Here is a 72,089-nt window from a genome sequence, read left to right on the forward strand (position 1 = left end):
TGAAAGCGGTTCGGACGCGGCGATGCCCTGGACCCCATTTTTCTGAGAAACTCTTCCGGCGTGTGCCGACCAAGAGACGCGGTTGTCGAAGGGGACCATCGTCCCAGCTGCGCCGCAGTGGCGTCTCCTTCCCCCCGTGGCGTATGCGCTGGTCGCTGTCGGGCGCCAGGTCCTTCGGACGACCTTTCTGTATACTTTCCACTCTTCACTTATAGCGTTGTCTAAACTGCTTTCTTTACACCCATGGTTCTCCAAGCGCGCGTTTTCGGGTTCGGCCTTGTGTCTGTGTTTGATTTTTCCTTTTCACTTTGGCGGGAACATGGCTGATTGGAGCTAAGAAGCGTCTCCCCGACTAGCTACAGAAAGCCTTGTTCCATTGCGTCCGCACACTCCAGGATGCACTTCTTCCCCCAATAGGTCCCCACCGGACCGCTTTAAGTGAATATAACGCGGCTCCTCCGGCTATTGAGGGCGGCGGGCGGCGGGCAACCTGCACCGACTCACTTCAGAAACTCTGCCGCCCGTCGTCGTGCCCTCCCGCCGGGAGACCGAGATACAGTCAGCCATGTCCCACTAAGTACTCTTGATCTATTGACTGTCTTTCTCATTTATGTAACAAATGTATTCGTTCTGATTCTTATGTGCTAAATGTCATCAATGTTATCAGTAAATTAAATCAGTTAACTTTAAAACTTCTTCAACGCCTTGACTGCTTCGCTCCGATCGGCATGCTACCGTAGCGGCAGATATGTGACCAAATTACGCCGTTACAAAACGTTATGCACCCAAATATAAAACGTGTATGCAGTACATGAAATGTGATTAAAACTACAGTTTAGTACCTATCAGACCTAGCAAAACATGTTTTTAATACAATGTGTACGAAACAGGCCGCACAGAAAGTGTGTCCCAAGACCGGCCCGTCTATGGCCGCTTTCTCGCATGTCCGGTTAGCATCCAGGTTCTGGCATCCACTGATCATACGATGAACGGCCAACATTCGGCAACCAGCGCTTCGGTATTTCTCTGGCCGCCCGTGTTCAGACGCACAACGGCAGCTTCCCGGCTGCCAGATATTCAGTTGCCTTTCGGCTGCCGATGTTGTGAAAGCAATCGGCCGGAGTACGGCTTTAGGGCATCCGTTTTTCCTTCGGAAAGCGGTGTTCAGCCGAAGCACGGCAAGCGACCGGCCACAGGATATCCGTAATCTTGTGGCAGTTGGTGTTCGAAAAAAAACCGGCCGTAGCGCGGCTGCCGCGCATCCGCTCTTTCAACGGTGAACCGCGCGTCCAGCGGCAGAATATTCGTTTTCTTCGGGCAGCCGGTGTTATAAAGGAGACCGGCGGACGTACGGCCTCAGAATGTACGTTTATCACTTGGTTAGCGGTCCTCGGCCGAATAACGGCAAGCGAACGGCAGCAGGATTTTTGGCAACCGGTGTTCAGGAGGAGACCGGCCTTCGTGAGGTATCAGGTTATACGTCATTATGCGAACAACGGCGCGCGTCTGGGAGCAGAGAATTCATGCCCCGACGTGCTTGGAAGAAGACCCGCCGATGTAGGACCGGTTTTTTCCCTGGGTGAAGAAAGAGCCGTTAGGGAGTGAAATGGCGCAAACACGTTTTTCATCCGCTCGGTGTTTCTACGTTTTAAATGAACGAACTACGTTTGTCAAACAGTAATGAGTGTTCTAGATGAACGGGCAAGGTGAAAGGACTCACTAGACATTACCAGGGAAACGTTTAGGCCATCGAAATGCCATTTATTGCCACAAGAAGAGTGTGCCACACCGACGGGTGAGCCAAGCTTCGCCAGTCATAGCCGCTACAACGCCTCGCCCGTCGGCTTCGTCGACGCATCAGATCGAGGCTATTCGCCCCCTCAAGAAATGGAGACCATTGGAGACCCGGCAGCGATGTCCGACCCGAGCTGGCGGTGGTTCACCAAAATAAGTGGCCTTAAAGGATGTCGAGCAAGTGGCCACCACGCAGGAGCTCAACCGGCGCCATGTCAAGGACTCCCCACCAAAGAAAGGCAAGGGCACGCAAAAGCACAAGTTTCCGGCTATTCTCACAGCACCGCGAAAAACAATGTGCACTATATTGTCTGTGATAAACGTAGAAGAGGCTAAGCTTGTGCATTGGTAGGCTCAACTTCGTGCCCTGCACTATGTTACTTTATGGGATTTTATGACTGCCTATTTAAAAACAAGTGTTATTTTGAATTTGCCTAACAACAGAGCCTTGTGAATGACGAAGCCTGGATGTTAATTTAGTTGCGTTGTTTGAAGATCAGCTACACTTGGGATATGACTCATTTGGTTAAACATAATCGCCAGCATCCTAGCAAACACGGATTTCGTCGGGTTTTTCTTGCTCAACGCAGCTTGTTGAGTTCACGCGCGATTTGGCTCTAGCAATAGATAAGCTTAAAGTAGCTGACTATTTTCTTGTGCGGCAAAAAAGCATTTGACGGTGTTTCATATCACCTTCCTGTTAGTACATTGCGGCCAATAAACTGAGTGAATCGGTTATTGCATGAATAGCCGAGTATACCTCTCTAAGACAGCAGTTGGTCGCTCTGAATGGTTGTTCGTAAGGATATGTTCCCACGACCTCAGCAATGCCCCAAGGCTCAGTTGCGGGCCCTCTTTTGTTTGTGTGGCCTCAAATCTTTGTTAAAAATGTTCGCAAATGACGGTGTAATTTATAGGATTATAGCGAATTAACCTGATTCCGAATACTTGCAGCATGATTCAAATTAATAACATCCTGGTGTGCTGATTCAGAAAAGTCGTTGAATCTTAAAAAGTGTGTTAACGTCAACTTTACAAGAAAAACTTCATTCCAATTGAATGTGTACACAGTAAATTACACTGCTTTAAGAACCGCTGGGGAATATAAATAACGAGGAGTTCATTTAAAGAGTTGTTAGAGAAATAGGCACGTTCACAACATAATAGGCACGTTCACAACATAAAAGTTACGGCTGCACGTGTTTTTGGCTTTCCGGGATAAAATTTCAGCGAACCTCCACCTAACTTAAAAGAACAACCGTATTTCACTCATGTGCGCTCAGTGTAGGAGTGCGCATGTTTTCTGACATCCCTACAGCAAAGAGCTGGTTGATACGCTCGAAAACATACAGAATAGGGCAGTGCGATTCGTATTAGGTATTGGCACTGTCAACTTAGGATGAGGGAAAGTAAAAGTAAACTTAAATGATAAGACGGGAAAGATCATAGATGGAACCTGAGGTTGAAATTTTTTCGTCATATCTATCATTCGAAAACTGGAATAAAAGGGGAGAAGTATATCGAAGCGCCATTCTACATATCCCAAAGTTGGATCGGTAGCTTGAAGCAAATTATCAACTTTCCTTTAAGGTGACGCCTTGCCCGATTCATTTTATTTTAGATCAAGATGAGAGTGTAATTATCTTCCACGTATGGTTGTATCCACTGTTTATAATGACCATTTTCACCTCACTTTGCAGAATTATTTTGTTATTTGGTCTCAAATTTGATGCTTGGTGTTATGTATCTCCCTGCTGTGACGCATGCAAGGGCAAGCAGGTATCAAATAAAAAAATAAATAAATAACTGAACAAATCAATAAATAAACAAGCAAAGAAATAAACAAATAAATAAATGAATAAATAAATAAATAAACTTTCGGAGCCGCAAGTTCGCCTCCGACGGGTTGAGAACCCTACGCATTCAAACTTTACCAATGAAATATTTATTGCTTTATTCGTTGCAGTATGCAAGGTTTACTGTATGAATACTACAATTGCTAAGTTATTTGTTTGAAAGAAAATATGAAACTCTTGTCTTACACCTTTCCTTGCTTGAACACAGGGGGATACAACTGCAGCCATTTGAAGAAGGGCATCATTCGCAACACGTCTAGAATTTTCTTAACGTAGTACGACTTTAGAGGAAATTTAAATTCTTTTGGACTATTAAGGAGTGTGCACGTAACTCATGAAAACGACATAAAAATACATTGAAACCGAAAGTACTAAGTACTTCTTTGATCTCTTCTAGGATCAGCCCTGTGAAAGATCAGCAGAAACTTTGATCGAGTAGAAAATTTATTTGCAAGAAAAGTGGGCAAATACTGGACATACTTTTTGTGTGAAGTAAATTATATTGAATTTTCCTGAGTGTTTTGTGGAGTACCCAACCGCTTCGTAAAGGCATTCGCACCGGTTTTATATACAAAAAAACTGGTCAAGCAGCTGTTGTAAAATAGTTGATTTAGTCCGAGCAAGAAAGTATTGTCTTAACAGAAATTGCCTAAAAGCGGCACTTTCATATTTGCGAAATTCAGCTCACTAAAGTATGCGCCCTCCACCCCCCCCCCCACACACACACATCCTTCCTTGTTTATTACAGGTAAGCCGCCCCACAGAAGATATCAGGACCTGGACAATACATCTATTCCAGCTCTGCAAAGAAATGAATATTTGCTGTATTCGACAGTAAAAGAGGCACAGCAATTAACGGAACGACCATTTGTGATTTTGTTGTAAACTGACGCTGATAATTAAAGGAGCCATGAAGAGAAAACAAAATGGTTTTATTCGAAAGATTAGGTGTTTCATAGTACCCCAAGCGCTTTCCCGGAAACAAATGAAGCTTTATTCACTGAGAAGTAAGGCAATTTAAGCCAAAATTTTAAATGTCCCGCTAAAACTGCACATTTGGTCACGTGAACAATGGCGTCATACGAGCCGGTCCATAAAACAGATACTTAGTATGTCGACTCCATATAGCACCCACACGCGGGAGTCGACAGAGACGGCGGCCATTTTAAAAATACTAGTAAAACCTAGTGCACCCGCAGCCCTAGTCATGGAATCGCCTGATCCGGAGAACAAAACTCCCGCCGAGGAGCTCCGGCTTGCATTTAACAACCTCACACCACTTGAACGCTCAATGCTTCGAAGTGCACGAGCGGCAAGAGTTGTGGGATACGCGGTGGACGACAAAGCGACCATTCCGCGATAGCCACAACAGACGAACGCCCAGCCGTCGGCACCGCTGCCTCGTCATCCCCGTCGCGACGGACGAATACAGACTGGCACGTATGTGCCGTATTTTCAATTTCAGTAGCAGTATCGCTTATGCCAGTTGGCCGGTGTCGTGTATGGAAAGCCGTTCGCTCGAGCTCTCTGCTCCGACAAGAAAGATTCGAGCGCCAATGCGCGGTGTGTACGGCACTTTTTTCCCCCAAGGTCAGAGCGCTTTGACGACGTCGGCGACGAGCGCCAGCATGTCCGGGTCCCTGCCGTAATCACTTCCTCGGAAATGAAGCGAGCACACTCGTACTTCCTTTAGCTCTCTTTCTCCTCCGTTTGCAAAGTTCACAAAACGTAGCCACTTGCTTCGCCGAGGTTCGTCGTTGGGCAGCACATGAAAGGAGATCTCACTGGCGGGGATGTCGCACTCCCTCGACGATTTGCCCGTACTACATGGGCATTTCAAAACACAGCAACGAAATTTCTTTGTAAAGTACTCGAACAAACTGAAGTTTTCAGTGGTTGTAAACTGTAAACGAGCTCGTAACGACAGCAGCAAGCCAACACGACCTCCATACCGAAACCTGTGTGACGCGTGGCACTATCTCGTTGCTGCTTTGTGTTCCTTACTCCCCCTGTTTATATTTTTACCTTTGCTGGTTGGCGATATGACGGCCAACCTCCTGTGGAGGGATTACGATACCAAGCAAGGTCGCGGCTGTGCGTGCTGGGATGGTTCGTTGGCCCCGAGGAGCCCTGAACCCGAAAATTCGTCTGCGCTACGGTGGCGACGGCGAGATGTTCAGTTCGGCTGGCGGTAGTTTCGTACGCATTGGCATACACGCTTGCGTGTTCGTTCGGAACTTCAACCGTTTACTACACCGTTCTTTGTCATAAAAAGAATGTGCAGTATGTTTCACGGGCATTTAGCTCACTATGCAAACTGTAAGCTCTGCCTAACATGCGTTTGCTTTTGCCGGCCTCCGCCAATCGCAGAGCATTCTCGAGTGACATCATAGGTTCTGTTGCGGAAAATAAGCTGGTGGGTCGCATGGTCATTTCCTTTTTTCCTAATTATGTAGCTTATTTGAGCGAAGTTTACGTTTTAAGTGGTGTCGTTATGGTTCTAACGAGGCAATCTTTCGAATGAACCAAAGTTGTGTTTTCTCTTCATGGCTCCTTTAAGCCAGGCTGCGCTGAAGGCTGGATGGCTGGTGGTTGCGCACGGGCTCACTTTGATGTGGGTGCAGTGGACCCAAAATGGTGGGTTTTGTGCTGCTAGACAGCGCGATTGAGTCATCTGCTTGCACTGCATGCGGTGGTCATCCACCGGCCTCAGTACAGTTAACGTACTGTGGCTGAACTACAATGCCCGTTGCACGGCCAAATTTCCGGCAGCTTTAGTCCGGCTTGAGTCCGACGACCCCATCTCGGCTGTCCTCCGGTGGCCGTACTTCGGCCGCACACGGGTGGCTTTGGGAAGGCCGGAGCCCTACGGCTGGAATCTCGCCGTAAGAATGTACGCCGGTCGACTGGCCGACGGACACTGACCGTTGGACAGTGATGGGAGTACCGCCGTATACGGCCAAAAGGCCCACATTTGGACACGGGCCGAACATGGTTGCCGGAGGAAGGCCGGGCAGAAAATCACCGTCCAAAGTACACCAGCTTGAGTAAGGCCGAACAGTCCTGTGCTGCCTGGGAACTAACATCAAGAAGCGCGTAAAAGTAAACTCAGAATATTCAATTTTATGCTCTTTTCTACACTTCACGTCGGAACTATTAATGGCCGGGGCTATGAATTCAAGCCCGAGCCCGGCCCGGGCCCATGGCGTCGAGCCCGGGCCCGGCACGGGCCACCCAATAATCGACTTCGGACGGCTCGGCCCGGCCCGTGGGCCGGCTCGGGCCCGGGTTTTCGGGCCAGCCCGGGCCCGTGCATTGCTCTAGACCACACCAACTTCAGATATAACGATGCAGAGATCTTCCACGCTACCACCTTCCATAGGCCTATCAGGCCCAGGGAAGTCGCCGTCGCCGCCGGCGGCGCAACATCTGCAAGCGGCCGCACGAGCCAATACCCGGGATGGAAAGCATCGTGGAAGGGGAGGACATCGACCCCGAGGAGCTACAGCAGCCCGCTTGGGCTACGATTCGCCACCGGCAACACGCCTTGCGCGATCAAGCACGTGCGCCGACTGGAGGCACGAACACCCTGAGCTCTGCACGTGCGCCAAAGCAAAACAAGAAACGTTTCGCCTCTCCCACCTTCGGATGTAAAAATCGTCCTGTGCCCTCGAGGAGGACTTGCACTCTCTCCCGTAGCGCAAGCCACGTTAGCCGACGCCATCCTCGCCCAAAGCGGGAGTGGCGCCGCACGCTGAGGACCAAATCAAGATACACCATGTGGCTAATTACCTGTTATTAGCGCACCTTCCGAAGACGGTGACACAAGATACGCCGGGAATAAATTCCTCATGCTTCGCGGCCAGCGATATTGAATAGCCGCTCACGTGTCCGCTCCAGCAAATACCAGTATGGGAATCATCTTGAATATTCCAGAGGAAGACACCCTGGAACAAGTGCTCGACAGAATTTGTGATTACAACCCAGACTTACCAATCCTTGATGCCAACGCAGGAACAGTTCCAACATGGCACAAATCTTGTTCGACATCCACCGGGTACCCATCTGGGTGAGACACAGGGCAGCGATGTACCGCTGCAAGCAGTTTCGCCGCAAGACGGAGGCATGCACGGTGTTCTGGCAAGCCGGACACCGGCAAGATGTGTGCCCGAGCATCAGAGACCCTAAGCGATGCTCCAGCTGCGCCATAACGAATCCTTCTGATGACCACCCGTGCACTCCCGGTGTATAGTTTGCGGGGGCCCTCACCCCACGGGCTCCACAGACTACCCAAGACGCTTTCAACAACGCAAGCGATCCCCCTCGTATGCCGAGGTAGTCTCAGAGCAAGGAAAATTGCTCAAGGCCATGTACGACAGGCCCGCCGATTTCCCTGGACTCGATTTCGCAACCCGCACCGACCCCCTCCAGCGCCAGGCCCGGAGCGCGAAGGACCGAAACAAGCTTCCAGAGGGCAACGAGCGCAAGGCGGGGCAGCACCCACCCCGAAACCAGCACGGCACGGAACTCAATACCAGCTACAAAGTCGCCCTCCCAAAAGACGGCAGACCACCACGGCAACAGGTGAGTGGCTCCAACGCCTCTACTCACTTGGTCAGGCCCCCACGTGCACTCCATCATCCCCCCTCTCATCACTCAACTCCATCCAACCCACCCCTTCAATCTCATCTGACTAAGCACGCGAAAGAAAGAGTGCTAGCGAAGGAGAAGCTTGAATACAGCCAGACGGTACACAGGATCCTGAGCCCCCAGGCAGAAATGCAGGCCCGATTTGAGAACATTACTCGGGAGATGCTATGAAGTTTCAGAGACCTGGCTGCACAAATAATTCCCCAAAACGACACAATTAATGGTATCACTGATGGAGCCCTCTAAGGGACTCGCGGTCTGGCAGTGGAACTGCCGGGCCTTTGCTCGGAAACGAGCGGAACTGCAGCTACTGCTGGAGGAGGTAGACATAATTTCGCTGCATAATTATGTCCGGACCCCTGGACATACCGTAAAAACCCGCGTATAATACGAACCCGCGTATAATACGAGGTGTAATTCGGGGGCAGCAAAATCAGAAAAAAAGTTTTCATCCGCATATAATGCGAGGTTAAGAGCACCGAACACATTTATTTGCACTGCAGTTACCGTTCAGCCATTGTCAGTTTTCACTCGCACTGTCTCCCGACGTCCGTTCAAACATCGTCAGGTTCGCTGCCGCTGTCTCCTGAAGTCGCCTTGTCGGAAATGTCTTCCCACAGAAAGTGGTCCTCAGTGCCATCAAGGGTGTTCGAGATGCCGCATTTCTTAAAAGAGCGACTGACGAGCTCCTCTGGGATGCTGGCCCACGCATCCGCGATCCAGCCACAAAGCACCGCTGGAGAAGCCCGCGTCAGCCATCCGGTAGCTGTCACGTACGGGTCTCCTGACCTCTCCACTCTTGGTAGCAGGACCTGATGCAGTCTTTGAAAGGCTTGTTGATGCAAACGTCTAGCGGTTGCAGCTGCGATGTCATTCCTCCTGGAATGACAGAGTTCGGTGTGGGGTTCGCGCAACAACTTCTTCGCAGAATGGGACAGGTGGCAGCGAAAGGCGTCGAACACGAGCACTGACGGGAACCCCCAACAGTGCTCCAGGCCACCGATACCACACAGACTTTATCCAGTCAAGCACCAGTTGCTTTCTCCACCCGCGAATGGTGCCTTCGGTGACGCCGAACTGCCGTCCTGCAGATCAATTCCTGATGGTCTCGGCACATAAAATAACTTTTATTTTAATTGCAACCACATACTGCCTTCGTGCATCCGACATCGTGACAGACTTGCCGTGAACGTGCCGATCCTCTGCGTGGTCAAAACAATCAAAATGGCGACGGCTGAGAGGAGTAGCAGGTAGCAGCCAGCTAACGCCACCGAAAGATGGCGCACCCTCCGCTGAAACCGAAACCGAAAGTGCAAATTTGCGCCTGAAAACTTTGGGATCCACATATAATACGAGGCACAAATCTTACATAGTAAAAGTTTGGAAAAAACCTCGTATTATACGCGGGTTTTTACGGTAATTTCGCTGCAGGAGTCCGGAAAGTGTGTCAAATGTCTAGGATATCAGTCCTTGCAAACACAACACGACACTGCAGTCCTAGTACAGCGAAACATATCACCACAACAAACGCACTTTGATAGCTGCTGCATCCCCCATGACTTTCTAACGGTCTACCTGAAGCGTAGGACAGAACAGGTGATTCATTTACTAAACATTTACAGTAGCCCCAAGAACACACACATAATTTTCGGTCCTTCATCCTAGCCGCTAAACAAGCCTCTTCAGGCTCCCCCCTCATCATTACTGGATCATTACCACACACTGCATAGGGTTATCCTAAGGACAGCAAAAAGGGCAGGCTGCTCTGGGATCTGATTTAATCTCAGATGCTCACAATCGAAACTCCACCTGACCTACCTACTAGGAAGGGAACGAGTGTACAGCGGGACACCACCCCGAACCTCACCCTTACCTACGGAGTGGGCCATACAGAATGGAGTAGGCTAGGCTACACCCTCGGCAGTAATCATTGCATAATATAGCTATACATGACACTCAAATACTCCACACCACCACAGCGCATACAGACTGTCATCACGCTTTCCTGGAGGCACGACAAGCTGAGAACCTGCCTTCCTCCCCAACGCTTGGCCTAGCTCAATGGACGGAGCTGCTCCTGGGGGATGTACGGAATCATCAACAAAGACTTAGATCCAGAAATACCGACGCCAGACGTCGACTCTAAATTGCAGCCTTTGTGCGAAGCTCTCAAAGGCCTTTAAAGGCGATGGCGCATTTAAAAGCATAACAGGCGACTAAGAAAGCGAATAGCCACCCTAGCCAAAGAAATCGAACGTTATGCAAACAAACTAATGAGGTGAGGGTGGGAAGAGCTGTGCAGTCGGTTGCAAGGCGCTATAACCATGAAGAGGACTTGGTCCCTTCTAAGACACCTACTCGATCCATCCCGTTCTAACAAGGAGCAGGCGAACCAAATTACCCGACTTACCCGACAGCTTGCGACTGATCCGCACCAGGCAATTAGACAACTCATCAACAGACATGTACCAGATGGGGAATAGCAACAGCAGCCGGACTACTCGGGGCCGCCTAACCCCTCCTTGGACGAGGATATCACAGAGGCAGAGGTCAGGGCAGCGCTGGAGGACGTGCGGACGTCTTCCGCCCCAGGGCAAGCCCGAGTCCCGAATAAGTTGCCCAGAAACCTATACGATGGCTCGATATCTTATGTCACCAAGTTCTTTAACAAGCATTAGACTGAGGGCACTCTTCCTCGAGAGTTCCGTCATGCGAATGTTACCCAAATACCTAAGCCAGGCAAACAGCTTTCGATAGAAAATCTCAGGCCGCTATCGCTAACGTCATGTATAGGCAAAATAATGAAACGAACAATTATGGCACGAATAAACAGGCTAATAGAAGAAAAAGAATTATTGTCACCTAACATGTATGGCTTAAGGGCAGGACTTGCGACAAACGATGTCCTCCTGAGGTTATACTGGTATTTACTGAAGGACCCTCCCTCACGTGACTCAGCCGCCATTCTAGCCTTGGACCTGATAAAAGCATTCGACAAGGCATCTCACTCAGCCATCCTGGCAGCGTAGAGCGCATAGGGCCAGGCGTGCGGACGTACAACTATGTTCGCGCCTTCCTATCACACAGAACAGCCACGCTGACACTGGGTCACTTACAATCTCCTGAAATACAGCTACCATCATGCGGCACTACTCAGGGGTCGGTCATATCTCCCCTACTGTTTAACCACGCTGTGTCACACGTAGCCTATGCTCTGGATGGAGTGCCCGGTCATCAATACAGCATGCAATATAACCCTATGGCTCACTCGAGGAAGTGATGCATACACAGAAGAAACCCTTCAAGAATGCGCTACAGCCGTCGTGCAAGGGGGCCGAATAGCGGGCCTGCAGTGCTCTCCCACCAAATCAGAGATGCTTGTATTGCCAGCAAAAAGATGTGGACCTTCGCGAATGGCTTTCATCCATGTCCTAGTTGATGGGAAGCCTGTACCGCGGGTCACGAGCCTCAAACTTTTATGATTTATGCTACAGAGTAATTGGCGCAATACGGAGGTCATCAAAAAGTTCTCGGCGCATGTTACCCAAATAATTGGCCTGCTCCGTAGGATCGTTACCCGAGGGCACGGACTGAAAAAGCAAGACCGCTTGAATCTCATGCAAGCGTTTGTTACGAACCGACTCACATATGCTCTTCTCAATCTTCCCCTCAACGACAGCGAAATGAGTTAAGTAGATGGTCTCATCCACAAAGCATACCGAGCCACCTTGCAGTTACCCCCGAATGCCTCCACTGCCTGTTTGTAGGCAACAGGGACATACAATACTGCCGCAGAACTAATCGAAGGCCACCGCACTGGCCAAGTCAACCACCTAGGACACTGCTCCGCGGGCAGACTCCTCTTGGAGAGACTTTGGATTGCCACAGCTCAAAGCCCTGAGTCTGTGTGCTGCATGAAATCATCAATCAGAAATAATATCATCGTTCGACGGATTCCAGAAAGCATGCACCCAAAATTTCATATTGAAAGGCGGATTCATCGAGCCACCCACTAGATAAAACATTTCCACCTTCCCGAGCGACCTTCTATGTCGATTCCGCCGAATATCGGCCTAAAGATGCATACGCCACTGCAGTAATTCACTCCACGTCATATTCGCCTCTTGCAACCCTCACTATTCACATCCGTCACCCGCATGTCGCGGAAGAGGCGGCAATCGCACTGGCATTAACCCAAAGGCCCACTCCTGAAATTATATTTTGGGATTCGAAAACGGCCATTAAAAATTTACCAAAGGGCTTATTTCCGCCCCGGCACACAAAAGTCGCTTTCCAAATTCGCCATCCGACACGGTCGAACTCCAATGTTTCCCGGCTCACACGGGCATTGGAGGGATAGAGACGGCCCACATGGCATCCCGAGCACTTGTCGCCCGGGCATAAATATGTGGACTCTTCAGTCCACGGAGCAAAATCGACCAGGGACAGTCTCCTCACATTCAGAGAGGTCACGCAGCATTACCGCCTTTCTCGCCGCAACCTTCCCCCCGCTCACTCATCCCTCACTCTGGAGGAGGAACGCCTCTGGCGTCAACTCCAAACATAATCTCTACCCTGCAGCCGTCCTTAATCACATCCACCCCTCCCTCTACCCATCCTCACTCTACCCCCGCTGCGGTAAAAAGCCACGGTCCAGAACCAAAGGTGGGCTTGCGCAGAGGACCCATTCCCTCCAAATAATTCTTCTGACAAGTGGATGGAGGCGTTGGGCCGCTCGGACCCCCAGCTCCAGAAGGAGCTTGTGACTCGAGCGGCTGAAGTCGTCGCGACCCTCCGGGTCGTGCCCACCGCGCCCTAACCCTTTATGTAGATAAAAGTTATTTCTCTCTCTCTTCAACCGGGAGGGATTCGCAGCTACGGGGCGAAGTGGAATTTGATCGGAAACAGCGACGGAGGGTTACGGTCGTTTTAGGGGGCAGCCTTTTGGCAGCTGTTACCTGGACCTCGAGGGAGCGGTGTCTGTTTATGACCGCGTAAGCGAGTGAGCTAGCAGTGACGAAAGAAAGAAAATTGGGAGGAGCATCTCGCGAAGAAGGAGGTGGAGTACGCCACCTCTTTTTAACAGCCGTTCCCTCACACATGTCTCTCTCGTCGCCACCAAGGAGCGCCCTCCCTCTGACACTTTCCCCAGACGCTGTTTCATTCTCTGCTAATTCAAACCACGTGACATATTCGCGGGACATTCAAACACGATATGCAACTACATGCTCGCTGTTGCCTTGTGCGGGGCTAATCGGAACCACGTAACATTTGCGGGGGAGGTTCAAACACTATTTGCCACATGCTGGCCGGTGGCAGCGGCGGCGCTCTGCGTGGTACCAGCAGAGTAGCGCACGTCGCCGTGCGTTTGCTGATCACGTGAACGCTTCGGGAGACGCCCCAGAAATGCGCTGTTACCGCGGAGACTGCAGCTCGCACTGCGCACAAATGTTATATTAGGCAGTATTGTAATCGTCAGTGCATTATAGCGCCCATCCATGTGTCTGTTTATTTTTAGCAATATTCTGATAACCGCCCTACCGCTTCCGCTGCCGACTGCGCAACTTGCCAAATGTGGATCGGTGGATGTGAGGGGGAAAATAGTTGTGAAAGACGTGTCAGCGGTGGTGAGGAGGAGCCCCGAAGCTGTGCCGAGTATATTGATGATACCGGAACGAAAACTATTGGGGTGAGACATAAACTGCGTTGCAGTAATGAAATAATACGTCTTTCACTTTTACTAGCCATATTTATCAATAAACAACTTCCTCTATTGAAGGTGCATCAAATGCTCCGTATCAGTCATTTTCGTGGATGTTTTTGTTAAGCCGTATAAGTTCGTCCCTCACCTGTTTAACCTAGGTAATTTTTTGCGCATAGGAACACGCGAAGCACGCATGGTTCCTTGTAGGTAGGCAGATTGGACCTGTAATCACGCTGCTGTTGTCGCCATAGGAAAGTACACCTAATTGTTGATGGGTGGACCCTGCCGTGGGGCCTGCGGAGCGTAGCTTGCCGAGAATGTGCTGCGTGAAAGCCCTGCCCACGACGTCTGAAGTATGCCAGCTAGCGTCCGACACTTTTTGGCGGCTAACGCCCCTCGCGGCTTCAATGAACGCCAGGGGTGCGCTAACAAAAGAAACATACTGGCTTCCTCCTGGAGTTGTAAGCGATCATTGCGGGGATGGCACATGAGGCGAACAAACCGAATGATGACGTAGGTGGCGATGGCTTGTGACTTGTTCTCTTTTTTGGTTGGTTTGTTCGTTGTAACTGGCATTCGAGAAAACGTCAAGTGTGACAACTTGTGCACACAGCTAATGATTGGAATAAATTTGGAATAATTCACTGGCCCATTCCACCCTTACTTGTTGTCCATGTTATAAACAAACTTGAAGCAAACTTGTAAATAGCACGAAAGCAAAAAATTCGTTTTGTGAGTTGCAAGTGCACTATCGAGTGTAGGGTCACCGAGCGCACCGGCTACACCATTCTGCGCTTGGACTAGACATTCAAACTGAGCTGACACTGAATGTATCTCGTTGTTTGAGGTCGTGGGGGTAACCCCGCGAAGAGACCCATTACAGCTGCGCAGAATGGCCGGCGGTGACGGCCACTTGAAAGGTTCGTCTTTAGTGCTTGTGAAGATGTTAGGCTCACGAAGTTTTTGCGTTCAGTCAATGGAAAACCGACCACTCCCGCATTGTTCTGTATAGGCGACAATTAGAGTAGACCAAGTTCGTGTTTACGGTACTTTACTTTTGCATTCTCTTGGTTAGGTAACGCAGAGTGCTAATTTAAAGAACTTTTCTTACCATGCCAACCAGCGTTCTGTTGTTGGTCTGCTTTTCGTACGGAGAACCCCCGGTGATAGTACAAACTATCTTCCCCATCAAAGGCGGTAGGAACTCGTACTCAGGAAAATGTGTCAGCACCACGTATGTCGGCACGACCTTGAAATTCGTTCCCCTGGAATGTGAGAACAGCATGTATGGCTTGAAAACGGTCGCACCGGTTGTAGCTTCAGGAAAGGCATCTATATATACTGCGATGATTTATATTTATTATTTATTATTTATTTATTCATTTATTTATTTACAGGTTACTCCTAGCCTGGATGCCAGACTTTGTGCAGGTGTGGGCGATGATACAAGAGAGAAAAAAAAACGGGATAACATACAAGCATAAAAATACACTTCTGAGGATACAACACTTTGAACTGAAAAAAAAACTGTACAAGTGCAATCGGTAGGATAACAACTACACAAGAAGACTAAATCATGCCAAATTCAACAGGGCACGAAGAAATTATGAGACATCAGGACATTGCACAACATCAGAAGGTAACAGATTCCACTCATGGCACGTACGGGGAAAAAGGAATTTTTAAAGATGTTCGTTTTACTGCTTCCTGCGGCCAGCTGACATGCCCACTGAAGTAATCTTGGGCACGCTGGGTCTTTATATCGGTTGATGTAGTAGGGGGTGGTGTCCAGTTGAATTCGACGTGGGGTGTTGCATCCGTTGCGCAGTCTCCGTGTTCCGTGGCGATAAAGTACGGCGGTGAAAAGTCGCTGGCCGTCCGTGACGTTGCCAACAGAAGTATCGGCATTAAGACGACGAAAGGGTTTGACATCGCTGCATCCTGTGGCCTGCTGACATGCCCACAGGCCAGCTGACACACCCTTCTTTCAAAGATCTGCGCTATGCACTGGTGATACAATCTACACCCGCCCAATTTTTTACACACATCACGGGAGCGTGGACTGTTCGCTCGATCAGCGCCGCGTTATGGAGTGATTCGGCAAACTCTGCGAGAATAGCCGCATGCGCGCTAAGCAAAGGCCGCTGCTGCCTGCGTCTGCTAGGCTGTTTCAAGAGCAGACGGCCACCCCCGATTTTTGTTAGTATCTTCTTACACGGTCTGCCATACTCTAAATTCTTCTTCAAGACCTTTCACGTAGCGCCAACGAAAAACAGAGTAATCATCGTTGCCGAACGCAAGGTTCGTTCAGCGCAAGATTCGTTCAGCGCAATGTTCGTTCAGCGCAAGTTTCATTCGGCAACGCTGATTACTCTGTTTTCAGTTGGCGCCACGTGCCACGTCTTGAAGAAAAAATTCCCCCGCATTTCCCCGAGGGGGAGAATGTGAAAGTGCGAATGCACGGTTGTCGGCCCGCTTACGGCGCTTGCGCTCGGCCCCCGCAGCCCACCGCCTCGCCGCCTTCTCTTCCATCTTTTCCATCGGGTTTGTAGTATCACGTGTACACCACGCAGTTATCAAGCCGCTATAACGCCGCTGAGTCGCCAACGCACGCCGCTGACGACGTAGTTTGAATGCGTTAAAGATATAAGGCGCGTCAACACTTATATCACCGTCGCGTCCGTGGCTTGATCGGTAGAGCGTCGCGCTGCGGCCGCAAAGCCCGCGGATCGAAACCTGGCGCCGGATGCTGTTTCTTTATAGAGGAGCATTGCGGACGCCGACGCCGCCGCCGGCGGTGGATGGTTTGGGGTCGCTTATAAAGTGTATTCACACTTTATAAGCGACCCAAAGCGACCAATTCACACTTAAAATTTCTGGTATGGCAGGTAGTGTGGTAAGCGAATAACGAAAACCGGGGGTGGCCGTCTGCTATTGAAACAGCCTAGCAGACAAGGGCAGCAGCGGCCTTTGCTTAGCGCGCATCCGGCTACTCTCGCCAGATTTGCCGTATCACTCCATCATGCAGCGCTGATCGACCGAACGGTCGACGCTCCCGTGATATTGCTAAAAATTGGGTGGGTGTACAGTCAGGAAAAGGCTTGTCTATAACGCTCGAGCAGCGTGCTTCGCACTGCGTGGGAGACACCTAATGATAACGCTTGGTTTGAGATAGTTAGAATGTGAGCATGCGCGGCCCGTATCAGCGCGGCGGCTGTGTCCATCATCGCTGTACCAGTCGCCTTGGCTTCCGTACCTTTTCTTGGCCGTAATAAGCGCTCCATGCCTGCGCTGCCGGGCCGGGAAACAAAAGCGGAGATTACCCACATTAGCGCGCGCTGTGCTAGTTTTTCGTCTGCATTAGCTTGAGCGCACAGCTGTTCAATGCGTCATCGCTATGCCAATGCGCTGCGTCAGTACCGCGTGCACCACTATCCGGTTTCTGTGCTCGGGCTAACGGCACCATACTTATTGCGCTGTGCAAGCGGTCACGGACCCATATCGAGTCACTGTAGAACACCGGCAGCGATGCGTTTTCATTGATCGCTGTTCGTTTTATCGCCCACAGAAAGAAAACTCCCGACGAAATTGCGTAGGGTGCTACAAAAATGAAGTGTTGCACGTAATTATGCACAGCCAATGCTGTACTTACAATAGCTAATTCCCGCTATTTTTTCCCGGCCCGGCAGCGCAGGCAGCGCTTCTCTTGGCGAAAGAAGGTACGGAAGCCAAGGGGACGGGCACAGCGACAAGGGAACCAGACATTGCGCTGATGCGGGTCGCGCATGCTCACATTCTACTGGTCTCAAACCAGGCGTTATCACTAGATGTCTCTCTCGCAGTCCGGAGCACACCGCTCACGCGTTATAGAGAAGCCCTTTGCCGACGGTACGGCTATGCAATGGGAGTACAACAGCTACCAATGACAAAGCACAGCAGGGTGTTGGGCCCCAGAATATTGCAATGAACCGGTATCTTAAAGTGACAGTGGGTAGACCCTGGGCATTAGGAGATGGGGGCGCAGATACATGAATTCTTTTTGTATTTATTATAACAAACTTGCTAGATCTCGCTTACGGCGCGTCATGAAGAGCTAGGGTGTGATCCGGCACAACTCCAACTACAATCTAAGAAAAAAGGGTGTGGTAGTCTCTCCCTTAAGGGTGAAACAGGAATGTATCATTAATTGCTCCCTAAGAGGTAGAAAGATTCTCCCTTTAAGAGGGAGGTGCGCGTTTCTACCCCTAAGAGTTGAGGAAGATTTCCCCCTTTCGTGAGCAAGTGGAGGAGCTTTCCTCCCCTGGCACCGTCACCCAAGCAAGGCTTGTCATGTAAAGGCCCAGCGAGCTGATCAGTTTGAGGATCAAGGAAGTAGAAATACGTAGGTTACTGTGGTTGTGTGCGCTTAACATGCGCTAAAATAACCAAGAAATTACCTACCGAGCACCACAACTGCGGTTAGCAAGCGATGTCGCCAAGCGTATATGCGCGACTTCTTGCATTCTTCTCGCTGCGCGCCCCGCCTACGCGTTCAGAGCGAACGCGCCGCCGTAAACATAGTAGAAGTCATACCGATTGCTTTCAAAATGCTGCCTTTATTTCCGAAAGGCTCGTAACCCCGCCGTTCACCGCACGCGAGATCACAAGCATCCAATGCGGCCGTTTGAGAACAACCAGTTGTTGTTAGTCGTCTTACCTTGCTACAACCGATGCATCAAAACGCGGACCGTCTGCAACTGTCAATCTCAGCGCAGAGGCAATGCGGGCAACACGAAAAACGTATCCGTCGCTGTCGCGTCCTCGACAATGCTCGCCCTCTAGCGTGCCCGAAGTAAAGCGATCGTAAACGTTTTAAAACGACCGATAGATGACGCAAAAAAAAGTAGGGGTAGGGAGGGGCAGCTACTAAGCACCACTATCAGTGGGCACTCATCAAGGCGTTTCCTTGGTTTCCTTTATGGATAACGTATATTTATAGCCAGCATTACAGAGGCCGCTTGTGGGTGGGCATATATTGGGAAGAAACATAGCACAACACAGCGACATATACTTCATTAAAGACACTGCCAACGTACAATACACGCAACACACAACATACACACGTATACACCACAACATTACACTTTTCACATGTCCGCATGATCACAAGCCACAACTAAACATTGAAACGGCGACAAACTGTTTATAACCCTGATCGCCGAGAATGCAGATAGGAACAGTGAGATCGTTGCTTGTTTCGATAACCCACGGCAGTGCGTAAGCCTTAGGTGGGTTTTATTTCATCAAATGTAACCCGTGCAATTGCAAACTTTTAATAATTTGAGGGTTTGTAAGAAGCAGTAAAATAGCTCAACGAAGAAAAAACGCTTCACGAAACAGTACGGCAGGTATGTTTGGGTAATGACACTCATTGCCTCGCCTTCGCTCTTATAGCCCAGAGCGCACCCATGGTCTGGCAACCATTCAGCCAAGATGTTACCGAAGGGCGGCCTTTCGTTGTTGGTAACTTATGCGTCAATATGCTGCGGTTTGTGCTCGTTATTGAAAAAAGGGGCAGTTTGCTATCATCGCTGACCTCTTTTACCCTTGGGCGTCAGTATAAAACGTCCACAAATGCAGTAATAACGTTGAACAGGGTGCAGGCGAGTCGCCCACAGCAAGCATGCAGTAGAGCCCACAGAATGTGGTTCAAACACACGGCTGGCGAGGCGTGCGTTAGCGTGGCGGGCACAAGGTAATAATAAAAAAAATACAGCGAGAAAACAAGCAAGCAGCATACCGCAGGGGAGGTGTTGCTCATAGTCGTCGTATGCGCCCGATCGGCGAAAGCCACAGTGCAACGATGAATGGTTTCGTTTTCGGCGTCGGCGCCGACAGCAGATTGCAGACGACGGGGGAGTATATTTCCTACCCCGTTTCGGTGTTTCGTAGAGGCCGTACAGAGGGCGCTACGTGTAATTAGCTAAAAGGAGAAGTTCGCTGGTCCAGGGGAGAAAACCCTCGATTTCCACCCTTTTTCTACCCTTTTTTTTCTTAGAGTGTAAGGGATGGGCGTTCACAGCAGTTACGCTGCTGGGGCGCTTGCGTCAAACGATGGGGTGGAGTCCGCCGCGGTTGCACTGCGGCGGGGTGGGGGGGGGGAGAGAGGAAGGAGCTCAAAAGATGGACTGCTCTCAAGCGACTCCATTCAGGTTTCGAACGGGGCTTTGACGTTGGGGTGGTTTCAAGGCGAGTGGCAGACATCGCACCCTGCGATAACCAGATGCCAAAAACCCCATGCCCGGCTTTTTTCTGTCTCGATATTCCTACGGCCTTTTCACTTCGCTCTCCGAGTCCATCTCCGTCGTTTCTTCTGTTCGCGTCCTCTTTTAACAGCTTCGTCCCGTTGTTCCGCTACGCTTCCACAGCCGTAGATGACAGCAGTGTGTCGCCGTAGATCGCGAGTCTGTGCCGCCGCCACTGTATTGGCCCCGTTGCATCTGCCGGCGCCGTCTTCCTGTCCGTTGGAAAGTGTTCGCAACTTAACTGGGATACTTTGGTTTTCTACAAAAGAAGTCGTATATGTTACACAGATTAAGGTCGCATGTTATGGACTGGGCTCATCAGGCCCTGTTCGAGATGAGCCTGTTGTGACTTTCCAATGGAAGCCGCTTATCGCGCCAGCTCCCAATGCGGGCATTGATCCGGTCACGCGAGACCAATGGTGGTGCAGTGAGCGAGAAATTTACCCACCGGAGGTCTTTTCCGAGCATCCCCCTTCACAATATTCAGGCGAATTGGATACTGTGTACACGTGTGCAAGGACGCGGGTAGTTCGTATGGCTCCGTTTTTGTGTTCTGGACAGGTGGACAAACGTAGCCTTGGAGTGTTTGAGGAGAATTTATTTTGACTGATTATTTATGTGACGTCTGGCTAGACAGTGAAGTCTAGGCTCCCCGTTCTGATTGTCGAGCCGCACGTGTGCGATCTGCGTCACTGAGGTAGCGTGGCTAGTGAGCAGATTGCAGACGGAAGGGAAGGTGTCCCTGGCGTGCCAAATTCGGTGGGGAAATAACCGGGCGCCGATTGCAGGAGCTGGTCGGCGCCCTTAGGGCCGGGATGGGTTTCCCGCAAAACACTGCCCGCAATGTAGAGAACCTAGCAACTCAAACCATTACCCCACTCCACGCAGGGCAACAGCCTCGACGTGAGGTTTTCGATGCCGTGCACAAATACTCTAAAGCAAGAAATTGAAATGGCGCTGGACATTTTGCGCATGTCTAACAAGGGAGACGGTTGCTAGGGTTCGCTTCTGCTCTGCTCTCGGTGCGTTGGAGAGACTGCAGTGTTCGCTATGTTCCCGACTTCTGTTTTGACCTGCGGCTGTGGGATAGCAATTTGGGTTTCAATGTCTTCAGATATGGCATGACCAAATGTTGCTTCCAGCTACCATTTAGGCACACCAGCTCCGGATTTATAGGACGCCGCGGCCAAAATAAGGGCTCGGGTAACATGCACGCGTGATAAGTGGCGCGGCTGGCTACAAACAAGCTTGCAGTTTTCTCTGGGTGTTGAACCAGGATTCCTGGGCTGTGGGCAAGGGAGAAATGTAGCACCATGTTTCAGTCTTTGTGTTTCTGTACAACAGCACAAGCTAGGCGTGTACTGCGCATGCGCGATGAACTGCGGCAAAATTCAACGTTCTCCTGTGGCATCGTGGATTGCCGCTGCTTAGCTACCAGTGAAGTTCTACTGTTACAGCAGAGCTTCCTGCACTATCAAAGCGGTATCGTCGCATTGTTGTTACAGCGACTGCAGCATTCTCTCCGCCCGGATTTTGTCGTTGTGAGGCCGTGTGTTAAGCAGGCGGGCGTGTGGCCCGCGGAGGAGGATCAACGACAAGTGATGCCATGGGTTCAGATAAACTAAAAAAGCACATATTGTTTTGAGGACACACAAACACTCTGGGAAAAAAACTAGGGATCTAACGGCAATAAAATGCAGGACAGGCGCAACGTGGAGGAATGACCAGAACGCAAGTCCGAACCAAAGATCGAGCGGAAGGAAACATCGAGGCGATGCGTTCACGTTCCAGTCTACTCGACGCTGGGCGGAATGACGTCGGTGGAACGTGTTAGCGAGGAACGTGGCGGGACACTTTCTAGGTGCCGCCTTTTGAGACGCAGAGGCCCCATGTCGGAACGCCGATGCCCGCGCTCATGCCTGGCCACTCTAGGCCTCGCCCCGAACCTTGGCCCGGACACTCCTCGGGATCTTGCCAGCGGGAACAGCCACCCCGTGTTGCAGCAGAGAAGCCCCGGAACAGCTCCCGGGACAATTCTCGGAGCACGGCGCAAGCACGCTCCTGGCTCGCCCTCCAACCGCCTCCCAAGAGGAATCCTTGGATCAGTTCCTTCAGCGCTGTCTCGTCGCTGGTCACTGCCGGCACACTCCCCTCTCGTGCTCGCCGTCCCGCGCGTTCCCAGCGGTCTTCCTCTTTCTCATCTTCGACCACCGGTTCGTTTCCGTAGTCTGCTTGCGCGTTGTGGCGGCCGGGGGATGTCAGTCATCACATTCGCCCCAGAGAGTGTTTCGGGAAAACAAAACTCAGCACAGAATGTTAGCACGGCCGCGACGAGACGTACGGCACTGAATCACGTTGTGTCGTGTCAGACGTTCTAGCACCACTAGCACAACCTCAAGAGTACTGTCAGAAAGTGTCCGAAACAAAAGAAACAGCATTTGCCATTCTTTTGCAATTCCTTTATAGAATAAACTGCATACTTAAAAAGTCGTACAAAGGTGCCCTTTCCGTGCCTACTCTGCCAGTGGCTGAGAAATGTACAGGTTAATCGGCACGAGCAGTCGGTAATAGTGCAGGAGTTAGAGGAAATGACACACCCCCAGCTTCGTCGTTGGGTACGTGTGACATCTTGAACCCTGTGGAGGGGTTTCTCTTCTTGGCGCTGGGTGAGAGGTGGACGACCAGATCGATGGCAACACGCCGAAATGCCTCGACCCCTGCCACGATCTCCCATGGCTACTTGATGCTTAGGCGCAGCCCTCTAACACAAATGTGACACAACTTTACGAAGCTTTCAGTGTCAGCTTTCATCCCAGGCCATTAGAAGTTCTTGCTTACGCACTCCATGGTTTGCTTGATACCCGTGTGACTGGCGAGGGTTCCTTGATGGGCCTTGTCCGAGACGGTACCTCGTAGTTCCTGGGGGACGACGTGTTGCTTTCTCCCTCTTGCGGAGGGCAACTGATGCTGTCTATAAGTAATACCAGCAGTCCTCACGAACTCGATCACCGCTGCGTTGACTATCACCTTTCTGCCGACCTTGCCAAAAAACTTTCGGAGGGAAGGGTCTTGCAGCTGTAGCGCACATAGGTCAGCAGAGGTGATAGTGCAGGGGCTGTCAGCAACGGCAGGTACAAGCGGTGTCTTCTCAGAGCCTCGATTTTTGCTGCATTAGCGCGGATGCGGGTCTTCAACCCTGCTACAGCTGGTGAAGACGATAGCAGGTTCTGACCACGCAGGTCTTATGGGACGCGGACGCTGCCTTCTCCAGGAACCGTGCTTGCTACCTGTTCCTTTTGTGCGACACCTTGCGTCTGTTGCCGCAGTTATACTCTTGCGGAGCCTGGCGTCGTAGAAACTTGGTCGGCGCTTCTATCTCAAAGGAATTGGGCCCAAGCAATGAGCTTGCTGCTTGACCCTCGTTCTCGGGCAGGTTTGCGCCAGCTTCAGCCTGGTGCCCGAGATTGCGGCCCCTCAAGTAGAAGCCATTCTTCTTGCTGGGCTGGCTGGAACCTGGAGACGTCGACTTCGTCCAACAGTCTGCTGGCCAATGGCCCTGCTTATTACATAACAAGCAGCAAGGCCTCGTCTTAAGATTCTGCTGGTCAGAAGGCTTGTCGACTTCAGGCTGCCTGCCCCTCTCGTCTTCTCGGCTTCTTGCCAAGTTGGTGAGACCTTGCACTTCAAGTTAGTCGTCTGTGGTTTCCACTAGCTGGTCCAGGTTTTTGTAGCCCCTCTCTGAGAAACATGGCTAGCTTCTCGTGACAGCTGTTGAGGAATTGCTCGGCTGCCGTTTTGTCTCGAAGCGCGGTGAACGTCTGCTCCGTTTTGGCCAGCTCCTGCCAACTGTCAAAGTAGCCGAGTAGGCGGGCCGCAAACTGACGCCCTGTCTCCAAGTTCTTTGGCTTAGACTCCCAAAACTTGCACCTGTAGCCCTCCAAGGTGTATCTGAACTTCTTTAGCAGGGTCTGCTTTAGTTTAGGGCCATTCATGAAATCATCGGAAGACATGCGACCCACGGCACAGAGCGCTTCACCAGTCAAGCACAAGTGTAGGGACAGCGCCCACTTGTCTGAGGGCCACCCTTGACTGGTTGCCACCCTCTCAAAACGCTGGATGTATGCGTCAAGCTCATCACAATCCTTGTTGAAGGCAGGAATGAACTTGTGAGGGCTGTGGACGTCTTGTGCTGCATTAGGCGCAGTGTCTTCTTCCACATCGTGGGAGCACAGCGACCCTTCCTGAAGCCGCAGCTTAAGTTCTACCGGGGCCCGTTCAGTCTCAATGCGCGCTGTCGCCTCGGACTCTGACTTCTGGACTAGTACTGCTGCTTCTTTAGCCGCCTCGCGTTCAGTTGTGGGTCGGTCCCTTTCGTTTGTGCGTTCCTCGTCAATTCATTCTTTCAGACCTGGATCGTACAGTCCTAACTCTTTCCCGAAAGACATCAACTTTTCAAGATCCATCCTCGCTTGCCACACCCACTTGCCTGCTAAGTCTTAAGATGGAATTAGAGCACGTAGTCCTGTCGCGGACGCCAGAAATTGTGAGGCCGCGTGTTAGGCAGGCAGGCGTGCGGCCCGCGGAAGAGGATCAACGACAAGTGATGCCATGGGTTCAGCACAACTAAAAAAGCATATATTCTTTTGAGGGTACACAACCACTCGGGGAAAAAAACTACGTATCTAACGGCAATAAAATGCAGCACATGCGCAACGAGGAGGAATGACTAACACTCAAGACGGAACCAAAGTTCGAGCGGAAGGAACAATCGAGGCGATGAGCTCACGTTCCAGTCTACTCGACGCTGGGCGGAATGACGTCGGTGGAGCGTGTTAGCGTGGAACGTGGCGGGACACTTTCTCGGCGCCGCCTTTTGAGACGCAGAGGCCCCATGTCGGAACATCGATGCCCGCCCTCGTGCCTGGCCACTCTGATCTCGCCCCGAGCCTTGGCACGGAACACGCCTCCGGATCTCGGCAGCGGGAACAGGCACCTCGCGTTGCAGCAGAGAAGCCCCGGAACAGCTCCCGTTTCGATTTTCGGTGCACGGTACAAGCACGCTCCTGGTTTGCCCTCCAACCGCCTCCCGAGAGGAATCCTTGCGCCCGTTTCTTTAGCGCTGTCTTGTCACTGGTCATTGCAGGCACAGTCCCCTCTCATGCTCCCCGCTCCGCGTGGTCCCTGTGGTCTTCCTCTTTCTTATCTTCGACCGCCGGTTCGTTTCTGTCGTCTGCTTGCGCGTAGTCGTGGCCGGGAGATGTCAGTCATCACAGTCGTGTTCCACCTCAGCTCGAACAAACTGGACGGCACTCACTCACACTCACTGAAAAAATCGTTTTTCCTCAGGCACTCGTTCGGATTCACACTCATCACTCGCCCTTACCACTTGCACTCATTCGCGCTCACGCATAGCACTCACTATTAATCTCGTCTTACGCGGTCACGCTCACCACTGCCGTCACCCCTCGTAATAGTCCTACTCACGTTCTTCAATCGCCCTCATGACTCGAACTTCCTTGCGCTAGTGCTCACCCCTCGCCCTCACCATTTGCATTCACTTGCCCTTGCACTATCCACTCGTAATCCCTCGCGTTCACGCTCACCCCTCTCCATCGATACTCGCACTCACGTTTACGCACAGCATTCGCCCTTTCCACTTGCACTGACGCTTACCCCTCGCCGTCAGCACTCGCTCTCACTCGTGCTGACGCACCAAACTCGCACTCGCTACTCGCATTGTCCGCTCACAAAAACACAAGAAATCGAACCCACAGCCCCAACCTTGATTTCCGTACCCCTTTCTACACTCCAGCCCCCTCCCTTGAATTCCATGCCCCCTCTTGCGCAACAAGAAACCCAGGCTGCAGAGGACGAACCCCAATCCGACATGCCTTCATGATTCCAGTCCATGTTAACCAAGCTTGATGCCCAACTTGGCACCTTAAATTGAGAAATTCAAAACCTCCGCAAGACAACAAGCACTTTAGGCAAGAAATCAACTCGCTACGAACCGAACACTTAAACTTCGGTTAAGAGGTAATGTCTATCCTTGCCCTTTCCAGCCATTTAGAGGCCCGATCTGATGCCGATCCCAACCGTCAAGATAGGGATGAAAGCACGGGCTCTCGCTCCCACCGCCCACCCGCCCCTTGTGGCAGATCCGTGGGAACAAAACCCTCTCACTCATCCGTCGATGACCACGACACAGCTTAACAAGCACGGCACTGCACTCCTGCAGTGGAACTGTTCAGGCTTCAAGATATAGATGAAGTTTTTTACATCGATATATATTAACACTCTCGATCCCAAACCTGATGTCACCGCTGTCCAAGAAACGAACGGCCTCACCAAGCGTCCTGGCTTTATCACCTATGAAAACCCACCTAAACGAGCTACAGCGACGCTCATTCAAAATTCAGAGCCTTTGCACAGCATACCACGCCACCAAAAGGGTGCAAACGCGCACTGTTAGAAATTTTGTCATCATCGACCAACCTGCAATCCAATCTCTTCATCCTCAACATCTACTGCCGTCCCTCCACCACAAAACGTGACGTTGAATCTACAATACAGCATGTCATCAATCACCCTTGCTGGATACCGTACGGTACTAATTCTAGGTGACTTCAATGCCCACCATCAACTCTTGGGATACAGGTACAGTAAAAAAGGTCGGCAAGTTTCCTGGACCATAGCGCAACTTAATATCAGGCGAAAAGCAAAAACGCCCGTGTGTTCTAGATTTCGGTGCACGTTAAAGGCCCCCAGGTGGTCAAATATAATCCGGAGCCCTCCACTACGGCGCGCCTCATCGCCTGAGTTGCGTCGGCGCGTTAAACCCTACAATCATCATCATCAGCAGCAGAAACCTAATACCACCATCCTGAACGACCCAAACAATCCCACCCTAACTGCACCAGTGCTTGCAGGGGCACCCCCAAGTCTTGTCGTTGTTGACGGTCCACCTCGATGTCGCGTGGTCATCTACCGACACTAACGTAGGCTCAGACCACGACACCATTCACGTCCTATTGCATAACCGGGACTACAAGGCATGATTAGGAATAGCTCGAACTGGGTTGCGAGCTGGTTGCGAATAGGGTTGCGAACTGGGATAATTTATGGAAGGCGCTCGGCAGCCACCCGCCAAACCCCACTCAGTCCAACACTGCATTTATAGACAACGTTTTTCAGACAGTTCAAGCTCATACCTGGGTTTTAACCACTACTTACCAGACCCCTTGGTGTACGCGAGGTTGCTGTACCTTTAAAAGCACGCCATATCCTTACCTGTAGATGGAAACGCCAGTGCCACAATCGGAAGCTCCGCTGGGGGATTTCTCTGTTCCCTCAAGAGCCAGCGGAGTATGCACAGCGCTAAGCAAAAGAAATTGGCTGCAGTTTTGGGACAGTCTCCAGGGCACTCTGACTTTGCGAAAAACCAGGAACATACTTCAGTATGTTATCGACCCCTTAAAGCACAAGGAGGAATCAAATCTAAACATGGCCCGCACCCTTCACCCTTATCCCGGCACTGCAGAACAGCTCATTAGAGACTAAACGGCTAAACACCTCCAAAACAGGAATGCTACCCCTTGCGCCACCTTCCTCTGGTACCCCAAACCACAGTCTTTCAATGTTTTACTGGTCACGAAACTTCGGCGCTCGTTTCATATAGGGACCGCGCGCGCCGCTACAGGCGCAACCGCCGCACGAAGATCATCCAGCCGCCGCGCCTGCGGCGTATTGGCCAGCTCTTGGCGTGGAAACGCTTGCTGCTTTTGGTGTCTGCGCGCTGATTAAGTGTGTTTTTTTTTCGTAGTACATAGCGATGAATAGTCCAGTCATTGTGTATATCACCTGCCTTCATTGGGGTTTTATTTTTCGAAGCAAAATACCGTATACTTCGGCCGCGAACGGCAACGGCTTCTGCGTGCTCTGGCACAAGCGCTGCGCCGTCGTGTTTATGGATTTTTATTTCTATATTGCTTCTTTTCGTAAAGCAAAGCTGTAATTACCACATATACGGTAGCTGTGTAGCCACGGAATGCTGCCGGCCTATCGATAATACAATAAAAAACTGAAAGAAACCAAGTACGTGTCGTTCAGACTACGCTTAATGAATCCGTTGATTGCTCTGGAATGCACAGAACGCTAAAAGAGATAGCCCAATAGTGTTGTCGTTTCGATGAGTTGTTACATACTTGAGAACATCTAAAAACGCTGCAGAAACGCGAAGGATCAAAACACGAAGAGATATATGTTGCACCATATGTCTTTCTGCATCCACGCTTTGCAATACTTGAAAAAAGCAGGAAGCGAAAAAAGAACAATAAAACTGATTTTATCACACGACACAAAAAATTTCAATGTTACGAAGGGAGACAAAAGAGCGTGGTCCAGCGTACAAAAATTTATTTTTTCGCGCTGCGATGTGCAGCACACGGAGAAAGCAGAATATTTCCACGTAGCCAAGAACGAAGCAAAGCTTTTCTGAACTCAGCGAGCTAGCGATCTCCTGCACTACAAAAGACTAGAATGAAACAAACGTCGAAGAAGCAGTCCGCAGTGTGAGCCCTCATTCCCACAGCCGTTTTTCACCCCGCCACGACACCGTCCCGTCACCGTCTTCCGTCATGGGCGCCGTTTTTCGGCCGATTTCTCGCCGAAAACGGTGCGACGGTGACGGGAGGCCGAGCTCTACGTTTCCGTCACGTCAACGTGACGGGACCATGCTCCGCGCTAAACCAGCTAATGAGGAAACAAATTTTAACGGCTAAATTTCGCGAAAAGTGAGCCCAAACCATTTTCCTTACTTTTTAGATTAAAAACGCTCAAGTCTAGGCTGAACTGATCACTAGGCATACGACCCTGTGATCTGAGGGCAAGCTCCCGTGTAGATCCAGTCTGAACACTTCTCCGTTCCGTCAACGTCACTTTTTGTTGACGTGACGGTGCCGTGACGGAGAAGGTGACGGCTGTGTGAACGAGGGCTAAGATGCACCGACGAACGTCGATAAAGTGAGTTGCGCGGCGTTTGCTATGCATGCATTACTTTCGGAACGTTAATAATTTCAGATCCATGGAAATGGGATCGAGAACATTGTCGAAGAAACAAAAAATCAAGTTAGCGACAAGGTGGCACCCTTTCCATATCAAACAATATTGCTTGACGGGACGCACGACAAACAGAGCAAATGGGCGCTCCGGTTGAAACGCCAGATAAGAAACCGGAATCGGCCACGCGCGGTTACAAAACAAACAAAACGAATCCTAAGGGATAATTTGCGGAAATATGAAAAGTAAAAGCACAAGGACGTCCCGAAGCTTTTTTACACGCGAGCCTGAGCGCAAGGTAATACAAGTTTGCAAACACAGGTAATGGAGCACCGCTACAACCTGACTGATATGACAAAAATCCGGCTTTAAGTTAGCCTTGTACAATTCTAGGTCCACGATGCTCTCAAAATAGTACATTGCTTTTTCCATTCTCACACACAGTGCATTTCCACACACTGTCGCACATTTATAATCAAAGCTGAAATCTCCCTTTGCTTGCCTCGGAATGGCGCGCCTCCAATTCTCACGCAGCTGCCCGTCGCTCGGTCAACAGAACAAGGAAACATTTTCTGTGGTATCGTTGTACAAGTAACGACATCCCGGGGCGCAACACATGTTCGGCATCGTCGTTGCACTACTTAAGTCGCATCACAAGAGTGCGATATGCCCGTTACATTTTTTCCCCACACAAAACAAACACAACTCGCCGCGGCTCCGCCGTTCGAGCCAGCGCAACGCCGCCCGAGTTGTGACCTCAGTGAGAGGGTGGCGCCACCGCGCGGCGCCCAAACGCAGCATATGAAGCTCTCCCATTGAGTTACGGAGCAGTTTCGTGACCAGTAAAGCATTGAAAGACTCTGCCCCAACGCAGACCGGAACCGAGATATCCAACTTTTTGAAATGGTAGCAGCCCAGGCTGAATGTAAAAAAAAGGAGTGCCCCCTACAAAGTAACCTATAAGCTCCTAGCCAATTCGGTGACGATGAACTCCCCATCCTTCTTCAACACGTTAATAAATTTTGGACATCCGGCCGCCTACCTATTCAATGGAAAACCACGAGGTCTGCTTCATTCCTACAGCGGGAAATCAACCACACATACAATCTACGGCCTATCTCTGTTTCCTCTTGCGCATGGAGGCTACTGAAAACCATTACAGTCTAGTCCACTTATAATATCCAAGTAAAAAGAAATCCCATCGTGATAACCGAGGAATATTATATGCGGGTTGCTGAATAAAAAGACCTAGCAGAGCTCAAAACATTTTTATTTGTAGGAAAGCGAGGTTGTACTGCTATTTGGGGAAAAGAAGCCATACTCGGTCAGCTTTGTTTGCAATGAAAAGCTTGCTTTGTAAATTGGCTTCAGAACATTTATTAACTTGTCGTAGGCTATTTCGGGATTATTTTCTTCCAGAATAAAATCCCAGTTTACTTGTGCTACATTTTGGCTAAATATAGAAATTGCATTTTCAGTTATAGGTTCAAAAGAAAGGGCATTGCTATTATGTTTTCTGGGCTCATTTGTAAAACAAATCGGCCAGTGGTCACTAATATCAGCGCTAATTACTCCATAGTGTACACTTGCACTGTCTATGTTCAAAATAAACACATCTAGTAACGTGGACCAATTTAGCGTGGTTGATAAATAAATGACATTTGAAAATCCGTTTGCTTGTAATAACAAGTCAAAAGTTCTTATCGGAACCTTATTACTTAACATATTAGTATTGATGTCGCTTCCACATACTAGGTCTAATCGCTTTTCGCGGGAGTAACAACGCAGACATTGAAAGAAACTAATTAATGTGTGACTGAGCCTTGTGGAGGGCGATAACACACTACAAAAAGGGTGCTTCCAGAACATACAGATAACACTTCATAGTCGGGCGTGCATACTGCAAATAGCGGTAGCAAGTGCGGTTCCCAAATATTCTTAAAAAAGCATACAAACACCACTGCCGCGACCTTTATCGCGGTTACCGTAATGTTGGGTACATAGGAAGACCGATTAGATCACAATCATTTTCAACCGAGTTTGTTACCATAATTACATCAAAACATGTATCTAACTGCGGCAAGAATAAATTTAGGTGCATTTCTTTATTATTGAATGCGCGTTAAAATGGACAGATTTGAAAGATTTTACAAAAGGTTTACCACGAGTGAAACAAATGCTGATTTTGTAGTGAACGAAAGTGGAGAAAAACATGCCCATCGGCTGGCATGTTTATTTAAATCTATACTTACAGCCTGTATATACAGGACTGCCTACAATATATATATATATATATATATATATATATATATATATATATATATATATATATATATATCTTGTTACGTCGGGAGGGATTTAGTAAGACAGGAGCGCACGCTCCGAAGGCAGGGAAAAGTCAAGCACCGTTGAGCACGACGCGAGCAGCGGTCCGGCTTCTTCCTCTTGTCCGGAGAGCCCAGCTGCCGCATCCTCTTTCTCCTCTTCAGCTGATCCAATCCACTTGGCCAAGCCAATGTTGCAGAATTGGTTTACCGTTACACTTCCCACGTCGCAGACGAAGCCCTCCGGGCAAGTCACTGCGTGGTACGAGAGTTGTAGCGTTTAGACGCGCCACATGTACAACTTGGGTCGTCTTCAACTTCGTCTTCAACGGTCGACCAGTGGTGGTTATGCGTGACAGCACGTAATTAACTTCGACAACACGTTTCACAACAACAAAGGGACCAGTGTAATGGGCGAGAAGTTTTTCGCAGAGGCCGCGTCGGCGCTGTGGGGTCCAGAGCCAGACTAGATCACCTGGGGCGTAAGAGAGGTCCCGGTGACGACGGCAATACCGCTGTTTAGAGCGGTCTTTGGAGGCTAACTTGCGTAGGCGCGCAAGCCTACGGACCTCTTCGGCAAGGCAAAGCGTGTTAGCCACTGAAGGCTCGTCGTGTTCAGCAAAAGGGAAGATGATGTCCAGGCAGCACCGAGATTGGCGTGCATAGAGAAGAAAGAAAGGGCTGTATCCGGTGGTTTCATGCTTGGCGGTGTTGTAGGCATACGTAAGAAAAGGCAAGATGTCATCCCAGTTTTTGTGGTCGGAGGCTACGTGCATTGCTAGCATATTGGACAGTGTTCGATTCGTTCGCTCGTTGAGACCATTCGTTTGAGAATGGTATGGGGTAGAGTACCGGAACCCCACTTGAGAGACGCGAAGGAGCTCGTCAACGACGTAGGCTGTAAACTGATGGCCACGGTGACTTATGATGACGCGGGGAGGTCCATGACGAAGAAGTATATTGCGGAGCAGGAACAGAGACACTTCCGCAGCAGTAGCGGATGGCAGCGCGGCGGTCTCAGAGTAACATGAAAGGTAGTCGACACACACGGTAATCCAACGATTACCCTTCGATGAGCGCGGAAATGGGCCCAGTAAATCGATGCCGACCTTTTAGAAAGGGGCAGTGGGCGGATTCAGAGGGTGAAGCCTTCCTGTCGGAGCGGCAATGGGTAGCTTGTGCCGCTGGAATTGTATACAAGTGGAAACATACTTTTCTGTGGTTTTGCGCATATTTGGCCAGTAAAAAACGTTGTTTGGCGCGGTGAAGAGTACGGGCGAATCCCATATGTCCAGACGTAAGATTGTCGTGCATGAAATTTAGAATGCTGTTGCGCAGGCTTTGCGGTACCACAAGCAAAAGGCTGGAACCAATTGCAGAGTAGTTCTTTTTGTATAGTAGGCCGTCACGCACGCAGAAGCGGGTATCACGCCTGTCGGCACGGGAGCAATTGAAGAAGGGCTGCAGACTCTTGTCCCGGCGCTGTTCTATCTTGAAAGTGGACAGATCGGGGAATGGTGTTGACAAAGAAGCAAGACAGTCGTCGAAACTGTCATCATCACAGCTCGTGGTTTCCAGTGGCAGGCGAGAAAGGCAGTCTGCGTCCGCATGCTTACGGCCGCTCTTGTACGACACGGTGAAGGTATACTCTTGCAGACGCAGTGCCCAGCGTGCAAGGCGGCCGCAAGGACCCCGAAGGTTGACAAGCCAGCATAGCGAATGGTGATCAGTTACGACGGTAAACGGGTGTCCATAGAGGTAGGAGCAGAATCTCTGCGTGGCGAAGACGACAGCGGGACACTCCTGTTCTGTAACTGTGTAGTTCCTTTCTGACTTACTCAGTGCCCGACTGGCGTAGGCAATAACATGTTCATGAGGACCATGGCGTTGAATGAGCACGGCCCCTATTCCTATTCCGCTGGCGTCGGTATGAACCTCTGTAGGAGCGCAGGGGTCAAAGTGTTGAAGTATGGGCCCCGATTTCAAAAGGAGCTTGAGCTGGCGAAACGCGGCGTCACATTCAGAAGTCCACGTGAATGGCACATTTTTCTGCAGTAGTGATGTCAAGGGATAGGCTGTGTCTGCAAATCGAGGTATGAACCGGCGAAAATAAGAGCAGAGGCCAGAAAACTTCGTAGCTCCTTGACAGAATGCCGCTCTTTGGAATCACTGACTGCTTGGATTTTGCGTAGGTCTGGCATGACACCGTCCTTATCGACCAAGAGGCCCAGCACAAGCGTTTGGCGATCTCACTTCTTCGAATTTAGGACTAAACCAGCCTTTGCCAAGCAGTCCAAGACAGTAACCAAGCGACTGTTGTGCTCACTGAACGTTGGACCAAAAATTACAACATCGTCGAGGTAGCACATGAGGTCCCACTTGAGGTCCCGTCGAGGTCCCACTTGAGGCCGCGCAAAACGCTGTCCATAAAACGCTCGAAGGTGGCCGGAGCACTGCAAAGTCCAAAGGGCATTACGTTGAATTCAAACAATCTGTCAGGCGTTACGAAAGCAGTTTTTTCCTTATCACTTGGGTCCATGAGAATCTGCCAATATTCTGATCTCAAGTCAACGGAGGAAAAATAGGAAGCTGAATGAAGACAATCAATCGCGTCGACGATTCGGGGTAACGGGTAGACATCTTTCTTAGTTACACCATTGAGGTGTCGATAGTCGACGCAAAATCTCCATGAGCCATTTTTCTTCTTGACGAGTATGACAGGTGCTGCCCAAGGACTGCATGATTCTCGAATTACGCCATTCCTTAGTATTTCCTGGACTTGGTCGTTGACTTGGTCCTCTAGCGCGGAAACGCGATAGGGCTTGTGACGAATTGGTCTTGCTACCCCAGTATGGATTGAATGCTGAGTGCGATTTGGCGGAATTGGAAAATGCCGTTGCTTGTGATAGAAGTTGAAAACACTTGCATGCTTGGGGAGAAGATTGGCTCGGGAACGGCGTTCATCTGGTTGAAGTGACTCGCTAATCATGTGTAGGAACGTGGAGTGGTCCACTGGGCAAGTATTAACGGATGCGTTCAACTCGTCGTTCAGAAATGCTATTAAAGGGGCCCTGAAAGGCGTTTTGAGCACACTAAATTGACTAGCGCAATCATTAGATTGGGTCGTCAACATCATCTGTGCCAAGTATTACTCTTTTACGCGCAGCGGAAAGATCACACTTTTGTTGCAAAGTTTGTCGCTTTTTTCTCACTCTTCCCTTCGTGTTCTTGGACGCCGCCATCTTCACATGTCTACGTCATCGATTCCCAGATGTTCGTCATGAGCTAGACATCCTGCTATTGGGCGGCTTTTTCACGCACTTCCGGCAAAGAGATGAGTCGTCTGCTCAGCGTCGGCTCGCCGGCTGATCTGCCAGCGGAGTGCCGGAGTGCTTGGACATTTTACGACAAACGAAAAAAGTGTAAACAAACGCTTAACCGTTTGTATTGAATGCAACAGGGCCATAACACGACATGGATATTCTCTTACTTGAGCACGTTCCATAAAGAAAGCGTTGAAGCCCCGTGGCACCTCTTTCTTGCAATCTCAGAGAACGCCCTGAGCCGAATGCCCGGGTTTGACGCATACATTTTATTCAACTTCCAAACAATCCAGACATGCGTTTCGAACGAACACAAAGTCACAACATGCGTTGCAAGTCCGAACCGCGATTGACAGACGATGGATTGCCTCCTCCTGCCCCTCGTAAATTCGGCACTCACCTCGCGCGCGGTTTGCGGGGACGAACAGCAAGTCACTTAACTCTGGCGCACAAGCCGAGATGGCTTTTAGCCACGCACACTGAACGTACCCCATGCGAGGTTGAGTCGTACGCCGCTCGAGAAAGATAATCCAGACCATGCGAAGCACCATCCACCCGCAGAAGCACAAGGTCGCATTTCATCGCGAAACGAAGGCGGCCACAACACACACACACCATCGCCTCCTGTAATGCCAAACGCATCTCGCACTTCCAAATGAGAGTGAGTAGTAAGCCTGCAGTGCCCATATGCCGCGAGGTGGGGCCCCAAGCGAACCGAGATCACGGAACCGTAACTGACTTCTAGAGCGGTTTGTGCCTTGTTGCCAGGGCAACCGATGTTTGATATTGTCAAAGAAATGGTGCTCGCTCCAGCGCTAGAAAGCTCAGAGCCGCGGCAGAGCATGTTCTGCCAAACTTGCCGCTCTCCACCACGCGTCGCCCCAAGCTGAACTGGCGTTTTGTGCGCGGGTTCTGTATCGGTTTAAAATGTCTTTCACATGCCGCCGGCAGGAATTACTACCGCGACAAAATAGGACCCGGCACCAGCGGGGCCACATCTGATACGGCGCTTTTTGGATAAACAGTGCGCTGTGCATCCAAGGGAGCGAGCGCACAATCCTCCCCGTGCGGCTGCGAGTTCGCCGCCGATAAAAAGTCACGTGCCGCCGATAGCAACTGCAGCAACGTACACCGCGAAAGGGCAAGGCCATGCCGCCGCACACATGCGGCCAGATTTTTCGTTCGCTTTTCCAGCCTTGAGCGGAGCGCGGGATTCATGGTGTCAACAAAGCTTGCCCGTAGCAGACGGCAGTGTGAGCATTGCAATAGCGGAAGTACGTCACCGCCGAGGAGCGCAGCATCATGGGAGGGAAGGCTCGCTCGCCGTCAACAGCGGAGAGTAAAGCCCGTTCTACATGGAGCGAATATCGCCTGCGAATCCGCTGGAACGAACATTCGCACTTGCGAAGTTCGCAATGCCTGGAATTGTCGTCTACATGGGGCCTGCGAACGCCGCGATTTTCGCATTTCAGATGTGCCTTGTTTGCAGACTGAATTAAGTTTGCCGCCAGCAAAGGTTGTTGTGATTTTAACAAGGGTGGTTTTATTTTACTTTCTTGGGAAGTTGTTTCTGCCTGGTTTGCGGTATATATAAGTTTATTTGCGGTTTTATATAAGAATCGCCAATTCTTTATCAATATACGCACACACAGCAGAAAAGACAAACGTTTTGGTGTGCCCGCGCTTTTGTCGCGCTCAGACAAGCAACGCCATCTGGTTTCCAAGCGTGCAAGTGGTGCCGAGCTGTGCTCCTACTGGCCGCAGGTCCGGCCCCTCCACGCCGCACACGCCGCACGAGCGGCGTTTGCTCGACCGCTTCAAATGTTTAGCACTTTGCCGCAGCAACGAAAAAAGGTGGTTTTGCCGCACGAGCGGCGCCGCATCAGCGAATTCGCAGGCGAAATCGCTCCATGTAGTACGGGCTTTAGTTGAAAGAAGGAGGAAACGCGGCGCTACGATAATGCGCGGGTTTTCATTTACGATTTCTCACCTAATACTCATCGCTTTAACAAAATTCTTGCCGGAGGAGATTCCTAATACATTGCTTTATTTGGTTACATGTACATCCACGCATCGGCGGAAGGTATTTCAGGACTCCTTTAAAGGGGACGCATACGGAATCTCGTGGGCAAGTTTGAGACCTCTTGGCAACACGACGGGCTCACTGGAGTAGTTGACAGTCCACAACGTAGAGTGACCATGGACAACGGTAACAACCGCGCGAGGAACGAAGATGTTTTTCTTGGCACGGTTCTCGGAAATGGGCTCCACTAAAGCGTCAATTTCACGATTTGGGGCTCCGGAGGACCATACTGGGACAAATAGAGCACATCGTGCTGGCATGATGGTGTCCTCCAACACGCAAAATGTGTGCAATGCAGCGGGCTGGTCGCCAGCAGGGTTTTCAACAAGCGCAGATAAGGCAGTGCCGTCTATAAAAATTTATCCACTTCTACAGTCAACCGTAGCACCACACTGCTTCAAAAAGTCGATTCTCAAGATGACGTCATGTGTAGTCCGCGGGAGCACAGTAAACTCTGCTCTGAATGACTGGCAGCCGAAGGAGATATTGCCGCGAACCATACATTGGGTTTGCTTATTTGTGTTTTGCTTTTACCGCCCGGCTGCGCCGATCTGTGTTATCTCTGCGCCAAGGGAAGCGCGTGTCCCATTCTTTCTTTCTGTGCCGCATGTGTTATCTGTCGTGATAGGGAGAGCATTCCGATCTAACGTGAACAGCCCAGAATAATCTTCTTGGATCTACTATGTTCTCGATGTGAATCGACGTTTCGAGAACCACGCGCGCCGAAAGATAAAAAGCCTGCAGTGCGGACGCCGGGGCATTCGATTCGACGGCACTCGCCTGTGCAAGTCTCTTTGTTGACCGCTGCTTCGCCGCCTCTGTATTCTTTTGAGTTGTTAGGGGAGCACAAGTTCGCTCCAATAAACGTGTTTCTCATTCAAGACAACTGCATCGTTCTTGTCTTCGCGACATCTGGTGGAGGTGCTGGGTACTAAGTCTTTATGCCCTCTACGACATCTCGAAGCCGCCAAGCCAGTCCAACCAGAGAAAGCCCCCGACTGCAAGGATTGCTACCCGAGTTCGGTCTTCTGCCAGAAGGGCCCAAGAGAAGGAACGCTGCCACCAACACCATGGTGCAAGAAACAACGTCGCCAATCATCCTGCAGCAGCCCCGAGAACCGCCATAGTTCCGGGGAGCCCCCGCTGAAGACCCCGAAGAATGGTTGGAGAAGCTGGAGCGCGTCCGCATCTTCAACAGGTGGGACGACGAAGAAACTTTCCGGCATGTCTTCTTTTACTTAGAAGATGCTGCTCGAACTTCGTTCGAGAACCATGAGAGCTCTTTGACCGACTGGACTCAATTCAAAAGGGAGTTCCTTAAGACTTTCACTACCGTGGTGAGAAAAGAGCGAGCTGCGCTTTTGCTTGAAACTCGAACGCAGCACCCCAACGAAGGAGTCGTGATTTTCGTTGAAGACATGAAGCGACTTTTTCGTCATGCGGACCCTGAAATGACCGAGGAAAAGAAGCTCAGGTTTCTAATGCGAGGAGTGAAGCAAGAGCTTTTTGCTTGTCTGGTCCGTAACCCTCCGAAGACAGTGGCGGAATTCGCGTCTGAGGCGGCCGCGATGGAGAAGACATTAGAAATTCGAACGAGGCAGTACGACCACCCTGTCAACGCGCTGTTCTCGGAGACCATCGGTGCCGCAAATGGAAGCTCCGATACATTGCGAGAGACCATCCGAGCAGTGGTCAGGGAGGAGCTTCGGAAGCTTTTTCCAACGACGCCGCAACCTCAAGTGGCTTCCCTGATCGACGTAATCCGAGAAGAAGTCCAAAACGCACTGGGAACTAGGCCATCGGAAGCACCCCGCGAACCATAAGCCATGACCTACTCCTCGGCTGTTCGTCAACCCCGCCCTGCTCTAACCCGTCGTCAAGAGGCCGAGCCATACCGCCGTCCAATGCCGCCCGCCCGACGCCTTGTAGACCAATACCAGACGCCAAGGAAGACCGACGTGTGGCGAACGCCCGATAATTGCCCGCTGTGCTACCACTGCGGAGAGGCCGACCACATCTACCGTCGCTGTCCCTACAAGAGGCTCGGTTTACGAGGGTTCTCCGTCGACGCCCCACGCCCCCGATACGGCCAGCGCCCTGCTGAGATCGAAGAATACCTCTCCAACACCAACCGAGGACCAGCCCGCTTCAACCGTTCACCGTCGCCCTACCCGTATCAGTCACCGAACCGCCGCAGCACTGCTGACTTCTCACGTGGAAGGTCCCCAAGCCCACGCGGGGGAAACTAAAAGCAGCAACTTCGGGAGGTAAAGTTGCACAACGGCGGAAAAATGAAAACCCTCCAACGACGCAGCGACTCGCTGAAGACCATCATTCACGACATGCCCTCAACCCGACGACCCGACCTAGCCCTAACGAGACTCCTGAACACGACGACAGCTACACGGCGCGACGCGTACCCGACCTGACCGAGACGTCAGTTGAGAAGACGACGACAACGACGATGCACAGTGCCCGACCGTCAACACGTACAAGCAGAGATACGACGCCCCGACGAACCCGGAACTCGAGGAAGACTGCATCTGACGTCAAGGTGTCCATCGACGGCTTTGACGTAGTCGCCCTCGTAGACACGGGAGCTGACTATTCGGTAATGAGCGGACCATTTGCGTCTAAACTGAAGAAAGTTATGACCAGATGGGACGGTCCGCACATACGCACGGCAGGAGGCCACCTCGTGACGCCAAGTGGAACGTGCACATCGCGCGTCACCATAGACGGCACAACGTACCCTGCGGCGTTCGTCATTCTGCCTAACTGCTCCCGCGACGTAATTCTTGGAATGGACTTTTTGATGGACAACGGTGCAATAATCGATCTGCAGACCAAGTCAATAACTTTTTCCCCCAATCACTCCATGACGCCGGAACCGAACCCCGAACGACGTGCTGCTGTAAGGATTGCCGATGATCATGTCACCCTGCCACCCCGCGCAAGCTTGATGGTCGCAGTCTTTTGTGAAGATGCTGCTCCTGACGTCGACGCTATCGTAGACACCGATCAATGGGTGCTTCTCAACCGTGGTGTGTCGGTCGCAAGAGGCATTGCGCGCTTCAAGGAACACCAATCCCACATTTTGGTTACGAATTTCACCGAGGAGTACCAGCATTTAAACAAGGGCGCGGTAATTGCATTCCTCGAAGAAGCGCAAGAAGCAAGTGACGTGATCGCGGTCGCCGACTTTGAACGCACACCCGTAGAAACCTTCAAGCTCCCGCAGCCTTTCGACGTGAATCCGGCGCTACCGCAAGAACAACGAAACAAGTTATTGGCTTTGCTGCGTCGCTATAGCGAATGTTTTTCGTCGAGCGCAAAACTACGTCAGACCCCTCTAGCGAAGCACCGAATAATAACCGAAGATGGAGCCCGACCCACCCGACAGTCACCGTACCGCGTCTCTTCACACGAACGGGAAGCCATCCGGACTCAAGTCGACGACATGCTCAGCGACGACATTATACAGCCCTCGAAAATCCCCTGGGCTGCGCCCGTCGTACTCGTAAAGAAAAAAGACGGCACAATAAGGTTTTGTGTTGACTACCGGCGACTGAACAAAATCACGAAAAAGGACGTGTACCCCCTCCCCCGAATCGACGACGCCCTCGACCACCTCTGCCACGCGAAGTACTTCTCATCGATGGACCTGAAGACCGGCTACTGGCAAATTGAAGTGGACGAGAGAGACCGAGAGAAGACTGCATTTATAACCCCAGACGGCCTATACGAGTTCAAGGTGATGCCGTTTGGGCTGTGCACAGCACCAGCGACGTTTCAAAGAGTCATGGACACTGTGCTAGCTGGCCTTAAGTGGCACACCTGCCTCGTATACCTCGACGACGTAGTAGTATTCGCCCGGACTTTCGACGAACACCTTGCAAGGTTGGAGTCTGTACTCGAGGCTATTCGTACGTCGGGGTTGACGCTGAAGCCTGAAAAGTGCCGTTTCGCATACGGGGAACTCAAGTTCTTGGGCCACGTCGTCAACGCCGCGGGAGTCCTACCTGAGCCGGCAAAAACTTCAGCCATTGCGAACTTCCCAAGGCCGAAAGACAAGAAGGGCGTGCGAAGATTTCTCGGGCTGTGCGCATACTACCGGCGCTTCGTCGCAAACTTCGCACGCATTGCAGAGCCACTCACGCGCTTGACGAAAGATAGCACCCCTTTTAGCTTGGAAAACGACCAAGAAAAAGCCTTCTGCGAGCTGCAAAAGCGCCTGCAAAGACCGCCCGTGCTCGCTCATTTCGACGAAAATGCCGAAACGGAAATGCACACGGACGCCAGTGATATAGGCTTGGGTGCCGTCCTTGTCCAAAAGCAAAGCGGCTGCGAAAGGGTAATCGCCTTTGCCAGCCGTGGTCTGTCGAAGGAGGAGAAAAACTATTCTGCCTCTGAGAAAGAGTGCCTGGCTATTATATGGGCGATTTCAAAATTTCGCCCATACGTGTATGGACGGCCATTCAAGGTTGTAACCGACCACCATGCGCTGTGTTGGCTCGCCAATTTGAAGGACCCCTCTGGCCGTCTTGGGCGGTGGAGCTTGCGCCTGCAGGAGTTCGACGTTACAGTCGTTTATAAATCCGGCAGGAAACACTCCGACTGCCTGTCCCGCGCCCCCGTCGACCCACCACCACAAGACGCTGACGAAGACAGCGCGTTCTTCGGGACCGTGACGGAGAGCGACCTAGCCGCCCAGCAGCGTGCCGACCCCGACTTACGCGTCATAATCGAGTACCTCGAGGGATGCAACGTTGCCGTTCCTAGGACCTTCAAACGCAGCTTACCAGCATTCAGCCTGAGAAACTCCGTCCTCGTGAAGAAGAATTTCAGCCCCGGAACAAGAGCGAATTACCTTCTCGTCATCCCCGCGGACCTTCGTGACGAAATTTTGGAAGCGTGCCACGACGACCCGTCTTCCGGACATCTCGGCACAGCGCGCACTATTGGAAAAATCAAGGCGAGGTTCTACTGGCCCGGCCTTACCTCTGACGTCACCCACTACGTCCGGAGCTGCCGTGACTGCCAGCGACGAAAAACGCCGCCGACAAGACCCGCCGGACTTCTGCAACCGATCGCCGTCCCATCGAGACCATTTCAACAGATTGGAATGGACCTTTTAGGCCCGTTCCCTACGTCACGATCACAGAACAAGTGGATTGTCGTAGCGACAGACTACATGACGCGCTACGCAGAGACCACCGCTCTTCCGAGGGGGACTGCACAAGAAGTGGCAAAGTTCTTTATAAGCCAAGTTGTGCTGCGACATGGAGCCCCGGAAGTCCTAATCACCGACCGCGGAACGGCATTTACTGCGGAGCTGATGCAAGGAGTATTAAGCTCAGCAACACGGATCACCGAAGATCGACGGCGTACCACCCCCAAACGAACGGACTAACAGAACGTCTGAACAAGACATTCGCAGATATGCTATCAATGTACGTTGACGTTGAACATAAGACTTGGGACGAAGTGCTCCCGTATGTCACGTTTGCGTACAACACGGCTATCCAGGAGACGACGCAGCTGACGCCGTTCGAGCTTGTCTACGGTAGAAGGCCAACTACGATGCTCAACGCCATGCTTCCGCACGTAGAAGACGACGACCTCAACGCCGACGTCCACGGATATCTTCAACGTGCGGAGGAGGCCCGCCAGCTCGCTCGAGTTCGTATAACGGACCAGCAGCTGGTGGATGCGGGCCGCTACAACCTCCGACGCCGAGACGCCGAGTACCAACCAGGGGATCGTGTTTGGGTTTGGACTCCCATCCGACGACGCGGACTCAGTGAGAAGCTCCTGCGGCGGTATTTCGGACCCTACCAGATTCTACGACGTGTCGGCCAACTTACCTACGAGGTGATCCCCGATGGTGATTTCGGAACATCACGACGACGCACGCGGCCCGAAGTCGTTCACGTGGTTCGCTTAAAACCTTTCTACGGACGATAACGAATTTTATTTTTATTTTCGGACTGTCGCTTATGTTAGCATCGGGTCGATGCACTCTTAGAGGGGGGGGTAATGCCGCGAACCATACATTGGGTTTGTTTATTTGTGTTTTGCTTTTACCGCCCGGCTGCGCCGATCTGTGTTATCTCTGCGCCAAGGGAAGCGCGTGTTCCATTCTTTCTTTCTGTGCCGCATGTGTGATCTGTCGTGATAGGGAGAGCATTCCGATCTAACGTGAACAGCCCAGAATAATCTTCTTGGATCTACTATGTTCTCGATGTGAATCGACGTTTCGAGAACCACGCGCGCCGAAAGATAAAAAGCCTGCAGTGCGGACGCCGGGGCATCCGATTTGACGACACTCGCCTGTGCAAGTCTCTTTGTTGACCGCTGCTTCGCCGCCTCTGTATTCTTTTGAGTTGTTAGGGGAGCACAAGTTCGCTCCAATAAACGTGTTTCTCATTCAAGACAACTGCATCGTTCTTGTCTTCGCGACAATATTCACTGAACATACTTCAAGAGGGTGCAGCCACTCACCACCCACACCACGAAATGTAACCACCTTGTCCCACGTACACATCACCTTACGTCCAAGCCTGTTTTTAAAATCAACGCTCATTACAGACACTGTTGCACCCGTATCTACTAAGGCCATTGTTCGAACATCGTCAACCACAATTTCAACTTTGTTTTTAGCATGAGGACAGGCGAAGGTAAATCCGTTGAAGGCAGTCTGGTGAGAGGAATGTTAGACGCAGTTTCCTTAGCGACCTCACCTCCATTGGTCGCGCCATCTAGTTTTCCGGCGGCGGCTACCTACGCCGAAGCGGGCGAATGATGACGTCCTAGCGGCTGTACTCTAGGAATAGAGCCTCTCGGCCAGTGACCATTGTAGTGTGAATCATCAGCCTCTGAGCGGTAGAACGTGCGTGGTGGTTCGTACCTTGTCGCCTGGCGTTGGCGACGGCAGTAGCGGGAGATGTGGCCGGTAATGCCACAGAAGTAGCAAACGGGGCCCTAGCGGATGCGGTCAGTCAGGTATTCATCATTCGCTCCGCAGAAACGTTGAGCGTAATGGTAGCGTTGCGAACGGCGAAGGAAATTCTCCGGAGGACTATATCCGGCGGACTCGCGGCTAACACCCCGCCTAGGACTATCAATCCGGGAGGCAAAGTTTCGGTCGTTGATAACAGCGCTGTAGGGCTGAAGAGCGTTCGTTTGCAACTGTTCTGTCAATGGATCTTCGCGCTTACGGCTGCTGTCGGAACTTTCCCGATATTCTTGATGTCGCAACAGTTCTTCGTGCACGATGTGGCGAATGGTGTAGGCCAAGTCAGACGGTGGGCAGTCGTCAACACTGGCGACGGTAGTCAAGTTAGCCAAGCGACCAAATTTTGGCGTAATGCGACGCAGCTTCAATGTCTCGAATGTGCGGCATTGCTGAATGACGTCCGCTGCTGACTCCAGTTTCTCTCTTCTTATCAGAAAATGATAGACGCCTTCTGCGATTCTTTTAAAGAGGAGGTCTACTTTCTCTTCCTCCAACATTTGCGGGTTGACAACTCGGCAGAGCTTCAATATTTCCTCGATGTAGGAGGTACACGTCTCGCCAGGAATTTGTGCCCGCTGAAGCAGCGTCTGTTCGGCCTTTTTCTTTTTTGCGGCGGGGTCACCGAAGCGACCGGTGATTTCTTCGACGAAGCGGTCCGAAGTTGTGAACTTGCTTTTGTTGTTTTCGAACCAAGTGAGCGCTGTTTCATCAAGGGAAAACACGACGTCAGCGAGCTGAGCACGTGTATCCCAGCGATTGTATCGGCTCATCCGCCTGTAATGGTTGAGCCATTCTTCAACGTCTTCCTCAGCGTACCCACAAAATTTTCTTGGTTCTCGCTCCGGAATCCAGTTGGCCATTGGCGGAGAGTTGGGAAGACGGCTGTCCGCAGCCGTTGGCATGGTATCTGGCGCTGGTGGTAGGCCCGCCAAGCGTCGGCTTCGGCGCATGTCTGGGAGTTCCGTCGTCGCTACGTATCCCGCACCTCCACCAAACTGTTACGTCCGGGAGGGATTTATTAAAGCAAGAGCGCAGACTCCGAAGGCAGGGAAAAGTCAAGCACCGTTGACACGACACGAGCTGCGGTCCGGCTTCCTCCTCCTTTCCGGGGAGCCCAGCTCAAGCATCGTCGTTCTCCTCTTCAGCTGATCCAATCCACTTGGCCAAGCCAATGTTGCAGAATTGGTTTACCGTTACAATATATACCGACCATGGTAACCGACCATGGTAATGAGTTTTAAGGTAAAGGGTAGAAACCTGAAACGGTGGCCGTTGGAGTCCAGGTCAAGCTCCAGCGGACTAGCTCCCTGTCTGTTTACCAGGCAGAAAGCTCCGGGACCTCTTCAGCTGTCAGGGTAAGGCTGAAGAAGAAAGTACCCCCGTCCCCTGCTTTTATACATGCTGTACGGTGTTTTCAAAATTCTCCAAACCCAATGATTGACCCCCTAAAAGGGGCCGCACCGAAGTATCCTATCCACCCCTCCCGACCATGACAATTCCAAAGCCTGATAACTACCCACAATTCTTGGTAATTGAATCTCATAAAGAAACCAGGCCTATTGCTTCACAGTCCGTGTTCTTGATTTCGAAGTTCTCAGACAGTATTATAGGGAAACCTATAAAGCTAAGAAGCAAAGAACCGTCGAGATCTTGGTCGAGCTACACAGTCAACAGCAGGCCACAAAACTACAGAAACAGACCCGAATGGCCGATCTTGACACCAAAGTGACGCCTGACCGCAGCCTCAACAGCTCGCAGGGCGTGACCTCGGAGCCAGATCTTGAAGGCCTGAAAAGTCAAGGTGTGACGGCTGTCAGGCGCATAACCATAAGAAGAGACGATAAGGTAATACCCAAGAAATATATCATCATGACAATTGGTCGTTCTGTCCTTCCAGACCATATCAATGTTGGTTTCATCCGATGCTCCGTCCGAGCGTACATCCCGAAACCGCGGCGCTGTTTGAGGTGCCAGCGGTTCGGACATGTTACTAACTTGTGTCGGGGCCAAATAACCTGTTCCAAGTGCGCCCAACATGACCATCCAACAGATAATTGTAGTTCTCAACAACTCCTCTGCAGTATCTGCCAGGGTCCACACGCGGCGTACTCCAGAAAATACGAGAAGTTTCAACTGGGAAGGACAATATTAAACATAAATGTCACAGAGAACATGACCTTCCCAGAGGCGCGAAAGACGTTCGGCTCTTTCCCCCTGGGCAGGTACACCGACGCGGCTCGCCGGGGGGCGGAGCGGCGTGTGGTTTCGGTGGGCACCCAGTACCGCGAGTAGAACTTGGCCCCGCCCCCGCCCTTCCCCCCCGCCGGGTTGAGTCCGCTGGCCCAACCCGTCACCACACCGCCTGCTGAGTGAGGAGTGGCTGTGATTGCATCCACATCCGTTGGGGATGCGGCTGCATCAATTGTTTTCTCTCCACCGGCCGGAAGCACACGCGAGCGCACGGTGGAGATGGAGACGGAGGAAACCGCGGCAGTCCCCACCCCCGCTGCACCGCCTGTGCCACACCCGGGGCACTCCTGGCGCTCTCGGTAGTCCCGGCTCGAACGAAGGGCACGAGAAAGGGTGCCAAGTTCGGGGGTTCCGGTCCGCTGCGTACCCCTTCCAAATCTGATGACGACATGGATGTGGGACCTTTCCTCTCTGCCTTGCAGCAGAAGGTGCGGGTCCGTTCATCTAAACCTCCAGAGAAGGTTAAAAAGCCCTCCCAAGAGTCCAAGCCTCGAAAGACCTTACGTAAATAGTCACCCTCCAGTAGTTCTGAACACTAAATAATGGAAAGAGAAAACATCGTTCAATGGAACTGCAGAGGCCTTCTAAATAATCTTGACGACGTGTAAGATTCTGCATGCTGATCAGCCAAGTGCAATGTGTGTAAAAGAAACATTTCAATTCCAAACGCACCAATTTCTTAAATAGTTACATGGTCTTCTGAAAGGACAGGGATGGCTGCACACACTCTTCTGGGGGTGTGGCCATAATCGCCCGGAAATCCCTAGCATGCCGACCTGTCACTTAGAACCCTCTCCTTGAGGCTGTAGCAATTCGCAAAATATTATTTAATAGATTGATAACGGAATATTCTATACACATTTCCCCTGATCATCCACTTTCGAGCTTTGGCTTCGAGGCGCTGGTCGACCACCTGCCCGAACCTCATTTTCGAACAGGTGACTTTAATGCACACAATTCTCTTTGGGGCTCTCTCGCACGCATGTCCGAGGTCGTCTGATAGAGAAATTTCTCACATCTTCAGGACCATGCCTCTTCAACAAAACTAGCCCACATATGTAATATAGAACACAACACACATTCATATCTTGACTTGGCTATGGGCTCTGTAGTTCTCTTTCCTCTTCTCGAGTGGGGTGTTAGCACTGACCCATATGGTAGGGACCACTTCCCCACCTCACTAACATATATAGGTAAAGGCCATGGAGTCCGTCTTCCCCGAACAGGTTCAACGAAGCAAGAGCTAACTGGAATACATTTACAGAGACATCGCAACTACACCACACATCTATACGACACCTACACGTTGAAAAAGCTACCCAACAACTCACGGCGCACATCGTCGTCACCGCAAAGTCCATTCCCCAAGCCTCTGGTGCTCCGCGCAACCAAAGGAGGCCATGGTGGAATGAGGACTGTAGGCGGAATGGGGCATCCTTCGTCGGTACCCCATGTCGGGTAACCTCATTTTGTTCAAACGGACCAAGGCGTTATGAAAACGTGTGCGCCGTGAGGCAAAACCAGAGAGTTGACGTTACGTCATAATATCAATAAACTCCTATACAGACACAGGAAAAGTGTGGACATGAATACGCAAACTCAAAGGACAACAAACACACAGCCTGCCTCTGGTCAGCACAACAGGGGACACACTCGAAGACCATGCTGTCACACTCGCACAACACGTCCAACATGTGTCCAGTTCAGCCCACTACACAAACACTTTCATGAAACACAAACAAACGGTCGAAAAGCCTATACTAGATAACAATAGGTCAACATCTTATAACCCAGAGTTTTCCCTGAATGAGCTGAGGGCTGCTTTGAGCACGTGAAAACACTCAGCTCCAGGGCCAGACAACATCGCGTATACAATGATACAACACCTGCACGCAGACACACTTGAAGCACTTCTACATCTATATAATAAAATATGGCTTTCTGGGTACATCTCACACTCTTGGAGGGAGGCCATAGTTGTGGCTCTCTTGAAGGAGGGAAAAGACCCGTTGCCCCCTCAAGTTACCGTCCTATAGCCCTGACGAGCTGTCTGTGCAAGTTTCTCGAGAAGATAAATCAGAGGCTCGTATACTTACTTCTGTACAACGCTCTTCTCAAGAGCTACAAGGCAGGGTTCAGGGTGGGGCGGTCAACGAAAGACTAACTCGTAGCTCTTGAATCATATATAAAAGATGCCTTCGTGCATAAACACTATTGCATAACTGTGTTTTTTGACCTCGAGAGGCCTACGACTCCACTCGGGGTTACAGGATCCTTAGTGATCTGAAGTCATTCGGTGTCTTGGGTTACATGTTAAACACCCTTGTTAGTTACTTGTCGGATAGAACATTCTGAGTAAGAGTTGTTTGTGCACTGTCAAAGGTTTACGTGCAAGACAATGGCATTCCACAAAGTGGCGTGTTAAGCTGCACCCTCTTCATATCATAGTTAAGATGAACTCTCTTGGAAAGGCATTGCCACCTACAATCTCTTAATCAGTGTGTGTAGACGACGTCCAGATATCTTTAAATCACGGAATATGTCCGTCTGAGAACGCCAAGTCCAGTTAGGTGTAAAGAAACTTTCCAGCTGGGCTGACCAGAATGATTTTATAATTAATCCTGGAAAGAGCTCCTGCGTTGTGTTCTCCAGGAAGCGTGGGGTTACCCGTACTCAGATCTCACTCTTGAGAACGTGCCCATTCCTGTGAACATGGAGCACATGTTCTTAGCTGTGTTTTATCACAAACTCACTTTCATTCCCCACATCAAGGAACTTAAACATAAATGTCTCAAAACAATGAATATCCTTAAGGTTTTCTCACACCAATCCTATGTTTACGACAAAGAACTGCTGCGCTTGTATACTGCTTTGGTTGGGTCTCGTTTGGACTATGGCAGCGTGGTGTATGGGTCGACGACTAAGACAGGGTTGCGAATGCTTGACCCAGTGTTACACTTGGGGCTTCGTCTTGCGTCGGGTGCTTTTCTCACTAATCCGGTGCAAAGTCTGTATGTCTAGTGTAACAAGTGAAGCCTTGAGAACCAACGGTCGTACATAGACTTGCATTCCGCGTTTAAAATTTCATCGCTGAATAACCATCCTTTTTATCCAGTCTTTAACAACACATCCACAGGTCTGCTGTTCCGTTCCTCTGCCCTTTTCACTTAGAGTGAGAGAGCGAGCCTCGGACCTCAGCACTTCGTTTTCAGATGTGTACAGATCATCTTTTACAGACATTTTAACTCATTGGAAAGTTCGCCCTCTGTCCTGTGACCTTTTATAAAACTTGACAAAAATCTGGTACCACGAGCTGCAATACTGCAGCACTTGCTGTCTCTGCAGTTTAAATACCCATGTGCAGAATTCTACAGTGACGCTTTTAAAACGTCCAGTATGGTGTCCTGCGCTGCTCATGGTCCGAATTTCAATGCAGCCAGAACCATAAACATACACACAACCATTTTTTCAGCAGAAGCATATATAATTTTACTCATCGTACAGCACATTCTTGAAAATCAGATTGCTAATTCCGTCATCTATATAGATCTAATCGAAAGGCGTGGGTTCGGTCCCCACTCTGGGCGCGTGTTTTTCTTTCTTTCTTTCTTCCTTATATTTAAAAAAATCTTAACTTCATTAACCGTAGTAAAAAATAGAGCCTAACCACACCCCTTTGCCTCCTTTGGCGTTGTAGACTGCCGACCTATGTTTCTGTATTTCCTCAACGAGCCCCTCATTTCCTTACCATATTATTATGCGAAAGTCTAGCGAGGGTCTCGGTTCTGGCAGCCTTGATGCCTAGGTAGCATAAGAGGGCTTCCCGCCAGTTACCCACTTATGACAGGCTGTAGACGTTTGAGTCACGCCCCGGGGGTTGAAAAGAAGGTCCCCTTCTCCCCGTGTAGTCAGAGTGGCGCTGGCTACCACCCTCAAGCGTCAGATACACTTCTAGTAAATATAACTAGCCCGGAAAGTGAAGGAGAACACAGTCGCCCAGATAGCCGAATTGGTAAGGCATTCGAGATCTAATCGAAAGGCGTGGGTTCGGTCCCCGCTCTGGGCGCGTGTTTTTCTTTCTTTCTTTCTTCCTTATATTTAAAAAAAATCTTAACTTCATTAACCGTAGTAAAAAATAGAGCCTAACCACACCCCTATGCCTCCTTTGGCGTTGTAGACTGCCGACCTATGTTTCTGTATATATATATATATATATATATACGAAGTAAAAGTACGCTCTTCGGAGACTATTTCCTACGTTTCGACCTGAAGGAAGTCTTCCTGAGGAAGAGGAAGACCTGTCTCAGGTCGAAACGGTGGAAATAAAGTCTCCGAAGAGCGTACTCTTATTTTGTGCGTATTCCTGCAGCAACTAAGGGGACTCTACTTCACCACTATATGTATATATTATGACGTGGCAATGAATGCACTGCTCGTAATAAAATGTATTGACAGGCAAATACGAGCTGGTAGCTAAAGCAGCACCAGTGTTCCAGGTACAGCGCACACGTCCGCAAGGCTCTCAGTGTCGTCGCCGTCTCTCTCAAGGCTGTGTACCAGGTTGGCAGTGGCGCATATCCCTGGAGGAGAGGTTGGCCATAACTGAACACCTGGATTGCCAATGTGCAAGAGCCCGTGACATAACCCCCGGCGGCGAAAGCACCGACCCGGTGCAAACGACGGAACAAGGTTAGAGGCAGCTTGGATCGCGGGAATGGTACAGCTTCAGACGGGAGACGTGCACAAGTTGCGACGTTGAATGGGATAACGACGAAGGCGTGAGGGGTCCAGTTTCGTAGGTCAGGGGAGTTACCATACCAAGGATGTGGTAAGGGCCCGTGAAACAACAGAGCAGTTTTTCAGAGAGGCCGACGTGGCGCGATGGGGTCCACAGGAGGACTAAAGTGCCAGGGGCGAAGTACACATCGCGATGGTGCTGGTCATAGCGCCCTTTCTGGGCTGCTTGTGCTGTGGATATCCTAACGCGGGCAACCTGTCGGGCCAAGTCAGCATGCGCTATTGCGTCTCGTGCATATTCGCTTCTCATCGTCCCCGAGTTAGGCAATACGGTGTCCAATGGCAAGGCAGGGTCGCGCCCAAAAAGAAGAAAAAAAGGAGAGTAGCCAGCAGTGTCGAGGCGAGAAGAATTATACGCAAAAGTAACGTAAGGTAGTGGTACGTCCCAATCACGGTGGTCGGCGGACACGTACATGGCCAGCATATCCGTGAGCGTCTTGTTGAAGCGTTCAGTAAGTCCGTCTGTCTGGGGGTGATAGGCGGTGGTAAGGTTGTGCTTGGTACGGCAGGAACGAAGGAGGTCATCAATAACTTGAGACAGGAAGTAGCACCCACGGTCCGTAAAGCAGTTGACGAGGAGCGCCATGGTGCAAGATTACATCATGCAGGAGGAAGTCGGCTACGTCTGTGGCACTGCTAGTGGGGAGGGCACGTGTGATAGCGTAACGCGTTGCATAATCGGTGGCGACAGCAATCCACTTGTTTCCCGACCGGGACAAAGGGAAAGGGCCAAGCAGGTCCAATGCTACACGAAAGAATGGTTCTGCCGTGACAGCGATTGGTTGAAGGGTGCCCGCTGGAAGCAAACGAGGCGTTTTTCGGCGTTGGCAGAGGTCACAAGCCGTGACGTATCGCCTCACGGACCCGTAAAGGCCCGGCCAGTAAAAGCGCCGACGCACGCGGTCGTAAGTCCAAGCCACGCCAAGGTGACCAGCTGTAGGCGCGTCGTGAAGCTCGCGGAGGACGTCAGAGTGGAGATGCTGAGGCAGAGCAAGTAGCTCGTCAGGCCAACAAGACGCCATCAGGAAGCATAAATGCACGCGTAGAAGGGTCGGCCGGCTCGGAGCTGAGACGTTCGATGATCTCGCTAAGAGTCGGATCACGGCGCTGATGGTCAGCAATGTTGAGCAAGTCCGACAGAGCGAATACGCCGGGGTCGTCGTCATTGTCTCGAGGGTCAGGGGGGTCAACAGGGTGACGATACAGGCAGTCCGCGTCCCTGTGCATGCGACCAGACTTGTAGACGACCGAGTAGTCGTATTCCTGTAGCCGTAATGTCCAATGACCAAGTCGTCCGGTGGGGTCCTTTAGAGTGGAAAGCCAGCATAACGCATGGTGATCCGTAACTACGGTGAATGATTTACCATACAAGTACGGACGGAACTTGCTTACAGCCCATCCAAGTGCGAGGCATTCACGCTCAGTGATAGAGTAGTTGCGTTCGGCCGGGCTCAAAAGGCGACTGGCATACGCTATCACTCTGGTGCGACCGGCCTGTTTCTGGACCAATACAGCTCCTATGCCATGCCCACTCGCATCAGTACGAACTTCTGTCGGAGCCGTAGCATCGAAATGGGCCAAAATCGGACAACGGGTCAGACAGTCAATGAGAGTGGAAAAGCCGTGGCTTGCGCGGAGCCCCACGAGAACGAAGTATCGGTCTTTAGAAGATCCGTGAGCGGGCGGGCTATGCCAGCGAAGTGCTCGATGAAGCGGCGGAAGTAAGAACATAGGCCAACAAAGCTGCGAACGTCCTTCGCAGATCGAAGGACAGGAAACTCTTTGACGGCGCGCGCCTTGTCAGGGTCAGGTCACACACCATCAGCGTCTACTACATGTCCCAGGATCTTAAGTTGTTGGCCGCCGAAATGGCATTTGGACGCGTTGAGCTGGAGGCCGGCTCGGCGGAAGACCACAAGGATGTCCGAAATACGTTGGAGGTGTGTCTAGAATGTTGGGGCAAACACGATGACGTCATCCAAGTAGCAGATGCACGTCGACCACTTGAAACCACGCAACAGCAAGTCGATCATCCTTTCGAATGTCGCAGGCACATTACAAAGACCGAACGGCATGACCTTAAATTGGTACAAGCCGTCCGGCGTCATGAAAGCGGTCTTTTCGCGGTCCATGGCGTCAAAAGCAATCTGCCAATACCCAGATCGTAGGTCGATAGACGAGAAATATGACGCACCGTGAAGGCAATCGAGGGCGTCATCTATACGAGGGAGCGGGTAAACGTCCTTCTTAGTGATTTTATTCAAATGCCGGTAGTCAACGCAGAAGCGCCACGAACCCTCTTTCTTTTGCACCAAGACGACTGGTGATGCCCACGGACTCGAAGAAGGTTCAATGACGTCCTTGTTCAGCATTTTGTCTACCTCGTTTTGGATGATTGCTAGTTCCGTATGAGACACCCGATATGGTCGCCGGTGTATAGGTCCCGCATCGCCGGTGTTGATGCGATGCATTACCTCCGAAGTCTGGCCTAACGGGCGGTCGTCCAAGTCGAAGATGTCCCGGTAGGATGCCAGTAGCTCGTGCAGTTGGCGAGATTTTGAGGTGGAAAGGTCTGACGGCATCATCTTTGTTAAGTCATCGGAGGTCAGCGGATGACCTTTTGGACCGTCGGGCGCACTTGATGAGACATCAGTGGACACAGAAGAGAGCTGGCGTCCATCGAGTGGACAAACAGTGGCCAGTGACATTCCCTGTGGAAGCACTTGGCAGGAAGGACCAATATTCAAGAACGGCAAGCTTATTTAATTTTGTGTGACCGTGACGACTGTATGAGGAAGCACCACGTCGTGTCGTAGGAGAACATCAGTCAGAGGGGAAACAATGTACTCGCCGTCCGGGACAGGTGGGCACGGGGACAAAGGGACGTACGTTATGGCTTTTGGAGCTAATCGGAGGTATTCGGCAGAGCATAGACGGTGATGAGGTTCAGTGCCGGTAACAGGACCGATCGGCAGATCCAGACGAAGGATACCAGAAGCGCAGTCTATAAGGGCGGCGTGGTCAGTAAGAAAATCAAGACCAAGAATAATGTCATGAGGGCATGCGTCCAGGACGGTGAATAGGACTGCAATTTTGTGTCCTGCGATGCCAACTCTAGCTGTGCAGAGACCTGCTACGGTGGGCGTCCGACCATCGGCGACTCGTACAACGTTCGAAGGAGCAGGCGTCATAACTTTGTGCAGGCGGCGGCGAAGGTGCGAGCTCATGACTGAAATGTTTGCACCTGTGTCGATTAGGGCGTCCACACGAATACCGTCAATATCAATTGCCAAAAGATTGCGTTTCGTCGTATTAGTGAAGAGAGGATTTTCGGGCCAGGTCGGAAATGCAGCATCACCTCCGGGAGCTGCATGAGCCAATTTCCCGAAGAGGTAGCGGAGTAAGAAGCAGACGGGGAAGGGCGGCGGGGTTGGGGCGAACGAGACTGACGACGTTGTGGGGACGGGGAGTGGCCAAAACGGGTGCTTTGAGGACTGCCGGAAACGTCACGCTGCTGGTAACCACGCATGAATTGCTGGGTCCTGTCGCTGGAGTAGCTTGTACCAGGAAACCTTGGCGGCGGCGGCGACGACCAGCGGTAACGGCAGTTGCGAGACACGTGCCCAATGCGAGAACAAGTAAAGCAGATTGGCCTGTTGTCAGTGGTGCGCCATTCTGTAGGGCTGCGGCGGCGGTAACAGGGTGGGGCGTCGTAGCGGCTGGGCATTCCGCTCCGTGGAAAGGGAGTGGAGGAGCTAGCGGGTGTGTGTGAGCACGTCAGAGCACACACAGGATGAATGCCCAGGTTGGCAACTTCTTCACGCACGACTGCCTGGATGAGTGCTACAGTCGGGTCATTTCGGGCATGGTCGTATTGAGGCGCGATAGCCGGAGCCATGGCCTCTATTTCGCGGCGCACTATCGTCGTCAGAGGGTCGGTATGAGTAGCCAGGTCATCGGTCGGCGGTGGGCGGGGTGGCGTTGCCGCATCCGCACACGACGATGTTGCCGCGGTGTGAGGGAGGCGGGTGAACGAGTGCGCTACGCGACGACACTTTGCTTCTTCAAACCGGCGGCATTCCTTCAAGACTCACTCAACGGTGGTGCACTCTTTGCAAATCAGCAAATTAAAAGCATCGTCCGCAATGCCCTTAAGGATGTGCCCAACCTTGTAGGATTCAGACATGTTGGGGTCTACTTTTGAGCAGAGCGCCAAAACGTCCAGAATATACGCCACGTACGGCTCGGTAGATTACTGGACGCGAGAGGAGAGGTCTTTCTTTGCGGCAAGCTGGCGCGCCATGGAGTTACCGAACAAATCGCGCAGTTCCTGCTTGCATTGATCCCAACTGGTCAGCCTGGCTTCGTTGGTTTCGAACCACACCAGAGCGGGTTTTTTCAGATTTAAGGGTACATTGGCCAACATGAAAGTGCCATCCCACCGGTTGTGGGTGCTGATGCGCTCGTACACGCTGAGCCATTGATCAATGTCCTCATTGTCAGCGCCAGAGAAAAAGCCGGGGTCGCGAGGTGGGGAGACAATGACTATCGGGTTGGTGGATGCCGGCTCACGGGTTGGTGGCATTGTCCCGCGATGGATGATACGTCCTCGCCGAAGCTCCGTGTTGTGCCAAGACTGGCCGGACAGAGGTGGAGAATTTGCACCTCCACCACAAGATGTGACATGGCAATGAAGGCACTGCTCGTAATAAAATGTATTCACAGGCAAATACGAGCTGGTAGCTAAAGCAGCACCAGTGTTCCAGGTACAGCGCGCACGTCCGCAAGGCTCTCCGTGTCGTCGTTGTCTCTCTCTCAAGGCTGTGTATCAGCTTGGTAGTGGCGCATATCCCTGGAGGAGAGGTTGGCCATAACTCAACACCTGGATTGCCAATGTGCAAGAGCCCGTGACAATATATATACTAATTTTTTCCTTTCAAAATTCTTTATCTGTTTCCATGACCTATCACATCTTTCCGAGGTTTTATTGACTGCCAACTCTTACTTCTGTCTTATTTCAATGAGCCCCTCATTTCTTATTCTGATTCGCTATATGCATAGTGAGGGCGTCTGTTCTGGCAGTCTTGGTGCCATAAGAAGCTTACGAGGGTTCAACGCTGGTCGACCCCTTATGACATGTCGCAGACACTCGAGTCACAGCCCAAGGGTTAAAAAGGTCCCCTTCACCCCGAGTAGTCCGAGTGGCGCTGGCTACCACCCCCAAGCACACGAAAAAAAAAAATACCTTAACATAAATGCCCCAGAAAGTGGAAAGGAAAACCGCGCCACCGGTAGCGTAGTGGTTATCGCACCAGACTGGTATGCTGGAGGTCGCGGGTTCAGATCCCACCTGGCGGCCAATTTTTTCTCCGTTTTGTTTCTTTCCAAATTTTTTATCTGTTTCAATGACCTACCACATCCTCCCCTTTGCTTTTCGAGGTTTTCTTGACTGTAAACTCTTATGTCTGTCTTATTTCAATGAGCCCCTCATTTTCATTTCCTATTCTGATTCGCTACATATTACATATATATATTATATATATATATATATATATATACTATATACATATTTATAAATACACATATATATATATATATATATATATATATATTGTAACGCCTCACATACTTGGACATGTGCATGACGGATGGGCAATCCCTGGGCTAGAAGAAGAAGAGGAACGATCCTCAGGCGTGTGCGTTTGGAGCCCCGTTCGTTCCTGGGAAGCTTCTCCGTCCTGTCCAGGAAATAAACCTCCCTTTTACCGTAAGAGACTTGGTGAGGTGCTGGGTAAACCCAGCGGACAACGGCGTCACTGGATCTTCGCCGAAGCCGTCGCGTAGCTGGCCTCTCGCCCGTCCAAGAAGTCATGGCGCCCCCGGCTCAAGGCAACTCTTCGGCGACACCGTCCGGCGGCTGGCAGCTGCAACGGGAACCACGGAAATTTGAAGGCAAAGCGGAAGAAGACGTCGATGACTGGCTCACCCATTACGAACGAGTGAGGAAGTACAACCGTTGGAATGCGGCAGAAAAGCTTGCAAACGTCGTATTTTCCTTGGAGAAGACCGCTCTGGTGTGGTTTGACAACAATGAAGCGAAATGTACGACGTGGGATCGGCTGGTAGAGTTAATGAAGGAAAGGTTCGGTGACGCTGAATCCAAGAAGAAGCGAGCGGAGCAGACTCTTCAGCAGCGAGCTCAAGTCCCAGGGGAAAGCTGCACCACCTACATTGAAGAAATTCAGCAGCTGTGTAGAGTAGTGAACGCCGAAATGCCTGAGGACAAGGTGGGCCATCTACTGAAGGGAATTGCTGAGGACGTCTACACATTCCTCATTAGCAAGGAGCATTTGGACACCGTGTAGGATGTAATTCGGCATTGCGCAAGTTCAAAGCGCTGAAAAAACGCCGTATAAGTCCAAAGTTTGGCCGCTTATCCAACGTGACTACTGTCGCAAGCGTTGACAGCACGTCTCCCGCTGATCTCGCGGCTACCATACGGGAAATAGTCCGTGAAGAGTTGCGGCTACATGAAGACGTCCCAAGCAAGGCAGCAAGCTTCCCTGAACGCTATCTGACGAAAGAGGCTGCGTACCGGTGCCCTTGTGTCCACAGTGAATGCATGAATCCGTCCATCAACGCTGCAAGCATTGAGCCCCACCGAGCCGCGGGAAATCTTAATGGTCCCTATCACAGGGACGCAGATTTTTGGCGGCCAGGTCGCTTTCCTCGTAATCTATATGCCGACTCTTACGAACCGAATCTACAACTGGATCACTCGAGCACAGGAAACTACGAGGTTGGTCAGCGTGCCTACCAACCAGATATGCGATATGCGTCTTTTGAACGGTCAGATACGGGGCATCGGCCGCCTGTTTGCTATCGCTGTGGCATGACGGGGCACATCCAGCGATTCTGCCGTCGTCGACGCCAGCTGCCAACATACAGGGCCCCAGACGCATACCCTCAACGTTCTTCCTACAGGCTTGACTCAAACGTGGCATCCGGGAGTACTTGCGACCCCCTCCGGACAAAATGCGCAGCGAAGTGGTTCTCCTTCATCGGATCGCAGCCTGACACCACCCACAATGCGCCCGAGGAGGTCGCCATCACCTCGCCGTCGCCCGATGTCACCACCCCCAGGAAACTAACCAGTGCGGCCGATGGGGGTGAGGTCGCTGGACCGTCTGTAATCGATAAACCTCTCCCTGTTTCTATGGACAAAAACAAAGTTCAAGTTTCGGTCGATGGAGTTCCAACAATGGCTTTAGTGGACACTGGAGCCACCGTTTCTGTAATGAGTTATGCGTTCAAGGAAAGACTTGGCCGCAAAGTAATGTTCAGCTGGGATCAGCCTCTTTGTTTCCAGGGAGTTGGTGGCGAATGGCTCCGACCTATGGGTGTTTGCAGTGTGAAAGTCTCGGTGGCCGGGAAAACGTTTATTGTGGAGCTCGCGGTGCTTCCCAGTTCCACACACGACGCCATTCTCGGGATGGACTTTTTACGGGACTGTAGGGCAACCGTTGACATTGGCGCCGGTGAACGGTCAGTGAGCAGTCTTCTCTTTCCCGTGTCTGGCGAGGATTCTCCAGCTGAAGAAATTCTGATTGTTTGTGACGACGTGGTTCTGCCAGCACACACAGCATCGCCCATCACGGTGACCGCTTCTGACATCCCTGTCAGCTCCCTGGACGCCTTTGTGGAGCCACTGGCCGGGAACTGTGCGAAGAAAGACATTTTGTTGCCGCGGTGCCTTATTCGCATCAACAAGGGTCACACTTTATTGTGGGCGTTGAACTACTCCGCTCATAACGTAGTTCTACCTAGAGGCATGAAACTTGCCCGTTTTGAGGCTTACGAGAGAGCGTCTGTTGCTGTGGTGTGTGAAAGTGAGCCTCAGGTTGCCACTAGCGGCGTGCCTGATTCTAAATTTCTGGGCATGATTGATAAATCACTCTCCTCAAGTGAGCGTGCTACGCTGGTGACCGTTCTATCCCGACATGCTTCTTCGTTTGACTTCGCCCAAGACGGCACCAACATCCGGATCCCGTCTTCACGTGCGCGTCACACAATTGAAACTGGCTCGGCACGTCCAATTCGACAAAAGCCCTACCGAGTCGCCCCATATGAACGCAAGGTTACAGCGGATCAGGTCAAAGAAATGCTGCAAAAGGGTGTTGTACAATAGTCATCTAGTCCGTGGGCTGCACCTGTCATCCTTGTCAAGAAGAAAGATGGGTCATGGCGATTTTGCGTGGACTATCGGTGCCTCAATTCCATTACGAAGAAAGACGTATACCCGCTTCCTCGAATAGACTACGTAATTGATTGTCTGCACTGAGCGTCCTACTTCTCGTCCGTGGACCTACGATCCGGACATTGGGAAATCCCGATGGAACCTGCCCACAAGGAAAAAACGGCCTTCGTCACTCCTGACGGTCTTTTTGAATTCAACGTGATGCCGTTCGGATTATGCAACGCTCCGGCAACATTCCAAAGTTTCACGGACACGATTCTGCGTGGATTGAAGTGGGAAATGTGTTTGTGTTACCTTGATGATGTAGTAATTTCCGGGCGAACGTTCCATGAGCACAACTGCCGCGTGGATACCGTCCTGAACTGACTGCAAAGTGCCTGCCTCGTGCTGAATTCCAAGAAGTGCCGTTTTGGCGAGCGTCAAGCGCTGGTTCTTGGCCACATGGTTGACAAGGATGGCGTCCGGCCTGATCCTCGAAAGATTGAAGCTGTCGGCAACTTCAAGCAACCACGCTCAGTGCGCGAGCTCCGCAGCTTCCTGGGGTTGTGCTCATACTTTCGTCGCTTCGTTCGTCGGTTCGCGGCATTGGCATCGCCACTTACGCACCTTTTACATGACAACGTCCCATTTCTTTGGACACCGAAATGTGAGGCTTCGTTTTCTCAGCTAAACTTTCTTCTGACATCAGGCCCCATTCTGCGTCACTTCGACCCTTCCGCGCCCTCTGAGATACACGCTGACGCGAGTGGAATCGGTGTTGGCGCGGTGCTCGTTCAAAAACATAATCATGTTGAGCATGTTGTCGCCTATGCTAGCCGATGCCTGAGCAAAGCCGAGCGAAATTATACGGTAACGGAGCAAGAGTGTTTGGCAGTTATTTTTGCCGTCCAGAAGTTTTGCTCATACATATACGGACGCCCATTTACTGTGGTCACTGACCACCACGCTTTGTGTTGGCTCACTGGACTTCGCGATCCAGTTGGTCGTCTAGCCCGATGGGCCTTACGTCTCATTGAATATGACTTTGTTGTGCGCTACAAGAGCGGCCGCCAACACGCGGACGCCGACTGCTTATCTCGGCTTCCGGCCTCTGAACCCGAAGCAGACGCTGACAACTTTGACGATTATCTGGCAGTGGTTAGCTCCAGCTTTCCTGATGCTGAAACTTTCATCGTGGAGCAGCAAAATGACTCCAGCCTACAACCGCTGTTTGCAGTTGCTCATGGTCCCAATTCGTCTCGCCGCTTCGTTATGCGGGACCGGCTGCTTTGGAAGACGAACTACCTCCCGTGGGGTGCCCGTTTTCTTCTTGTTGTGCCAACACGCCTGCGCTCGCAAGTTCTGCGCACAATGCACGACGACGCTACTTCCGGTCATTTGGGAAGGGCGCGAACCTTGCATCGCACAAAAGAACGCTTCTTCTGGCCGAATATGCATCGCGCTGTAGCGCAGTACGTAGCCAGTTGTCAAGAGTGCAGAAATATAAGCGCCCTACCCATGTTCCACCGGGACTTCTTCATCCAGTTGCACCTCCAAGTTCTCCGTTCGAACAAGTTGGCATCGACCTGCTAGGTCCGTTTCCGCGCTCTTCCACTGCTAATCGATGGGTCATCGTTTGCGTCGACCATCTTTCGCGATACGCGGAAACCGCGGCTGTTCCGACCACCACCGCTGCTCAAGTGGCACTATTCATGCTGCACTTGCTCATTCTTCGTCACGGTGCTCCTCGGGTGATAATCAGTGACCGCGCTCGCCAATTCGTTGCAGACGTCATTGAAGAGCTTCTACATCTTTGTACTTCTGGTTTCCGCCACTCCACACCTTACCACCCTCAGACAAACGGCATGACCGAACGCACAAACAGAACTCTTACTAACATGCTCGCCATGTACGTCGACTCGGACCAAAAGAATTGGGACGAGCTGTTGCCTTTTGTCACATATGCATACAACACTGCGACGCATGAAAGCACAGGTTATAGTCCGTTCTTCTTGCTGTACGCTCGTGTTCCTCGTAATACTCTGGACTCCTTCTTGCCGTTTTCGCTGCATTGTGAGCCCTCGGTTGCGAAGACGCTGTGCCTTGCCGAAGAGGCTCGCCGCCTTGCAAGACTCCGAACTGTGGCATCGCAGACGCGTTCTAAGAAGCGCTACGACAGTCGGCACCAATTCGTATCTTATGCAAAATATGACTTGGTCTTGCTATGGACCCCAATACGAAAGCGCGGCCTGTGCACTAAGTTTCTGTCACGCTACACAGGCCCATTCGTTATTGTTGATCGCTTGAGCGACGTCACGTACGTTCTGTCACGGCTCACTACGACTGGACGCCGGAGAAACAAGCCGCAACTGGCTCACGTCGCCCGCTTGAAGGCATTCATTCCACGCTGTGAACAGTGACTCACCCTGCGGGTTTCGTCTGTGAAGGGGAGAATTGTAACGCCTCACATACTTGCACATGTGCATGACGGATGGGCAATCCCTGGGCTAGAAGAGGAAGAGGAACGATCCTCAGGCGTGTGCGTTTGGAGCCCCGTTCGTTCCTGTGAAGCTTCTCCGTCCTGTCCAGGAAATAAACCTCCCTTTTACCGTATATATATATATATATATATATATATATATATATATATATATATATATATATATAGAGAGAGAGAGAGAGAGAGAGAGAGAGAGGGAGACAGCCAGACAGAGGGAGGTTAAGAGCCGCAAGGGGAGCCTTCAACAATGCCTGATCCTAATATCGACTGGGCGCCACCAGACAGGCCGTTCAAGGGACACTGAAGTGATTTGTAAATATTGCGGGATTACTAGCGAAAATTGTAGTCCGGAGTCTATAAGACCTGTTTCGACCACTCTGTGCGCGTTTACAGGCGTTTATTTAGAAGATAATTCAATTCGAAGTTGCTGTCCTCCTCTCCGCACCTTCGCCCATTTTTTGTGGCGTTTTCGTGTGACGTCGGGAGAAGACGAGCTGGCGATTGGCTGCGCTACTACACAGCTCGCCGACCTTCCGACAGAGTCAGTCGGCCCAGCGTTTAGTCCTCCGGCCGCTGACGGGTCGTCGCAGATCATTCGTTCAGTTGAAACTAAGCCACAACACGTTTGTGAATGGAAAAATGTGTCTTTTTTTCCTTTGTTAGTTTGTACACTGTATCAAGCTCCGAGTCCGGGTCGCTCCACACAAGCGCTGCACATGTGCACATGCGATGCTTCGCTGACTGGTACGCTAGTAGGAAAACCTAAGGCTACTTGAAGGCGGAAGAAGAGTCAGCGAAGTCAATATAGGTACTAAGGAAATAAAATCAACTGAAACTTTTACCGTACCGCGCAAAACTAGGGAGGAGGAATCACTTTTTTGCGCTGGGTTAACAAGCACAGCGGTCAGCAGCAGGACCACACATCTGCGAACGCTTTTCCGTCGAATAAATGCAATTGCTAGGCGTGAGATATTCTGGATGCTTGGGGAACGCTTACTGCACGAGCGCTATACAACAAATAGTCAGCTAAGGTCCTTGAAATGCTAAAACTAAATAAAACTGTAAATATGTTGTACATTATATACCTTCTATATTCAATTTTGACAGCACTGGTTCATGGCCGAGTGGTCTGAAGTGCTACGAGTGCTATTTTGTCGCAAGTTCGAATCCCCGAGGGTACGTCCTTTTTTTCCCTAAGTGGGTTTTTTCGTTTGGAAACGATTTTTGCCAAACTGATTTCACCACTTTTTGGGCCGTAACGTTCACTGCTCCACGAGCGAGTTCCTAGAACGCGCGCAGGCTGACACTGACGCGCTAGCGAGTTCTCGTTGTCGTGCTGTTGCCACAAGCACCGACTACTTGCGGCGAGACCCTTGGCCTGGTGCGAACCAGCTTTTTATGGTACAGGCATGAGTGAGGCAAGGTCCGAATATGCGGGAAATGCACATGGCATTTGAGCATCTACGGTGACGCGGAGAGTGTTCATCCACTGCGTAGGCCTCGGCTAGTGGTTGCTACGATTCCAAGCAGTCCTGATAGGCTTTTCTTAGGCATTTTACAGCCAACAACATGGCAGAAGCACGGTACGACAACTGATTGATTGTAGAGTTTAACGCGCCGAAAATGCACATGGCATTTGAGCATCTACGGGGACGCGGAGAGTGTTCATCCACTGCGTAGGCCTCGGCTCGTGGTTGGTACGATTCCAAGCGATCCTAATAGGCTTTTCTTAGGCATGTTACAGCCAACAACATGGCAGAAGCACGGTACGACAACTGATTGATTGTAGGGTTTAACGCGCCGACGCAACTCAGGCGATGAGGAGCGCCGTAGTGAAGGGCTCCGGATTAATTTTGACCGCTTGAGGATCTTTAACGTGCGCCGAAATCTCGTACACACGGGCGTTTTCACTTTTTGCTTCCATCAGAAAAGGGGCCACCACGGCTGGGAATCGAACCCGCGACATCGTGCTCAGCAGCACAACGCCTTAGCCACTGAGCCACCGCGGCGGGTATGGTACGACGATTACTGAGATATCGAGAATGCCCATTCAACGATGCCGTCGGATATCAAGCATGTTGTTGTACAGAACCGAAACCGAAACTTGTTTGAATGCTAACCTTAGACATAGTCCAATCAAGGGGCATCTCCTGTCGTCACAGCCTTTACTTGGTGCGGGCGCCACAGACCGCGCATGTAGTTTTTCTTCTTTCATGCTTCACAAAATAATTACCGACTTATAAACGGGATAAACAGGGAAAAGTGTGGTAAATTACGCCAGTCTACGAAGTGCAAGCAGAACCGGGAGATTGACGATTGACCAATTCCCTTCAGTGTCCCTTTAAGTTCGGCGCAAGGGTGCGGTTTAGTGGCAAACGGGTGAGTGTAGACGCCCGAACAACTGCAGCCTGAATATGCGAAATCATCTCCGGGCATGACAACGATAGTTAGTATCGTCATCACGCACATACAAGCCGCATCTGGACATTTCGTTTAGACGTTGCTGCTGGCCGCGCCTTCGGTGCGACGCAAATGTTTATGGCGATAGGCTCCTCTCCACAACTAACCAAAATCAAGCTAATAAACTACCATTACGTGCGAAAATAACACGGGAAAGCCATATACCCGCGAAGTTTTTGTTTTTAAAAACCCCACAACTAACAAAAGGTGGGTAGGTTTGCTGGTAGTCGAACACTGTATAAAAGCCTTATAATCTGCGACTCTACCCCCTCGGCTAGAGGCTGAACAGTGTTGGAAGCTAATCACTGGTTGGCGCTCAATATAACAGATGGTGCCCATTCGGTGCTTACTTGGATACGGAATGTGCCAACCGGGTCCCTGTTCCGAAGATCCATGGCACTGTCTTTCGATTATCCTTCCGCTACAGTACGTCTCTAGCAAAAAAGGCGTAACGTTGGAACTGAATTTTTGCGCTTGTTACTTACGAGATCCCTTGGAAGTATCCTAATCTAGCTTCGGCAAATTTGTTGGGCCAAAATCGTACTCCCACAAAAATATACGCTTTCGTAGGAGGGTTAAGGTGGGTGATATTCAAATTATTCTGCTGTTGTTTTTCCAGTTCCTGCGAAGAGGAAAAGCGGTGAGAGATTAAGATAGGCTTTGTATCCTTTGTGCCGTTCTTGGGAGAACATAGAAGCAAGCCCGCAAAACAAAATGTGCGCTTATTAGCTCTTGACGAGTATAATTATAAACGACGTATAGAAGCGCACGCTTGGAATTATTTGTTCATATAACAACCACGCTTGGTTTTAAATCGGACTTGAGTGCTGCTATTACAACGAGAGTATATTCTAGCATGGGCAAAATTGCTAACAACGGATAATTATAAAAACAAGTTAAACACCGGCATACATAAAAAAACCACAGAGACGTGCATTTGAGGATTACTGACGCGTAGTGACGACGTGCTAATGCTCTTATCCACAGCTCTTATAAAATTACTCTTTTGAATCTCCCTCCTTTTTTTCTACTTTCTTCAGAATGGTGTGTAGGTCGAGCTGTGGCATAAAGCCGTAGTGCTTAGTGGCCTGTCAAGGGCCTGCCCATGTTTCTGTTAACAACAAGCAGTGTAACCTTGCACGATCGTTCAAGCATTGTCCCGTTTCAGCAATTTAGACTCTGCCGTTGTTTCAGGGTGGTATTGAATAAGACATGCCTATCACAGTCTGTATAACTGATGGCCTTCTTTTAAAGAAAAGCTCTCTACCCCTAACAGCCAGCGGTTCTTTCGTGGCGTGCGAAACAATAAACTCCCCACGCGGCTGCGGGGGAGACCGGGGGGGGGGGAGGGTTTCCATCATGGAGCACACTGTAGATGGCACCGTTAATTTGCCCAGAGTTCCCCGTAAGAGGTGCCTGCTGCCCTGCGGCCCTGTCGGCAGTACGGCTTTGTCGTCTGCTTTAGAGGCGATTGTATTGGGCCTGCTTTGGCGCAGCTTCGCATTCATTGCGCGCTGACTTCGCACCGCTTGATTAACTTATTCGACTCGACAGCACCTCCTGGGTAACCCGCATCCGACGGAATTAAGTGTACGTACGACAAAGATAAGTTAAGAATGGGTTTGCAGAGCCGGCAAACAAAATGTACAAACCACATGCAGACATCTGGCCGCTAGAGAAAGGATTCCTTTTGCGCACTGCTTGCCACGAATGGGACTCCGTTTTTTTTAAATTGGTGATTACCATTTTGGTTGTATTTTTGAAGGTATTACAAAGACGAAAGGCGCAACTGCTTTTGATAAACAGCGATTACAAAAGTTTCCTCGGCTTAAACTTACTAAACTCGTTTAAAACGGTGTAAATGGGAATCAGTAAGTTCACTTGCAGAATTGTTTCGGTGTTTGCGTAGCCCCAAGCCAGCACATCAGGGTGGCTAGGTTCCGCCGTTTCACTAGTCGAAAGACGCTCTTCTTCGTTTTCTCCCGACCCACGGCCAGGCTACAACGGAGACGTCCGCCGCTCTAGCCCGGCCGTGGCCGGCGCTGCAGCTGCGTTCGGGACGACGCCCCCACGAATTCCAGGTAACAACTGGAAGAATCTCTGGTTTCACTCTTTGTGGAGCCGCGTGTGGGAATTCAAGAGACGTCGCATAGGCAATTATTGTGGGTGTCGTTTAAAGCTTTGCTTTCCAACCACCTTCACAGCGTGTGTTGTACCCAATTTGTTAAAGCAAAGCTGTACTACTTTAATTTAACCGTGTCGCGCCGTATGCGCAATTTGACCTTTTAACCGGAGACACACCTCCGGTGGCACACCCCTCGAAGCGCATCGCGCGATTTGCCGGGCCCGCTTTAGGCGTGGCGTACAAGGCCGTGTTTTCAGCCGTTCTGCCAGTACAAATAGCGGCCACCGATCAGCTGATCGTCAGCCGACCGCCCCTCCGCCTCCCACGCATACTCCGCTAAGTCGTCTCGGGCTATGTGACTTGTCTCGCCCCTCGTGATGGGGAACGCCGCGTCCGCCGGCCTCCTCCTTTGAACGTTGCACGGGACCGAACGGCTTCGAGACGTGGTCGGGAATGCAGCAACTTAAAAGTTTAACCAAGGAAAACCGAGACTGAACCAGACTAAGCCCAGCATTTGCTTTGCATATCCAAGGTTCGCTGAGCTAAGCCGCGGCCTTTTTAACCCGAAAGTGTTATAAGCCAGCATCCACCAAGATGTTACGTCACATTTGTCCCGGAAGTGTCATCGCCAGAAAAACGCGGCTGCGCCAAGATTCGAGCCGGGTGCTCGGTCGCCCCAACAGAAGGTGCCAGTTGCTTTACCCACTGCGCTATCAGTTGAAGCGCAGACAGGCGTATGAATGCGCCATGACCTCCCCCATTTCGATGCTGTTTCCATCTAACAGAGGTGAATCGAAGTAGTGCACATTTGCGAAAGCGACGCGCCAGCAGCTTCTAGCTCGTCAAGCACACTCACAAGACACCCCCGCAAATCATGCTTTTTCGCTGCAGCGGACCGTGAGTTCACCAAACTATTCGCTGGGAACCCGTTCGGCTTCGTTCGCATGGTTTGCGAGCGCGCGTGGTTTCATTCGGGTTCACACAGTGCTCCGGCGCGTGCACTCCAGTGTCTAATGTTGATAGGCCTGATGGTGCCATACCGACAAAATAAATATCGATGAGCAAGTTCATAACAATGAAGAATAAACATTCAACTGATCTTGAGAAGGCACATCTTACTTTCGTGTTTTACGGATTCCTATGAAGGAGGGATCAACCGCACTTTTTTTTTTTGGAGAAGGGGGAACTTTTGATGCTTTCGCCAATGAGTTTCATCTAACACGAAAGGTGGTAGAAACGCGAAGCTTCGTTTGCAGGAAATTAAGTAAGAGGGTGTTCGGAGTTGATTTGTTTGAATTCGATTGCTTGAGATATTCTAGTTTATTTTTATTTCTTTAAACATTTTATGGAACTTATCAAAGTCATGGTCCGAAATCACAGCTACTTCCACAATGCCGAAGTGCCGCAATCGGATTTATTTTTATTTATTTATTTACCGTAACAGCCCAGAGGGCATTACATAAGGGGGGATACATAGAGGAGGTTACTAAAGCATCAGTAAAACAACATGTCAGGGAGTAATACCAGTAATCAAACTGACCAATAGCACAAGCAACATTACTAACATATTAAGTAGTCCGCCATTACCGGAAACAAATTTCATGAAATAGCAATAAACATTAACTACGCATACGTTACACATTAAATGTCAATGGTGCCTACAAATTATTGTCAACTTCAAAGTAAATACTGAAGATTGGAAAGGAAGGGTTCTGTAATAGTGCCGATGATTGAGGGCAGCGCGTTCCACTCGTTTATGGATAATAGCAGAGGTGAAAATTGATATTTCTTAGTGCATGAGTGTATGGGATTTACCTTATGTCCATTATGAACGCGATCAGAAACGTAGTCAATGAGAGCTTGCTTCTGGGCTAGTTGGTATATTATTTCATGCAAAAACACTGCGCTAAATTGAAATTTCGAAGACGAAGGACGGTGGAACACACGAGGCAGACTTACGAAAGCACAACTATCAAATGGCCTTTATTTTCCGACCCTATCGGAAAACGTTGGAAATATAAACATAGAAACAGAAACGTTCAAAACCCCGCACAGAACCCTATCTGTGTTAAGTTCTTGATAGTTGTTATCGTCACTTCTTTTTTACGCAGTCTCACTCACAGCTGGCCACGTGCGCTCGTCGTCCCCTCTCTCTGGCTTACTGTCACACGGGGAACATCTTTCCGCAGAAGGTGGATGGATTTCCTTTCTTTTTAGAATCACAGATGGCTGGCTGACGCATGCGCCTTGGCTCTCCGATGCCATACTAAAGGCTTAAATAACCTCTCAGAATCAAGGCGTATCAAGACCTTAACACAGATAGGGTTTTGTGCAGGGTTTTGAACGTTTCTGTTTATAGGTTTATATTTCCAACGTTTTCCAACAGGGTCGGAAAATAAAGGCCAGTTGATAGTTGCGCTTTCGTTAGTCTGCCTAGTGTGTTCCGCCGTCCTTCGTCCTCGTAATTTCAATCTAGCGCAGTGTTTTTGCAGAAACGTAGGGAGCCGGGTGAATGAATGCTCGGAAAAATGACGAGTCACTATGATATAAACCATGGAAAAAAAGGCGGGATAACTTTCTGCACGTGGCAAGCAATGGAAGGTTCAGAGAATGCTTAAGACATGTTACACTTTGGTGGTGAGAATGATAGGAGGTGATAAACTGAGCTGCTTTATACTGTACCGACTAGGATATCAGATAATGTTGCCGTATGTGGATGCCAGATGGTTGACGCGTACTCTAGGGAAGGCCTGTTCAGAGCTTGATATGCGTGAAGTTTAGTTTCCGAGTTTGCGCACCTCGGGCGCACCGAGCTTGCGCACACACTGGGATAGACGTCGCCTTCGCAACGCGAAGGACGCAGGTTTGCTTCCGACTACAGGAACCGTTTCCTTAATTTTGAGGCTACTGGTGTGCTTTTGGGGAAACCAACGATCATGTGCCGAACCACTGTGTAAAGTTGACTTTCTTGCCGCGCGTGCCTGAGTACGGTCGCCATCAGTGAGCCAACGAAAATTTCGCTCTAAGAACTGCAGTGTCAACCGGATTGAAAACAATAAAAATAAGCAACAAATGGCGCACGTACAGGAAAAGGGGGGACGTTTCCCCACGTGAAAACTGGGGAAACAACGTTGCTTAGGGACGCGCCACTTGAGACGTAGTGCCGCAACAAACAGAACTATACGCAGTCTGTACTATGGCCCGGAAAAAGGGAAGGCTAAATGCACCAAACTTATGGTAATTTAACTTGCTTGTTTTTTAGCTTTTTAGGGTAATTAGAGCCAGAATTAATGGTCAAGTTCTCTCTTATTGGGGAAAACCTTGCGATCACACGCGCGACGCCGCAGTAAATGCGTATGTGTTGTGGTTCACGCTGTTTCGGCCTCATGATGATTCATCCCCACAAGACTGGACTATGTCAAAGTGGGAATTATGAAATAAGAGCTACTGACAACTTGAGGGTGCTTCTGAATGTGGCCAACTCTCTTAACTGCGCCAGAGGTTTTTTCCGTGGTTTCTACCAGCACTTCCACTTTTGCCGCGGTAGTATTCTTCATCCACTTGTATACATATGACTGCCCATTCACGGCGATGAAAACTGACAGCGGCCCATCATACAGACGATGAACCCACAGCAGCCAAAAATTTATGGTGCAGTGTTGACAATCACTAGCTTACTTGTCGACGGTATACCATGACTCAGTTCAATCAGTGACAGAATTATGCCGTTAGTTAGAAGTAAAAAAAGAAGCAGAAGAAGAGACGGATGACTGTTTGCGGAGAATATGAGGTCATTATCATCAGAACAAATGGGCGAATTAGCAAAATTGACGAAAATGTTGATGTCACAGGAGGTGACGGGTGGTGGAGCTGAGAAAGAACAAGGGGAGTCACAGAGAAGGCTAACCGCGCGATGAGGCCGAAGGAGCAGGAAGTGACGGTACAGACAGGGCGAGTTCCCCGCGGAAACGGAGCGGTACTAAGGAGTACAGACCGCATCTGACTGTCGGCGGCTGATGTGGCACCAACAGACGCGAAGCCACCGCACGAACCGGGTGCACGTCCTGGTGCCAGTGAACCATCAGAACGCAGGTTCAAGGGTCGATAGTGCTCGAGTGGCTGTTTATAAGCGCGATCGACAGGTCACGAAAGAAAGCTGGAAGTGAAGCATGATGTGCATCCCGACTGAATAGGACCGGCGCAGCTAGTTGTGGCCGCAGAGTGTGCACCACCAACGGCGTGGCACCTTGGACAAGATGCCTACACCGGATTCACCAGACCCACACCGAGACCGATCAGATCGCTAAGACAAACAATGTTATGCGATTTGTTCTCTACTAGATCTCATTGATATGACACATTTTAGATCCTCCAAGGACAGACGAAATAGGTGTTTGAGAGAGACATTGTGCCATTTATGGGCATATGGCACATTGATAAGTATGTCTGCTCTTGTGCAAGTTTACTGTTTTTAGTCCTAGTATGGTTACGGTCTATAATGGGGTTTTTCGTGTTGTATTGTTTTGTCTGTAATTCTTTTGGATTTAAAAATTATTTTCAGTCGCGAACGAGCCTTGTCTTGATTCATTCGATATACGGTGAGACACCAGACCCTAATTGGCGAGCCTGCAACCATAGGCACAAGCTGGCATCTTTTATCTTGCCCTCTCAATGGTTTTGTTGAGCTGGGTATGAAATTGGGAAAGTGTATTATATTTGCTGGCACGTCAGGGCTTCGCAAAGGGCAAACCTTTAATCCGTACGAAAGGGAGAATGAGCGGCGATGGTAATAAGAGGAAAGCAGTGACACAGAACCAGATCCTAGAGCTTGAGATACGTCTAGCAAAGACAGGAATCGATCAGCACAAGAATTACGAAGAAGACAGCTCGATCTCTACCGGAAAGAGACTGTCCTGGTCGTCTAAGATTTCTGCCCGCAACCTGATAGTGACATTTGAAGAAAAGAGGGACGTTTTAGACGCGTACTTGCAACGCTTGAAAAGAATCACCATGCTGACAAGGATGTTACCGCAGTTAATGGAAGATGGCATTAATATTGGGCTTCGCTGGAGGAGCGCTCATTGTCTTAAGTAGGGTGCCCGTAGCTGAGTTGTTGAATTATCATAACGTGAACAAGATATTGCTGGAGCCATTCAGGATGTCGGTAGTAGTTGCGGGAAAGGTTTCGCATTTTAGACCGATGGACTCCAAAACCAGCAAACAGAGGGTCAGGCCCGATGAATTACGTTTACCTGGGGTTGGACAGGTCCTACACTGTCCTACGACAATAAGTGCTACGATGGCGTGAGAGATATTTTCTCAGGTTGTTGGCTTTTTTTAACACTAGGTTGGCTGCATTCCTGGGACAGAGGAAATTGATTTAAAAGAAGTGGCGGACTTTGCAGATCGATACATAGGCTAAAAAAATTAGTAGGTGCGAAGGACGGAGGGTGGAATCCCCTTGAATTGAAGATTAACTAGCAAGGGAAGTTCTAGGAGGAACCTAGGAAGTGCTTCCGCTGTAATTGGACTGCATATCGGTCTGCCAAGGGTAGGGAAAGAGGCTGCCGAGGCCTAGCACCGCCCATGCGCCTCATCTGTCAAACATATTCATGCATCTCCATGGAG

This window comes from Haemaphysalis longicornis, unplaced genomic scaffold, assembly GCF_048455015.1.
Source record: "Haemaphysalis longicornis isolate Haplotype H1 unplaced genomic scaffold, Haemaphysalis longicornis Haplotype H1 scaffold_7, whole genome shotgun sequence".
In the NCBI taxonomy this organism is placed as follows: Eukaryota; Metazoa; Arthropoda; class Arachnida; order Ixodida; family Ixodidae; genus Haemaphysalis; species Haemaphysalis longicornis.